At 34.4% G+C, this 60,948-nt stretch overlaps 3 protein-coding genes and 1 long non-coding RNA gene across 7 annotated transcripts; 3 read left to right on the top strand and 1 right to left on the bottom strand.

Moving 5' to 3' along the window:
- The first annotated feature begins 12,603 nt into the window (after positions 1-12,603).
- Positions 12,604-20,212, top strand: LOC130643666 (fructose-1,6-bisphosphatase 1-like). Its single transcript, XM_057449610.1, has 6 exons — positions 12,604-12,800; positions 15,360-15,615; positions 16,606-16,746; positions 17,108-17,245; positions 18,345-18,464; positions 19,981-20,212. Exons 1-6 carry the CDS (start codon positions 12,637-12,639, stop codon positions 20,155-20,157), a joined length of 996 nt encoding a protein of 331 aa, XP_057305593.1. The 5' UTR covers positions 12,604-12,636; the 3' UTR covers positions 20,158-20,212.
- A 6,570-nt stretch (positions 20,213-26,782) lies between these two features.
- LOC130643650 (PR domain zinc finger protein 15-like) lies at positions 26,783-34,698 on the top strand. Its single transcript, XM_057449609.1, has 5 exons — positions 26,783-27,309; positions 30,601-30,907; positions 31,530-31,816; positions 32,364-32,622; positions 33,114-34,698. Exons 1-5 carry the CDS (start codon positions 27,202-27,204, stop codon positions 34,376-34,378), a joined length of 2,226 nt encoding a protein of 741 aa, XP_057305592.1. The 5' UTR covers positions 26,783-27,201; the 3' UTR covers positions 34,379-34,698.
- Positions 34,699-36,532: 1,834 nt separating this feature from the next.
- On the top strand, positions 36,533-58,702 carry LOC130643593 (uncharacterized). 4 transcript variants are annotated; one of them, XM_057449605.1, is made up of 16 exons: positions 36,533-36,770; positions 37,572-37,657; positions 42,411-42,453; positions 42,847-42,888; positions 51,607-51,688; positions 53,292-53,395; positions 53,828-53,923; positions 54,647-54,730; positions 55,016-55,061; positions 55,477-55,881; positions 56,068-56,152; positions 56,498-56,539; positions 56,626-56,724; positions 57,203-57,271; positions 57,602-57,644; positions 57,843-58,702. In XM_057449605.1, exons 2-16 carry the CDS (start codon positions 37,578-37,580, stop codon positions 57,882-57,884), a joined length of 1,362 nt encoding a protein of 453 aa, XP_057305588.1. In that variant the 5' UTR covers positions 36,533-36,770; positions 37,572-37,577; the 3' UTR covers positions 57,885-58,702. The 4 variants fall into 4 exon arrangements, with proteins under 4 accessions (XP_057305588.1, XP_057305589.1, XP_057305590.1 ...); XM_057449606.1 differs by lacking the exon at positions 37,572-37,657; XM_057449607.1 differs by lacking the exons at positions 36,533-36,770; positions 37,572-37,657 and adding an exon at positions 39,497-39,638.
- Positions 39,506-40,473, bottom strand: LOC130643639 (uncharacterized). The gene is made up of 2 exons (XR_008982583.1): positions 40,117-40,473; positions 39,506-39,624 (listed from the first exon to the last, which is right to left on the bottom strand). It is a non-coding gene; the product is annotated as an uncharacterized LOC130643639 (long non-coding RNA).
- Positions 58,703-60,948: the final 2,246 nt, after the last annotated feature.

Below are 60,948 nucleotides of genomic sequence, written 5' to 3'. Positions count from 1 at the left end.
AGGTGAGGTGCATATATTGTGAAATTCTGGCATCAATTCGTCCAACGGTTCCAGAGAAAAATGAGAAAAACGTCAGAAAACAGACCATCCTTGAGATTGACGCTACTCTCTACAATCTTCCTCTCGCAACTTCTAATCCGTAAGTGTCAGTTTATCACTTCAAATGGTATCGAATCTCACGAAACCACTTACGGGAGCATCCGAGAAACATTTACCGTAACTTCATTATGGGCTCAAGGTACGAAACTGCAAACGAGAAAGTTAAACAATAAACACTTACTTCATCTACTCCTCTACCTCTCTGCCGATATTGAACCAAACCCAGGCCCTTCACCCTGTCAATACTGCTTCAAAACTGTTCGTTGCAATCAAAAGAGACTCCGGTGTACTTCCTGCATGAACATCTGTCACGCTTCATGTACAACAGTCAACCGCAAACCGCTACCATCCAGAGAGGAAACACCCTGGATCTGTTCAAAATGCACGCATTCAGAACTACCCTTCCAAAATATATCCACTGATCAGAATCCACCTGTTGAAGTAGAACCTACTGCAGACTGGAAAGTTTCAAGCGAACACATCAAAGCTCTTCGTGATAATCGAAATCACACATCAATAGCGACCATCAACACACAAAGTCTTCTTTCATCTCTCACCGAATTCAAACAAGTGATTGAAGACTACAATTTCGATATCGTCTGCGTAACAGAAACATGGCTCCAGAACAAAACTCAAGAAAAATATGTTCAAATCCCAGACTATGTATTCAAAGGTAACCATCGAGGAAGTAAGGGTGGAGGTGTAGGAATATACTTAAAAGAATCAATAACCTTTAAAGAACGAACTGATATTCCGAAAATTGATCCTTCCATCGAACAATTCTGGGTTGAAGTCAACGGTAAGAACAAAAACTCTCACTATCTCGTCGGATGCATATACCAACCAAGCTCCAAAGAAGGCGAGAAAAGAGAATGGTGTGACAAATTCGAACATCTCCTGAGTCAAGTTTACACAAAATGGCACGGTCCAATCGTCATTTGTGGTGACTTTAATATCGACCTTCTCACTAAATCGGTCAGTCAAGAAACATATATGAACATTTTGAATACGTTTGACTTATCGCAGCATGTTACAAAACCAACAAGAAAAGATAAGACCTTAATCGACCATATCTCGACGAACCTACCTGAGAAAATCATCCACCAGAACGTCATCAAAACCGACGAAATAAGTGATCATGACCTCGGTTACGTCATTATAAACATTCGCAAACAGCGGTTCGAACCAAGATACAAAGTCATTCGCGATGAAAAACGTTTTTCGCTAAATGACTACATTACTGACTTTTCGCAACTACCGTTTAACATCGTTTACGCAGTAGACGATCCGAACGACAAAGTATCAATGCTAAACCATCTGATTACTGAATGTTTATCACGACACGCTCCATTGAAACGTACCAGATTCACAAGACCTCCTGCTCCCTGGATGCAAGACCCTATAATCAACAACTCCAAAAATGCTCTCGAAGAGATACGAAAAACCAAATCTAGAGACAACAGTGAATACGTTAAGCTCCGAAACAACCACAAAAAACTTATCAGAAAAGCCAAGTCAAAATTCATTCTAAAATCGTTATCATCGAGTAATCCTAAGGAAGTATGGAAAACTATCCACAGGATTCTCAAACCACCAACCGCTAGAATAAAGTTTGATCCTGATAAACTGAATGATCACTATACCACACTCGCATCTCGTCTTTGCGAGAAAGAAAACGTTCCCTTGAATCCCAAACAGCTCATATCTGCACTACCACTTGATACCGAACAGTTACTACAAATGCACGAAACAACCTATGAAGAGGTAAACAAGATCATTCGAAATCTTCGGAGTGACTGCTCGAGCGGCCATGATAATATCCCTGTCAAATTCCTGAAGCCAGTCCATGACTACATCACGTCCCCACTTGTTCACATCATAAACAGTTGCATCACCACAAGATCATTCCCTGATCTATGGAAACTGGCACGCGTCTGTCCAATTCCAAAAGTTGCGAATCCAAGAGTGGTAAAAGACTTCCGTCCAGTCTCCATCTTACCAATCCTATCAAAAATCTTCGAGAGAGTAATCTTGAACCAAATACTAACCTTCGTCGAATCCAAAGTATACAACACGACACAATCAGGATTCCGAAAAGGACATTCCACCACCACTCTTCTCTTGAAACTGCGTGACGATATTGTAAAAGCAATGAACAAAAATGACATAACCATCGCAGTAATGATCGATTATTCCAAAGCGTTCGATACCATCGACCATTCAATATTGGTACGCAAACTGAGCCGATTAGGATTTGGACAATCAATTATTTCACTTATCGTCAGTTATCTGTCGAACAGAAAACAATATGTACAGGTCGATGACCGAAAATCCCAAACCAAAAATATTTTCTTCGGAGTGCCGCAAGGAAGTATCCTTGGCCCGATTTTATTCAACATATACGTTGCCGACCTACCAAATGAAATCCAAACACCCTCCATCCAATATGCCGATGATACGACCCTCTGCAAATCATATCCCAAACAAAACCTTTTCGAATCCATCAAGGCAATTGAACTAGACCTAACATCACTATGCAACTGGTCGAGAGATAATGGTCTGATTTTCAACAGCGACAAATTACAAATGATGGTTATTCGAAAACCCAGATCACTGCCATCAGATCGATCCTACCTCCTACGTTCAGAAGGCCGATCAGTAAGACAAGAACTGTATGTCAAGATACTCGGTATCCAAATGGACGAAAACCTCTCCTGGTTACCTCAAGTGAATTATGCAACAAAGTCAGCTTACGCAAATTTACAAACGATAAAAAGGTTCAAGAGATTCACCCCGTTCGGAAAACACTCGCGGAATCTCTTGTCCTCTCCAAACTAAGTTATTGCAATACCGTGTACGCTCAAATTCCGCAATACTTGAAAAAGCGCATCCAACGTGTACAGTCGTGTGCAGCCGGGTACGTTCTCCGTCGCTACTGCACCCTGAAAGATGTGACAAGTTTGGGTTGGCTTCTTGTTGAGCAACGTTGTGAATTGGACCTCTCGATCACAGGTTTCAAAGCTTTAAACGATGAAAAGTGGCCGGACTACTTGTCTATGAAAAAGCTCAATTTCAAAAGGACTCTCCGATCTATTGATAATGGAATAATGATTGAACCTGGTGAAAATGGCACTTTCAACAACCAAGTGTCTAAAGTTTTTAATGATTTGCCAAAAAATATACGTAACCTAGATTCAATTTCAACATTTTACAGTCAAACGAAAAAATATTTTTTAGATAAATCAATTGCCATTGCCTTAGCAAGGGAAGGCTAGGTTCTCCGATTGTATAAGCATTTCCTTATCAATTTCTGCTAAACCAACTCTATCAAGCGCGGGTCCGAGTTTCCATATTTTTTAACCTCCACCATTTATCAAGATTTTCTTATTTCCAAATCTTGTTTAGACATATCGAACCATATGATAATCTCCGAGCCTCCACAGTGAGCCTTCCTATGCTTGGGTTTTATATTATAGAATTTTTTTTTTTTTTTTTTTTTTATATATATATATATATATAGTTATCACATTTCTTAAAAATCCTTATTATGCAATAAGTGCTGGCTGCTACGGTTTCAATGAGCTGTTTATTTCAACACAACCAACTTTTTATCTCTAACGAAGTCTTTCAGAGTCGAATGAGACCTTCCGCCGATATACAACTATAGCCTATGCCTTTCCTCTATTTAATCTATCAACAACCATTTAACAAAACCTAAATCTACAACTCTTATTGAAACCTAGATCTCCATGCTTCTTGTATCATTTTTGTTCTAAACTTTTTATTCTTATTGTTGTTATTATTATGTTATTATAGGGATAAGAACCATTGTATAATGGAACCCGAATAAATGTCAAAAAAAAAAAAAAAAAAAAAAAAAAAAAAAAAAATAAAAAAATTAATCTCACTGCTATACTACTTGGTTAGCTTTTTACTGATTTACTGATTTTTAAGGGAGAGAAGGGTGTTAAAAAGGCGATTTTAAGAAATTTCCTCTTTAGGAAGTGTAGACTCGAAATGGTTTTTTTAAACAGTATTTATCAAAAGCTTTAAATTCAAGTTAAAAATTTTTGGTTGTTTTATAGAAGTATTATTACTATTGGCATTTAAAAATATGCATTTTTCAATCTCGTTCCAAGGGCATTCTGCTTTTTTAATTAATTTATTGGCCGCTCTGTAATAACGGCTCAGGGGCCAAGAGCTCCTGGGGCCAAGTATGTACACCTTAGTCATGTACAAGACTGCCGGACACCGACCTGTAGAAAGCGAAATAGTTTCAAGGAGCAATGGTATATTTTGTAAGCAAAATTAAAATAAAATTGACGGATAGGTCTTTTAAACACAAAGCAAGTTAAGTTATGAAATTTCATTATTGGTATGTGATGGTCGAAGTTTTTAAAATCAATGTTGAAGAGCAACTGTCTTTTCCCCCTGGTTGCCACCTATATTGCACATCCATTTTCTCCAGAAAAATACAAAAATGTAATGTCTTGTAGAAAAAGGAATTGTAAACAGTTCGTAAATGATGTTGCCTTTTTGCAAAGTTGATGTGTCTCTTCCAGCCCGGCCTACTCCTTGTGAAAACATTTTAAGTGGTGCGAAAACAAAGCAAAAACCACGCAAATACTTTTATAGTATTATTCGCCTGCTGGCTGCTTCCAAAGCATCTGGATAAATTCTCTGCTAGAAAGCAAGTTAACAAATCTTTCTTCAAGACAGTGCCACTGTTGGTGTCAAACCATGTAACTGATACGGGGATGAGGTTCTGTAGTACGACTCATCTGATGGTTGCTTCTAAAGCGTCTGGATAATTCTCCATCAAGTAGACAACAAGTTTATCCTTGTATTCTCGCAACTCTTGATTTCTTTGCTTTAAATCTAAAACGTTAAATAAACAATTTCACAATACGTTAAAACCTTTTTATCACAACCTGATTATTCACAAGATTCCCTAGGAGGGGTTTATGTTGAAAAGAACGCTGCCTTTTTGTAAGAAATCGTATCAAAAAGTTATGCAGTAAAAAAGTGTAATTATAGCTGTATACCACGTGTGATAAAGTTGCAAAAAATAATGATACGCAAAGTTTGTACGACGAGCAGAATTATGATGTACGACGAGTAAACCCGTGGTCTTTCCTGCCGCTTACTGTGTATTTAAAAAATAGTTATGAATTTGTCAAGAAAAGTCAACGTTTTACCCAATGTTATTTTATTATTTTGATTTTTGACAGCAAGACGATCGTCTCGACATAAACAAGACATGTACTTTGCAGAACACGTTTTCTACTTACGATGGTTTTGCTTTTTTAACATTTCTAAAACGTCATCTTTATTTTCTTCTTCTTCTGAACAATCTGAAAAATAACTAGAATCTAAAGGAACATGAAAGAATTTGTTTGATTCATCTATCTGTTGAATTCTTCATCTCTAGCCGAGCTATGTGAGATCTCTAAACCATTCTGCATTATGGCGTTACACCCTCGTTCCCATGGATTTTTGACTTCTCGTATTAAAAACGTAAAAATCCCTGGGAACAAGGGTAATAGAATTATAGAATGCAATTTTTGTAGAATTTGCAGAAAGATAAAAAAAGAAAAGAAATGAAAAGAAAGAAAGCGTCTCACCCCTCACATGTTTTCTATTTCTCAGTGAAAACTTTACAATCTCAGGTTCTGTCTCTCCATTTGTGTTTGGAATCGGTTTACCGTTTTTCGAATAATTAACTGGTATTACGTTAGTGCGGCTAAAATTCTTTGGAATTGATGAACAGTCACTGTTTGTCACAAAATGATTACTCACTTCATTTTTTGACGCTTCTAGATTTAAGCTTTTTGTATCTACTCCTATTCTTTCTCTCACCGGACCAATTAATGCACCCCTTTTTGTTACTGGATTGTTTACAGTGCTTTCCTCTGTTACCGGAACATTTAACGTTTCCCTCTCTGTTACCGCAGCGGCTATTGGATCATTCGACACTTTTAGTAGATCTAAATTCTCCTTTATTTTCGGTATTTGTGGAAGCGCATCTTTAGCTGGAAATAAGCAAGCGTACGTGTACTTTCTTTTGGCTGTTTTTAGAAAAGGGTCCGTCGTTCCGTCGGTCTTTAAAATATCATCTTTAATGGTATTGGAATCTCTTTCATGTGTATTTGAAGTCTGTAACTCCACTTTAGATGGGAATCCAGCGTATGTATGTCTCCGTTGTTTGAATTGGTTTTCATTTTGAAGTATTTCACACACAGGTTGTTCATCACATATTTCTTTAGGTGAGTTTTAAGGTCAAAAAATTATTTTGAAACAAGGAAAATCTTCTTCGGCCTTTCGAATTTATTTTTTCAACTTTTCCTTCCCCAGTGCACACATCTAACCAATAATCTAAACAAATTTCACCCACGATGGAGAAAGGTGATTTCCTCTCCGTTTCGTTTAGGGAAATCCATTTTAAAAAATGTACGTCTAGGGGAATTTCAGTAACTGGAATAATTATTCGTCCAATAACATCATCTTTATCTTTCACTGTCATCTTCAAAGATCCTTTCAACTCCAAGACAGTGCTATATAAATTAAAAAATAAAATTAAAATACCATCTTCATGTTTAGCAGACGAAGAAAGAAAACGCAGCTTTTTATTTTGATAAATCGCAAAAAGACAAAAGAATATTTCATACAACTTGAAATAGTTCCGTGTCACCCTCACTTTAAGATTGGGGGTAATTACATCACGCAGAAAAATTGGGCGGAAAATGGACAAAATCTTGTAGCTATACAACATTTTTTTAAGACAGAATGTTATATGTGTACGATTTGCAAGTTAGATCGATCTTATTGTGTTATTTGCAACTTAAAAGACCTTAGTTTGTAATTCAACTTGACCTTTCACATTGGACTTGTTATGACTTTATTGCACAACAAAGTGACGCAACAGATGTTGCTTAACATTTTGGACTTTATTGAAAACCAAGCTGTATTTATAATTAGCACTACCCTCTGAAGTGTCGCAAGTCATAGTAAATTCAAGAAATGGGGAAAGGTCAGTTGGATAGTGTTTTGGTTTCGAATTTTATATTCTTATTGCATACATGTCAAAACTTACAAAGCAAACTCTTCATTCCACTTTGGATTTCTACTTCGAATTCGCTGACTGTTTTGTTTATGTTTGCCAAGTTTGAGTACAACGGAAGCCAGTGGGTCTGCTAAAGGAATAAGTATATTCTCTACAGTTTTGATATTAGAGCAAACATTAACGATGGATTTAATGCATCGTCCAACTTCGATGAAATTTGCCAGGAATGTTTTGGATAAGCTCATTCGAACAAAATGTCCATGGAATCTCAACCGAAAAATAGAATAAACTGCGTGTGTGAGGAATTCGTTCTTGCATATGGTGGTAACAAAATAAGAATTTACCGTCCTTTTTCTTTGTTTTCAAATTTCTCCCAGCATAAACTAAAAAAAAGGTTATATTGGTAGAGTAAAAGAATCACCAATATTACCGCGATACCTAAGCGAACGAGCAATCAACCAGCAATGAAAAAAAAATTAAAATAATAGATGAAGATAAGACTTTAAATTAAAAATTTCGTAGGATAGTAATACATTTTCGTACAACTCCTTACCTATCACTCTCACAGTTTTAACATTCATTTTTCTTGTTTTTAATAATTTTTTCTAGTTTTGAGAGACATCTTTCATGTTCACCTTGCTTATGTGTTCATATTGATTTTTTATTTACGATTTTTGAATGGATTTAAAACCGCATAAATAACGAAAGCTGTGAGTTGGTTAGTTTATCAAGATTCACTAAAATTGCAACTGTTAAGGGACAAAAACTTTCGCGAGGATCCATAATTCAAAACAATTCGCGGACAGAAACTTTCTGATGGATGATCATTTTTTTTAGTTTCACTTTCGCGAGACTTATTCGCTCAAATGTTCTGTTTTTTTCTTCTGGCTCGCTAACTTTAGTTTTGAACATTCATTCTCTCCAAACCATATGATATAAGTAAATACATTATACATAAGATAAGTTGGAACTGATCATAGCTTTCTTTATCTTGATACTGTGGATTGTTCGTCAAATAAAAGTCGTCTACACTCAGCTATTCAAAATCTTAAAAGACTTAAAAATTTAAAATGATTTGCGGACATCGCGGAAATAAAGTTACATGAAAAAGGCCAAAAACCGTGAAACGGTGAAAGTTTCTGTCCGCAAAACGGTAAACGAAGGGAACATAAAAAACCCTTAAACAATGTACATAAATTATTTCGTGGAAATCTAAATTACTTCTTTAGCTACGATATACATAAATTCTAATTTTCCAATTTTAGTTCTTACCTAATGTGGGTAATTCATAATTGTCCTTCGAAAGCCATTCTCGTCCCAAAATGGACCTGTCTGGTCACGTGATGAAAATACTCCACCATGTGTGGGGTATCTTTATGACTGGATTACTAGCAAGCATAACAAATGCTTGCTAGACGTTTTTAATTTGACTTATCGTTTGTGTGGACCTAATTGGATTCGTGATGCACTGAGCATCTTGAGAAAGCTGTCTTACGGTATAGTAGGAGATACTGGAAAGAAATTTAATTTGAAATATTTTTATGTTTAAGCTACATGTAAATCTGAAACTTATATACGTAGCCAGTCTTTTTTTTGTAACTTAGGTGCTAGTTTTAGCTATAAATAGCTAGCTAGCCAGTGAAAGTTTCACGCAAAAATTTGATCTTTTATATTGCCATTTTATGTGTTACATTTTTAACCAGTAGCTTATAACCAGGGTGGCAACTAGTCCTGCAAATATACTTCTTGAAAACACCTCTAAAAAGTTGCGAAAATGGAAAACTCATAATAGACTTTTCATCAATATTTCTGTGAGAAATGTTTTGTTGAGCCCAGAGCGTGATTATATATTTCAAGCGGCAGCGACAAAGGTGTTCGCTTATTGCTTTATTATTTAGAGTCTGTCTGCATTAAAAGTATTTATAGAAAGAGATGCAAACTAATTATTAACTTTCCACTGACTTAAACACAGGACACACTAAATTAGAGAAAGTACCTTATTTCCAGGCATGTTGCCTCTTTACGCCAGTTCTTTCAAACAAAAATCTAGCCACGTATCGCCGTTGTCTGGTTAAACCGCAAATCGCTTTTTCTCTTGCTTAAAATCTATTTTTCTGGCTGCCACAAAAAAGTTTCTTGTTCGCCTCTCCTTTTTAAACAGTTTGAACTTTCGCGTTAGCGATTTTCGACGCCACAAATGTTTACGAGCCAATCAGAATCAAAATTATAAACATTATGCTCAATAAATTACACAGAAATGTTTTTCTGTAGAATAACAAAAATAAAAACCATGTTTTTACTTTAAAACTTTAGTTCCTCATCTTACTTCGCTATGACATATGGAGATTTAATAGTACAGTGAAACCTCCCAGCGGACGCCATCGGGACCACAAAAAAGTGTCCGCTATAGAGAGGTATCCGCTACATAGAAGTTCTTCCTAAAATTAGCTCAAATTTCTTCAAAAACCATCTCGGGGCTATTGAAATGGGCCGTAAGTATCAAGAGACTGGTTTTGGGAGAAAAAAGGCAGTGAAGACAATATATTAAGGTTACGCTACCTTTCTTTTAAAACTAAACCAAGCTCAAGACTTGCTTTGTCTTTGCGAAGACAATTTATTATCTTCCACTTTGTCAATGACTTCTGAAATTAGGGCAGTTAAAGTTTCATCATTTTGATTCATTGAAAAATTTAGAAATTCGTTATTGCTCTATGGAAATTATAGTGGCTGGGATACAGGCTGAAATCCCTGCAAATTTTCGTTTTTATGGCCTTGAAAAAGCCGTAAATTGGCTGAAAGATAACATACAAAAGATTGAAGAACTATTAGATAATAATGTAAAACATTGTCTTAAGTAAATATAAACAATTTCTTTACAAAAATTTGTTTTGTAGCGAGGTCAGTTCCAGGGGTTAATGTCAATCGGGACGTTGAAACGATGTCCCTTAGGTGTCGGCTAAAAAGTGTCTGCTACATGGAGGTTTTGTTATGAGAGTTTGACCGTCGTTTCATCCGTTCTTAAGAATAATGTCTGTTGCAGATAGGTGTCCGCTATAAAGGATGTCCGCTATAAGGAGGTTTCACTGTCGCCGCTTGCTGTGTCCACTCGGATTGAGAGAGGCCATCGACCAAAATATGGAGATCAGCCTCCGGGGAGAAGAGTTCTTAGAGCAGAGGATAAATGAGACAAAATTCGGAAAAAAAGGAAAACATGGAGGTGCGCGTGCAACAATGCATTTGCATTTTCAGATATAGAAGCTACATATATATGGCTAGTTATATATATTTTTAATTTTGAACATTGAACCAGAATTAAATTTTGGGATTATAGATTCCTACTTTTGGATGTCGTGCCAAACAGGAAAGGAAACTAAAGCAACTTGTATGCTTTTATAATTTCGCTTCCGCTTTAATTTCTTGTCAACTCATCATTCTTCAACACTTTAAACAATGATATAGCTAGCTAGCGATAAACTGGCTACTACTTCAACAAATATAAATTAGTTGGTGTATTGTTTGTACGGTAGTAAAAGGTAAAATTTTCAGGTCGTCGGTTTTTTTTATTTATATTGCTACTAGCCAGTCTTGTCTTAATTTGGGGCTTGTACCTTCCTATTTTGAGACAGCTTTTATCTTACGTTTCTCTATGTTAAATTGTTTTGATTTTGTGTTAAAAATAGTGTACATGTAGCTACGTGCACACACAGTGGCAGTAAATATAAAAACAATGTCTGCCATAACTCAAGTAATAGCTAGCTACAGTAAAACAAAGAAATATTCCTAAAAATTCAAACATCAGGGTAATTAACCAATATTTTTCTATATAGTCCTGCTTTTTCTCCTTCTATGCATGACATATATAGCTATAGCTAGCTACATTACAAAAATATGGGGGTATTTTTAAAAAAAATTTGTATTATATACAATAATTCATTATTATTCTGTTACCCCTGGTTTTGTATATAATTTAAGTAAGTTGGACACAAGGAAAAAATGTTATTAACAAGGTAAAGTAAATGCTTTTGTGTTTTGTAGTTATATGTATTAATGTTTCTGGCATGGGTAGGTGAGTTGAGGAAGATACTTTTTGCGTAGCAACTTGAGTTGTTGCCTATTATGGAGTTTAAATGCTGACCCTACTAGTGAATAACATCCTTATTATGTGGTTATCTAAACAAATGACTATCATGACGATTTGGCAACTCCATTTAATACATAACTTTATGGTTTGAATATAACACATCCCTTAAAACACCTTTTGCTGGGGACAAGCAAATGAAAGGTCAGCAAAAAGGTCCTACTTGTGTGATTTACATCTCAATTTTGTGATGTGTTTATTTTAATGGGAGATCTACTAGAATTATTTCTAAAGCCTATTTTATGATTAATATTTGCGGACTTGTCCCAGATATAGCTGATGGCTGCTTTAAACATCGCCAAATATGTTTTTTTATTGCTTAAAATTGTAGGCGCAATGTTAGGAAAACTTGGTTTTTTTGTTTTTAATGACTGATTACAAAGATTAAAATAGATTGAAATAACAAATATACCCCTATACCACACATAGATTTTCTCATTTGTGAGATACCCCAGTGATATTTGGGCTGACTGTTTTGTGAAATACACAAGTGTCAGTAATAGCAAAATTGGTAATATGATACGTTCTAGACTTAGGCCTAAAGATCATGTCAAAGCCATGCAGTTTTTGTGAGTGAACAGATAAAGTTGTCAATAAAATTGAAATCACATAATTCAGATGTTCAGATAATACATATAGTATACGTTATAGACGGGAATATAGGGGCTAGTGACAAACAACTGTTATCACATTTTGCCGGTTTTCAACCAAAGTCAGCAATTTTCACAAACTTTCATCACTCTTTATGATTTGTGAGCTTGCAACTAAACAGAAGCATTGATTTATAATCGACTTGATCACACTGGAATGTGTGCACAGTTTTTTCTTGATTACTATTGTCATATTTTAAAATGGGTATCCTAGTTCTGTCATTTTGAAAAAATCCTGAGACCATCAGACACTTGCTGTTAGTTATTATATAAAAAAAAATAATATAAAAGCATATAAGAATTAATTACAGATGCGATTTCTAGCTAAGGATGTCATCATTACCTAGAATTGCATTTCAAACCTACAGATGCTAAAATTTGCAAAGTTCCACCCAACATCAGCCTTCGTGCAGTGTATGAGGGTAATACAATAGTTATATTAAATATTTTATTATAATTTTTGTAGTTTGTATACTAACTTGGGGTGCACAAATTATCATGCAGGTTCTATTTACTAATCAATAGTCTTATTGTGAAATACAAATATACACCTTGTGCACAATAACTGCTTGCTTGAAAATGTGTCCCTATTTCTGTAACGCTTGTACTCCATTGTATTTTCTATTCCTGTTTCACTTGTATAAAAATGTTCACCTAATTTTTGTAAATATTTTAGAAACGTAATAATGTCTTCTATTGATACCAATTGTTTAACCTTAAACCGGTTTATCCTTCAAGAGCAAAGGAACCATCCCAATGCATCTGGGGATCTTACACATTTGTTAAACTCCATTATGACAGCAGTAAAAGCTATTTCCTCTGCTGTCAGAAGGGCTGGTATGACAAAAATGTAAGTACTGTACTTTAATTGTGTTCTGTTCACCTGGCCATTGGTTGCAATTGTACTTGCACATGACTACCCATAATGTAATTAGTTTATGGCAAATATATGTCGAAATTGTTTTATAAATTTGGTAGATATCCTATTTTTGCCTACTAACATGATAAGTTCTTTCATGAAAATTATTTTTCTTGACCAATAGAGGATTGTGGAAATAAATGTAGTGTTTTCAAGGTATATAATTGTCATACTTTTGTCAGAGAAACATGTAAGATCATATATATTTGAAATAAATGTACAATGAGCATATTTAACTGAAAGAAACACAGTTGTTTAAGTCAGACTTTGGGATTTCTTTGAATGCCATATGGTAGACAGAGTTAAATTAGGCTTTGAACAAAATCAAAATAGACAAAGCTGTTATTTCTGGTGACTTTAACAATATTTATAAGTGCCAGACCCTTGTTGAAACAAACCTATTGAAGCTAAATGTACTGAAGAATCAGTCAACTGGTTAGCTAATGGAGAGATTTAACCTACCGAAGCTGGAAATATGCACCCTACTACAAGAAGACAGGTTTTGAAGTGGAATTTGTTATTGTGGAAATAACTATCAAAGCAAATCATTGTCAATTCCTTTAAATACTGAGCACTGGCACTACTGGTGGATGGCACAGATGATGACAAAATCCACTACTTTAAGGCTGGCAAACCATGCTTGGCAATCCTTTCAAACTCATTGACAACGCTGGCATCAATAACTTTGTGCCAGAAGAACTGACAAATGACGTGAACTCGAAAATTGACTAAGACATTGATATTGAGTAAACAATTTTTTATAGAAAAGGAAAAGTTACAGGAGAAAGAGTTTGTGATGTCGTTTGTTTTCAAATCTCTGAAACCTCATTCTAGGTATGATAGACCCCTTTTATACTAGCCTCCTTCTAATTGCCCCCCTCTTAGAGGTGTCTTCAAGTAAAAGAAGACGGGTCTTATATTAGAGGTAATACTGTTTTCATGAATCAAATTGAACAGAGAAGAAACTAAAGCAATTAGCTGAAAAAAAGATAGCTAGTACTTTATGGTCATTGTTGAGAAATGCTTTTGGATAAAAAAGGCTGTAAAAAAGATGTATATACATCAATGTACTTAAAATAAGGTTGTGCAGGGAAGGCGTAAATTGTTTTGCTACATACGTACAGCAATTTTTATTTCCAGCTTTTACTGTTTCTCCCTGTTTTAAAGTGTAGTGCTTTCCTGTTTCTTGTTTAATAACACACTATTTTTATATAGTGGTGTAAAGTGTTGTGTCTGACACTAAAAATAGACTTGCTCATCATCATCATTCTCGGCTTAACGTCCGTTTTCCATGCTAGCATGGGTTGGACGGGGTATATTAATGACCCTCTTCCAATCTGATCTAGACTGTGTTAGATTCTCAAACTCAACTTCCTCTGCATCAAGTCTGTCCTTATAACCTCCTTCCAAGTCTTTCTCGGTCTGCCTCTAGGCTTTGCCCCAGGAACTATCAAGTCTCTACACTTTCTTATCCCCTCCACTCTTTCCAAATGCCCCAGCCAATTCAATTTTCTTATCTGGATAACATCTTTAATTCTACGGATACTTAGCCTGCTTCTTAGCTAATCTGAACTCTTTCTGTCTCTCAGACTGGCGTTGCACATCCACCTAACCATTCTCATATCATTCCTTTCTAAGCGGTCAAGATCTTCCTGCTTCACTTCCCATGTCTCACTACCGTACAACATAACACTTCTTACACAGGCCTCGTACAACCTACCTTTTAACTCAATTGACAAGACTCTGCTAGTCAACAAAGGAAATAACTCTCTGAACTTTTTCCAAGCAGAACCTATCCTGCAAGTAACACTTCTTCCAACACCTCCTTCACATCCATCACCTAAGTAACAGAAGTTCTCAACTATCTCTAACGAGCCACTGTTGTACATCATTGAAGCTGGAAATACTTCATTATCTATAATCTCACCTTTGGAACGCTTGCATACAAACTGAATCTCAGCTCTTAACCTTCCACTAATACTACTGCACTTCTTATGTACCCAATGCTTGCAAGTCTGACAAAAAATTGAGTATGTAACATTTTAGTGGACAATTTATTGTAACTACTATTTAGCCATTTTCAAACTCTTATTTATTTGAAAGCTTATTTTGCTTGCATACATTAGCTTTCTTATAACAAGCTGACCCTATGTTGGATGATTGCTCTCCTCTAAAATCAAATAACGTGATAATCCTTTTAGTCATGTGTGTTTTAAGCAAAAAACATGTGTTTACATAACTTGTGTCTCGGTAAACTTATGTCTTGGTAAGCTTGCATCTCAGTAAACTTGTGTCTCTGTAAGTTGTTACTAATGACACTATTGGATGATAAAGTCAGGGACGAAACTTTCAAGCATAATTGGCCCTTATTCCTCTGTTACCCACACTTGTGTAAAAATTATTTTATATTGGAGCGTTTATTATGCTATATAGCTACTGTGAATGATTATTTTAAAGTTTCGTTACTGTAAAAAAATGATTTTTGTAAAGGTTTGGTGTAGCTGGACACGAAAATACAACAGGAGACAAAGTGCAAAAACTGGACGTCCTGTCGAATGAGCTGTTTGTCAACATGTTGCGATCCTCATACACAGTGTGTGCTATGGTCTCAGAAGAGAACGAGAACATTATTGAGGTTGAAGCTGACAAACAAGGAAAGTATATTGTCTACTTTGATCCCCTGGATGGATCATCAAATATTGATTGCTTGGTTTCCATTGGATCAATATTTTCCATTTCCAGAAAGGTAGGGATAAGAACGACTGCTTTACTTTCTTTGGGGGTGGGGTAATTTTGGGGGTCCTCCCCCCCCAAAAAAAAGACTAAAGAGGGGGGGGGGGAATTTTGACAAATTATTTTATTTTCAATAACAGTTAGCCCATTTTTAATATATATATACCTCTTGTATAGGCTAAAAATTCTATAACTTTTCCTTTTTTTCTGTTACAAAATGAGGAAAGTTTTATTCCTGTTACTAGAACAAAAGTGAATTTTTTTTACATTTTTTCTAAGCTGGTTGGGAAAATTTTAGAATTAGATTTTTTTTTAAATGTTTTTCCTCGTTAAAACAATTCTAACATAGATTTTTTTTATATAAAGAAACATCTTCTCTGATCTAATTATACTTATTCTTGAAATTTGGCAAAAATTGAACAGATCTCCGGTGTTTGGAAAAAACATTTTTAACAAAAAATGAGGTTAACAATTGTTATCACTCCTTTTATTTTGGTTAGATAATGTGTCAAGTTTCATAGTCATAACATTTGTCCTTCCTTAAATGTAATGGTAGTGGTAAAATTACCCCCACCCCTCACCTTTTAGTTTTTCTCGGAATGGCCAAACGGCACCACTCGGCCTATGCTCTGCAGCTGCTAGGCAGGGATGCAGGCTAAGTATATAACGCCCATAATACATTAAATTCACTCCCCAAAATACCTGAGTTATGAAGCAATCTGCCCCATGCCTGAAAAATTTAGAATTGGAGCATTCTTACGTCAACAAAACTCAGTATTCTTTTAGATTTTAAATATATACAAATCTGATGTCCTCCTGTATGCTACATAAAACAACACTATTAATTTTGTGTAGGTAAAATTTTTAAAAATTCGGCCCTCCAATTCACTAATTTATGTGTGGAGTTATGGGTTTTTAAGGATTTTTTTTTTTCATTTTTCACACTCATATTGTTAGATTTATAAAAATTTTAAAATTATGGAATGTAATTTAATTTTTTTAGACAACCAGTGGACCAGTGACTAAGGCAGATGTTTTACAACCAGGAAAAGATTTTGTAGCTTCAGGATATGCTTTGTATGGAAGTGCAACCATGGTGGTTCTCACCACTGGAAATGGTGTCAATGGATTTACTTTGGATCCGGTAAGGCTCAACCTGTTTGTACTTTTTTTAGTTTTGGTGAATTTTATGTTACTGAATGACCCATAGCCCAAGAAGTTCTCGGAATTTTAAGATTGCTTTTGTTAGTAAAAACTGTTGAGCCTGTGAGTCTAACTGTCTCTTGGTAAGTTTGAAAATGCTTATGCCTTTTCAAAATGTGTTTATAACTTTTTAAGGGAATGAAGTCTTAAAGTTAAATTGAAGCTGTAGGTAGAAATGTCTTTGTTAGAATTAAGCTTAAACAACTTCCGGTCAAGATGGTAGCGTCATGTGACATTTATCACAGACCAGTTTTTACTATTGTCAAAATATAAAATATTTGAAACAATTTTTTTATTTATAGTCGATTGGTGAATTCTTACTAACCGAACCTGACATGAAGATCAAACCACGTGGAAAAATTTACAGTTTGAATGAAGGTTACAGTTCTCAGTTTGAGGAACCGCTGAAGAATTATCTTCAATCTATTAAATTTCCAAGCGTAAGTGTTAATTTTGAATAACGGTTCACTAGCTGTAAGTGTAGGTATTAGTTTTTGACTAGTTGTGCAGTCTGGAAGTGTAAGTATTAGTTTTTGACTAGTTGTAAGCCCTGTGAGTGTAAGTATTGGTTTTTGACTAGTTGTGCAGTCTGGAAGTGTAAGTATTAGTTTTTGACTAGTTGTAAGCCCTGTGAGTGTAAGTATTGGTTTTTGACTAGTTGTGCAGTCTGGAAGTGTAAGTGTTAGTTTTTGACCAGCTGTGCACTCTGTAAGTGTAAGGATTAGTTCTTAACTAGTTAGGCGCCCTGTAATTTTTATTATTAGTTTCTTAATCATGTTTATATGTGCAAGGTGTTTTGGCGAACCGGACGCTGTGGCAGTACAATTCTTCTTTGACTGAAGTTTTGTTTTATTGTTTGTAACTCATTAGTTTTAATCTTTTGGTTAACGCAAGGAAGTGCGGCGTTAAATGCCAACATTATTGGTGTACCGCGTTACTTCTAAAAAGCGCTGAGCCTAAGATAAGCGCGTCATTTAGACTAGCACCGCTAATTAGAAAAAAGAAGAAAATTGCTGGTAAGACATGGCTCATGTATAACCACAGATCCGTTTAAAAAAAACACAAAAAAATTCCCTTTAGCGGATCATTTATACAGTAAATGTGATTTCATTGATATTTATAAGTTATTTCGTAATACTAAATCTGTCCTATTTAAAAAGAAAAATTAACATTAAAAAAATAAATATATTGTATTCAGAAGAATATTTCATTAGTTTGTTTTTTTTGGTTGGCAAACATTGATTTTTTCTTTTTTTGAAATTCAGCGAGCAGCCAGTTTTGACGACTTTTTAGTTTGTTAATTTTCCATGTAACTTGAAAAAATTATGTCGTCTCGGAATAGCTCCTTGAACCTTCTGGTATGGTACATTGAAGTTTTCCGAAATTTTACGTCTGAAAATACTTTGTATTTCGCGGTGGTACAATTCCGCTATACCATTGTTCTGTTTTGTGCCTAAAAAAGTTATTACCCTTTACGGCATTTCTAAGTTTCTGACAAGAAAATACTATTTTTTTATGATTTAAACATCAATTTTGCAGGGAGACAAAAAAGCATACGGCTCTCGTTACATCGGATCAATGGTAGCTGACATGCATCGCACGATTAAATATGGCGGAATATTTATGTACCCTGCAAACAAAGCTAGTCCGAAGGGAAAGGTAATATTAAAGTTTATGTTTTCTATTTTAGTTCATCCCGGCATTTCTTGTCGGATTTATTAAGGGAAAAAATTAATCTTTATTATTTTTTATGCTGATTTTTTTCTTGTTTCAACAAAATATATAGCTACTTTGTTGTAATGACACGGCGAAGAAATATGTCTTTTCTTTAAATGCTTGATAAATGTATAAATTACAGAAGAAATGCAAGCATTTTCAATTATATGAGGGAGGGGGCTCACTTAAACAGAGCCATTGTAAATTTATGATAAGGCGCGATCTGCTCATTTATTTGTAATAAATACTTATACAATACGAGAAGAGTTTCAGTGTATGCAACACTGCACTTTCAATGTGTTCTATTGTTAAAGTGCACTTGTAATATTATTTTCAGAAACACGTCAAAAACTTCGCAAGAATTTGTTCATTGTTGGTAAATTGTTAAAAATTCGAACAATGAGCTCTTTGAATTTATATTTAAAACTAATTAAAATATTTTTAGCTTGAGGTGAAGTTATAAAAATACTACTGTTACGCCAATGTGTTTTGTAAAAAAATTTTTAACTCTTTGTATCTATTTATGTTTGATCTAACAACTTTCATTTTTGATCCTGCTTTTAATTTCAAGAAGTTTAAGGTGTGTAGATATATATAGTACAGATATAAAACTTGACGATCAAATGACAGGTTCTTTTATTAAAAGGAAATAGAATTTTACTTTAGGTAATTATTTAGGAAAAGCGTTTATTCAGGACAAGGATGGCCACACCTAAAATATCCTAAATAATCTCAAATTTAAAGCTCTCACTAAAATCTCCCCCTATAAAATTATCCTGAGAGATATTTTTCTAATAGTTCTGTTCATTTCCTCCAAAATTTTGTCAAAGACTAAAATATAAACGTTTTTTATTGTTTATTTCTATATTTTCATCTTAAGACCTCCTAAATTATCCTAAAATTGTCAAATCTGTGGCGACTCTGAAAAGGGGCGTTTATTTTAAGGGGCGTTGTGGGAGTTAGCTCTCTTTTCATTGTTTTAGTGACTTTTAAAAATTAAATATATTAAAAACTGGAATGATGCATTACAAATAGAAAAAAAAAGTGATGTACGAAGAATTTATGATATTGAATAATTGAAGTAACGTTACGATTTCCATATATTTTGGAATAAATAAAAAGGGGTTTGCAGCTACAACAGTTCTCTGTTTGTCACTCTGTCATTTCCAATGGGCGTTAATTTATTTTTGACAGCATACCTTGGGTGTTTATTATAAAGTTTTTGTACTTAACGCGGTAAAGGCGTTTCATATGGTTTCCACGTCGTTTTATCAAAGAACATTTTCTAATATAATTTAGGATCCTAAAGACTTTGTAAAATTACCGTAAAGTTTTAGTGTGCTTAAATATTTTTCATCATTCATGTAGTTTTTTAGCATTTCCGTAAATACTGTTTGTGTTTTTGAGAACATTTTCCATTCTGTCGTCCGTGAAGAAATAACCTTTTTTTTCTTATCAGTTACGTTTACTGTACGAATGTAATCCCATGGCTCACATTGTCGAGCAAGCTGGTGGCATGGCAACCGATGGTAAACAACGGATCCTGGATATCATTCCCGCAGATTGTCACGACCGCGCCCCTATTTTTATCGGTTCAAAAGAAGATGTTGAAGATTATTTGAAATTTGTCAAATAAATAATTAATTTTTGTAGTTGTATTTTATCATGGAAGAAATAAAAATTAATTGTAATTTTTATAGTTTTTTGGTCGTATCGATAACTGTCGATTTGTCGGCTACATTAGTTGTCCTACGTGTTACAACACAGCTAGCCAGTTTAAGGCATCTTATGTACATGCGCTTACCTCTAAGAAATTGTTTAAATAATATAATTGACCAACGGAGAAGGCGGTTTGCTTTAAGCTATATGTATTCTGGTATTCTTGAGAAGTCACGCGGTTTTGGATTAAAAGAGACGAAATAAGACAATATAAAATACGATAATTATTCTCCCCGCGTTTATTCCGATTCATCGTTTTGAAAGACAGACAATAAAAGGATGGAAGGGAGTCACTTAAACGTATGCTTTTATGCACATGATATTTCCAGTCACATAAGGGGTGAATTACTAAGTGCACACTAAGCGTCAATTCAACGCTTTTACCCCCTCCCACTTTAACCGTCAAATCCCTAAAATAGAACATTTGGAGACATGTCGTTTCCCCAATTGACAACAATTCACGTTGCAATTTCTTTCCCAGGGCATTTTGCTTTTAGTTGATATTAGTCGCTCCGTCATAACAGCTTGGGGGAGAAAAAATCTGGGAACAAGGATGACTTGTGTAGAAGACAGACGACAAAGAAAACGTTTTACGGTAAAAAAATATTTAAACATCAAAGGATTTACCCATCCCCCTCCCTAACATTGGTATCCTCTCTCCCTAACAAGTTCTGGGGACGAGGTTGGATTTACCCATCTCTCCCTAACATCGGATTACCGTCCTCGTTCCGATAAGAGAATCACCTCTCAGTGAAAGTGACACAGGATGTACATAATTCGCATGCTTGGAGCCTTTTAAATAGGGATATAATTACAAGAAATCAACATTGTTGCGATGCAATATAATTAACAACATCAATTAAGTGCAACGCATATACTAATATATAAATAGCAGGTTAATTACCGCTATTATTTAATTTTTTCCGGATCTCCTGCGACAAGGACACCCCCTGTGTTTAAGCGCACTCTTTGGAAGACGAAAATTATTTACATCTTCTCGAGTAGAGAATTTTTCTTGGAAAACTTTCAGCTGTGGTGGTGTTATATTTACACAAATATTGATTTAGAAGGTAGCAGGGAGGGTGTGACATGTTTTTCTTGATTCCATATTAACTGCTAGTTGCTCCTTGCCACCAATCCCCAACTCTCGATATAATTAGTTTAAACGGACACACAACTGAAAGATCGTTATATCGAAGTGTTTTATAAGGATATCTTAAGAACAAGGCAGGAAGAATTTAGTTCGTAAAGTGAAATCTAGTTGTTTGTCATATTGAGGGTTTGTAATATAGCGAGTTTTCTAAGTTACTTTTAGAAAGGCATGGGTTGAATCTTTTGTCTGCCGCGCCTATCATACAAGCTAGTTAGCGCTTAATCTCTAACCGTGAAGAGGCTGATAACACAACATATATAGTATTGCAGTCTCAACTTTTGCTAGCACACCACACTGTGTTACTTCATTGGGAAGAACTTGTTGACATTTGAGGAACTATTGAAATTTTGAGGCAGTTCCCTAGAGCGTATGTTGTTGCCCAATCCCATACTAGTCAGTAAACTAAACTCAACATTTTTCTTTAGCCACATTTTTTGATGAGAATAGCAGAAAATAAAGGACATGTAAGCTTTATATTCTTGCACGGACATTTCAAGCGCCGCCACATTTCAAGCGTAAGTCACTAAATTATAAAATAAAACACCCGTTTCGCACCCATGAATGTGCCTATCAGTAAATAGCACGCTAATCAGGGACAAAGTATCAAATAATTTCTAATCTGGTACTAAGAAGTTAATTTTAATAACTTGATACAATCGATTACTGATGATGGCGGTCTAATATGCAACAAAATTTCAAAGTTACGGTGAAGCAATTATATTGAATTCTATCACGAACACAGATCTGTGACTCGGATAAAAATCATCGAACTACGTCACGAGCAGAAATCTAATTTTCATTTACACAAAAAGAACGATAAGGTTGGCAAGAATATTTAGTACAACACTTTATCTTTTTTTCTTGTTATCAAAGTCATCTTTTTCTTTATTGGCCGATTTGCTAATCTCTGTGTAAGGATTAATCTGATTATCGAGAATAATAAAAGCTTTTACTGGTTTATCTTTAGTTTTAATTTCTTATATATATTTTTGAATTTAATTATAATTTTAGCTCTCAACAATAACAACAACAACAATAACAACAACAACAACAACAACTACAACAGCAACGACAATGATAAATAAACACAACATTTTGTTTAACATTTGTTTTTGGGAAGATAAAAAAAGTCAGAAAAAAAACAAAGTATTTAAACCAGGTCATGACCGATCTCTGAGGGAGAGACAACACCGTGCGGAACATGATTCAGCAATTTTCAAGTAGACACAAGTAGAAATGCTGACACGGAACTGACTAAATTTGACAGAAATAGTTCTTTTAATTGATTAATGTTTACAAATTTAAAAAAACTGTGAAGAAAAGCAACAGTAACAAAACACATGGCTTTTGGCGCCATTTTAAAGAGACAGCCCCTGGCAGTGGTTGCATATTGTAGCGCGCCATGGTCAAGTGCAAGGAAAAAGTAGTTTTAAATTTATTATTCTTTAATTGCCCTCAAAAACCAATGTTCTGTCAGCTAAGTGCAAAATATTATATCTAACAACAACAACGACATTCAACAACAACAACAATGGCTTTATTTTCGTTTTTTTTTACATTATCTATGACATCAGTTTAAGGAGGTATTAATTCGGTTTCCAGACCTCATTGTATCCTTATCGCGTACGGTCAGATAAGGATCAAATCCACATCTGGAGATATGCCAAAAGAGCTTCACGAACAAAGGAATTACAGTCTTTTATTTTAAAACTATTGTGGGAAACTTGATAAGGTTTAATTACCCTACGAACGCATCATCTTTAATAACGTGATTATTATTGTTCAAGTTAAATTACATGTTTTATGATGCAGGTTTTAATTAAAATGAGATGAGATACATGCTTTGATTCAATTCATCAACTTCCTGAATTTTTTGTCCATGGAAACAGGAAAGACTGTTTACTGTTTGCCAGACGGCCAAACAAGTACGCCAGTTTAAGGGAGAGAGATATGCGAAAAAAGGCGTAACATTATTTTTTTTAAAATTTTTTAAAGGATGGTAGCGGACACAGGTAGAAGTTGCGACAGGCGTGAATATTTTGTTTTGTTTCCGCGAGATATTTTTAATACGCAATAATTTTTGAACGGAATAATGTATTTATATTTTCCAGACTCAACTGTCTTACCTAAGACAAACTGCATTTTTTGAAAGTAGCGAATCGTCAGGAACATTCCTTTCAGTATTTCAACAGCGTTATATTAATTGTAATCTCACATAGACAATTGATAAAACTGGAATTACTCTTATCAGTCGAGAAACTCTACGATAACAGAATTTTTTTCCTGACTTAATTTTTTATTTGTCAACTTAACCTTGTACCAGGAGGTTTTTCCTTTTTTGACATCAAGGCTGGAGGCGAAAAAACTAGTTAGTTGTCTTGTAAGAGCTAGCGGATTTGACATCAGGCTTAAGCGATATACATCTGCCTTCAGCTCAAGAAGATGTATTCTAAATAACAAAATTTTTACCATATGGAAAAAGCAGAAAAGATACTTTTAACCTGACTTTTTTTACCCGTAATGCTTTGCACATTAAATTTTTTTTCCGTATACAGTAAAAACTCCTGGGAGCGGACCGACTTAAGAAATTGGTTAAACACTTATAACAAATCCTCCACAAACCTATAGCAGACGTTATGTTAGAGCTTGTAATAACGGAGCCTTGGACCCTCTCAATGGTGTCCACAGAAAGATCCCATTGTTGTCTTAATGAAACTTATCCCCCTACAGAGATTAATCCATTTTTAACGCCTCTTCGCACATTATTGAACATTCAACGCCCCTTTTGTATATCATTAAATTTTAACGCCAATTCAACACATAGTATAAATTTTCACATCTTGTCATACGTGTTAACAGATAACATCCTCAATTGTTTTGTGCGCATGCGCACATTAAAAAAACTAATTATGCATTCAATAAATTTAAAAGTCATCAAGCGGAAACTAGATAAGGAAGACGGAATTTAGAGAGCATGAAATGTCGACATAAAGACGGGGGGTAAATTGCGCTCAATAACGGGAACGTAATAATCGCTTTTTAAAAAGCGTGACGAAAATGTTGAATAGCTTGTACCACAGTGGTACATCTTCATTAAGTGAAAGGGAAATGACGTCATTCTGAGCCGAGTAAATCTTTTAGTTGTTGACAAGTTATACGAAAACATCCGATTTTCAAATAGTGTTGAGATTGAAAACAAAATTACTGGAACGTTTCCACACGAGATCTATTAGCTTACACTGTGTCAAAAATCATATGAATTATTTAATCGCGAATACTAATTTTCAATGTCAATGATCGATGCAAGATGAAACGGTTGTGTGTAAAATTCTTCCTTAAAGGTGTATTCATGAGCATACTAGTATAAGATAACCGGTATGAAGAATCACTATAAAAGGAGTTGGGTTCGATCGTGTTTTGAGACAATTTTTCTATGAAACTTGTGGAGGTGTTATTAAAATGTTTCAAATCTTCAAGCGAAATAATTATTTAGGAAGAGGATGAGGGGGGGGGGGTGGATTGGTAGGGTGGCAATTATTTTGAAACCATTCTGTTATAGTAGAATAAACAGTATAAAGAGGTTTAGTCACAAATCCTAAGTCATGTCAATATTTGTTCCATACAACTTTATTATGTTGGCTTTTCACTCAAAAAAGCTATGGTTTAAATAAACACCCCCTTCTAGGAGGGACAGTCATTATAAGAGGCCGCTTTAAAAAGGGAGGCATTTGATTATAAAGTAAAAGGGGCATTTATTGGATACGGTATGGGAGAGTTGTTTAAGCGTTGTAGTATGTAGGTATTAGGATGAAAACACCGAGTGTTAGGGACACAATAATCTTTTATATGGAAAGAAATTTGTTTTATATATTCTTTGTTGTGTTTTGTTTCACACACACACAGAGAGAGAGAGAGTGAGAGAGAGAGGGAGAGAGCTTAAAGCAAATCTATGACACAGTATTTATCCAGACTTTTCTTTCACCTTGTAAAAAATCCAATTCACACGCACTACCTTTCTTTCTGTGACTATGAAAAAGTGGACAGCTGGGCACGTGAAACCAAGGTGACGCATTCTATATGTCACGTGCATGTAATCAAATTACTTGATTTCTTTAGACTGAAATGGATTTTCTTGTGATTACAAAGTTGTTAGCGTTGAATTGTTTGCAGAAGATGAATAAAATGTAAACAACGTTTTATTTATGGAGCAAACGTCAGATAAACGAATATTTTATAAACAGTGTACTTAAATAAACAAATAAATAACTGAATGATCTCTTTAAATGAAAACATTGATTGAAATTTGAGAAGCTGATCTTTTTTATCTTTATTTATAGTCAGTGTGAGCACAGTTGATGTTTTGTGTGTTTGTGCGAAATATGAGAACTAACTTAAATACACGGAGGAGGAAAACAATGACTCAACTGCATATCGCACTCTGTGTGTTTCGAAAAAATAATCATCTTTGTTGTAACTTGATCGGTAAAATAAACAATCCTGACAACTTTTGTCAACATAGAAGTTGTTTTTGTTACAAATACAAAAATATCAGCCGAAGGATAACATCCTGCACGTAAATGTGGGAAAAAAATTACGCATGGATTTATATTTCCTTGCTTAGAACATTTCATCTGTAAATAATCTCAAACTCTGTACATCTCAATACAAGAGTTATTACTTAAACATAATTTCACTATGGAAGCTTATTAAAAGAAACTTTAATAAAAAATATTTAAAGAAATTAAATGACATTCAGTCTTGGGACACAGGTTGTTATTTTATCCTTTTATCCGCCTTTAATATATGCATATAGATTTAATTTACTAATATTGATCCTTATTTATTTCCAGGCTATACTATTACTTTTTGAGACCTGCGTACGAAGTGTCTAAGAAAATGTAATTTTAGCATTTTCCTGGATTTACGTCACTGGGAAATAGTGTCTGTTTGTAATTAATATAACTCCAATTATACATTTAACCCCCCGTGTCTTTGTTTTTTATATATGATGTTATTAGAAGCAATGGAGCGTAGCTGTATTAACTATATTTTGACGTTACTAGACAATTGACAATTCCTATTGTTTTCATTTAACAACATCACAAATTATAATGGTGTGTTATCTCAAATAACTTACGTTTTTAAATCCTGCTTATGATCTCTACCACGGAGATTATTACTCCATCAAAATAGTCATTTATATTTTGTAAGTGAAGTCATTACAAAGCATTTCACATGTTACTAAATCAAAAATCTAAAAATACTGCGAGGGAAGCCTGTGAGCTTTTTTTCTTCGAGTTTTGCAGCGGAAATATATCTGTTCCTGCACTATGCTAAATGCGATCAAAGTTCGATTTAGCAAGCCTAGTCATTAGTCTCTGCGATGGAGATAATGACCGTGATGCTATTTTCAAGTAAATTCTCAAGATGCCAGCATCTTGTGGTGCAGTAATCTTGGTTGATTATGATTTGAATTTAAACTTGCTTCGCCTCACTGAGTTTAGTTCATTCAAAACAACTTAATATGATCAAACGAGGCGGCTAAAAAACGTGTGTTTATCGAAACAGGCGACACAAAAATCACCACAGAGATTCACGTTAAATGTAAAAGTTATTTCAGTGGATATATATGTGAAAGTTTGTTTATTTCATGGAATGCATGTTGTTGTTATTGTTGTTGTGGCGTTTTTGATATATCTCAGAGTGGGAAACAAACTAGAGAAGTAAATTGAACTTAAACTATATGAACTTACACAAACTATTATATCAGTTGAATTTTAACACTATTTTCCAAACTTTAAACGTGAAATGGATGTTGCTTCGAAACATCGTATGGCGGGAGTTGAAATGCGCAGCCATCATGAATTACGCCGACCACCTGCCGCTGGTTGGATGCTTGTTGAAGGAGGACGACCGGTATGCTTGCTTTAAATTATTTAATTTACTTATTTTTATATTATATTATTATTGACAGTGATATTTTCTTTTTCTTTTAATATATTAACATAAAAAGAAACCAAAACAAGAAACGGTTAAAAAATTGTTGATTAACCGGAAGACTTTTTAACAGAATCGCAGTTAAAAATCTATAAGGGAAAACCTCGCGTATTTTTTTTTTCTTTTTTCAGAAAATCTAACAAATTGCTTTTTATCACAACATAATGTTTCTATCTCATACAACGAATTCGCGGTAATATCAGGTTTTGTTAGGATCGAGAGAATTAATATTCAAATTATATCTTTTTTTTATATATAAACTTTAATAAAAGAAGTCGACAAGTAAAGTTACGTCTCTCTGTCTTAATGATAAATATGAAACTACTTCGTATGACATGCAACCAATTGTAGTCGCGACGCCGTTTATTATAGTCGCGACGCCGCTCATTGTACACGCGACGCTGTGCATTGTAGACACACGTCGTTCATTATGGACACGTCATATATTTTGTTAACGACCCGTATGACATAAAAATTAAAATGCGCCAGCCAAAAAAAAAATTGCAATAAAATAGGAGACTATTTTTACCGCCCCCTTTTTTAGGTCAATCCATATTGGCGGTGTAACACCGCGTAACAACACTGGGCGTTACGCCTTCTCTAATGTTACACCGAAAACCTGTACAAAAAACGAAGGCAATGATAAATAGATAAGTTACATCGGTGTCTTAGCCAACAGGAATGGGATATAAATATTCTTCTCATTTTTTTAGAACGAAATAGCAAAAAAATTCGAATTTATATGTTGACTGTAGAAACAGTCTCCATAATCTCGCTCTTGGGTTTCTTTCCTTCATAACATTATTGTCGGAGGTGAAAAACTTGTTAGTCGTCCAGTAAACGTGCAACAAACCCTGTGACGAGAATAGCAGCCTCCTGTGTTAACTAAACTTACTTTGTAAAAAGGGTTTGGTTACATAAATGAACATGCGAAGAAATTTAAATAGAAATAAATAAAAATGTTAACTGCAGCTTAATTCCTTCAGTTAACATGAAAGGAACGCTGCATGGTGGTATTTCTCCCGTCTGCCATGAAGTTCATGTGTGGCGGTAAAAAAAATGAAACCGGATCAAATTTCGTAGACTTACACAAGTTCTATATTTACCTATTTTATTTTGTTTGGTTGATTGGCATCAAATATTTTCACATCAGTAACGTGATCACCCGAAGACGGAACATGCAGTTATTGTCAAAACAGCTCAGTTTTCAATGTTTAATAACAACAACAATGAAAGATTCTCAAGTACCCGCGCTGAGTCCGAAAAGTTTAGTAACATGTGTTGCATCACGACAATTTCGATTTTCGGTTACCGAGAGTTTAAACATAGGCGTGACCACATGAAAGGTGGAACTTGAACAATCTATAAACGTATGCCACAACTTTTGCTTCCATGGTGTGTAAATGCTTTCACGACCTTGCCTCCAGGACTGTTAGGTTTCTTATACTTGGACGGCTGCCATCAAATATGAGAAAACCTAGAGCTCTGGGGACGAGGTAGCAGCCTTAAGGATGAACGTTGGAAATCTTGAAAAATGAAATACATTTTCGTCTCTTGTACTTTCTTCTCTTTGATAGTACAGTTGGTTATAATTGATTGATACTACAGGTCTAGGAACTAGGTTTTCTGTGTAAAAAGTCATCCCGCTTCAGTTAAGCTATGCTTACTGTTGCGTATTTTTGCTTGCGTCATTTTACCAACCTTGTTTCCAAGTTTCCAGAATTTGTGTCTACGTTTGAGCCATGCACGTGTCATAATTTTACCAAACTCAGTGCCAGCTCTCAAAGGACTGCGCTAATGAGAAACAGTTAGATCTGAGTACGAAGTTGGTGTTATTCGCCGGTTTCTTGGCAACTATGAAAACTTTTTTTTATTAACACTGAACAAGTAAACGCCGAAATAGAATCAAAGAAGTTTATAACACCAGCTAGATAATCTAGGTCTACATAGCTCTTTGTTATAAATACCGGTAGCTTTTCGTTCTTATGCCTAATCCCGTGTCAACACTAGACTGGGTGCTACAAATAATCCGTGTTTCGCGACTAATCTATTTACTCACTTCCACTATTTTACTCATAAACAGAGCGAGAAGTCTTGGAGCTTTTCACACGGAGATATAAATGTCTGTACACTAATACAGCTTTTGAGAAAAATTATTTTTATTTTTGTACAAGTGCTTAGTGAAAGACTAACGTGTCAAGAAAGCAAGTGAGTGTAACGCGAACCGTTGATGCGAACCATTGTTATGTGTAACTCGGGCCTATCGCGGCACGAAGTTCTATCTCTCTACAATTTTGATAGAACTGTTCCTCACGTGACTTTAAAATGCTCCGTATTACGTAATCGCAAATTGAACCATTCGACAAGCGATTGGACGGAATTTCCTATGGCATTCTAACTGTCTGTGTTGACCTATTGTCCTTCGTGTTCAAGTCATGTGCGCTTTTAAAATAATCTTTGTCCGTTGACACTAACGAGGTTAAAAACCTATCACCTTGGCGACAGTTTTATTGCATGGATTGTTATTATAAACCCATTAGCCGACTGGTGACAACTTGATATCGTTGCCACGTTTGCGGTGAAATTTACCAATTTCCATAATTAAGCTCGTAAATTTTTGTAATTAGAAACAAAATAGCTATTAATTGTCTCGTTTATATCTAATTAGGCTATGTCATTATTAGAAACTAAATAGATATACGGTCGCGTGTTCGTTTACCTGTGTCGACTTGTGGTGGACTGGGGTAATGTTATTAAATTTTAGCATGTCTGTAAATGAAAGGCGGATGGAGCAAGACATCACGTGTTTTTCACTGACGCTTTTTTGCTATATAATGATTTTTTTTATTTAAGATATATTTTTAAGTAAAATTAAAGTTATTTTTAGGGGTCTCAGAGCTTCTTAATTCTCTCGACTCGATATCTGTAAAAATGGCTTTCTATTTAAGCATTCATGGCTGCAGTTCTCAGTGTTTGGACGTCAGCTTACAGGGGTTTCACACATTATTTCTTTTTTATAAAATTTCCGGTCTGCAAACGCTTGAAGTTGATTTATCAGAACTTTCCAAGCTTCAAGAATACAATCCCTGCGGAAGAAAAAAAAATGGGTATATCCAAAAAATGAAAAATCTGAAAACTGCGGCCATCAATGCTTTAATGCTCTAAATTTAATTTTAACTCGAAAGTTTAATTGTTTTTACGATTGCTTAGCCACACCCGCATCCACCACCATGGACCATGCATGGCGTCGCTCCGCCACCGCAAGAGAATGGACTTTTAAAACAAGTTGGTCAAAATCCTGCCCACGCCGCACCGTATTCTGCAAAGTATCACCCTTATGGCATGCGTCAGCAGTATCGTCCTCACCAGTTCACTGTTCACGAGTTAGAAAAATGTTTATATGGAAAACTAGAAATGCGAGTGGTCCAAATCGGCGACCGTAAATCAACACCTCCCTCGAAGCCTTCTTCTACATCTTCTGGCTTAACTTCCGAAGATAAAAACAAACCGGCGAAGTGTATGTACACATAAAATTTAGTTTTAAAAACAACCCTCTGTACTATTTATTTTCTTTCGAGACATTCCTCCCTTCTTACACAAGATTAACAAAAAAATGTAATTAATATTGCTGTTTATAAAAATAGTCTGATCCAACAACAAGATCGCAAAAGTCAGCAAAACACCATTATTTGCACAGATTAGATAACATGTTGTCTAACAGTTTAAACCACAGATAAAAAAGTGTTTAATTACATGGTGTACTTTGCTCTGTGTCTTTGGTGATGCTGAAATTTGACAGCATATTCCAGTGTCTACTTAAGGGTGTGGTACCGTGTTTGCTTTGTCATTTTCGCTGTGGGATTAAAGTTTCAACCTTGGAAATAATGGCGGGTTTACGGGTGGGGATATTAGAGAGTTGGGAATAATAAAAAGGCGGGTTCAACCCGTTCCACAAAGGTGGGTTTACTGGAGAGGCATAAATTGCACAGATGCCAAAATAATAGAGTAAACGGTATTTGTCAAAAAATCCAATTCTGAGATGTCCTCAACATAACGGACCGCTTTCTTCGCTACCATCTTTGCTTTTCTACTTGAGTGGTAGTGAAGTTTAACCACATTATAAGAATGTGTATCTTTAGGGTGTGATATGTGTCAAGAAATCCGATTCGGAGAATGTCCTCAACATGACGGACCGCTTCCTTCGCTGCCATCTTTGACACTATCTGGTCCAAAGTCATATGCAGTATCCACCTTCCCCGACGAGGTTGGTTTGTGCATATCTACACTTCCACTGGCAGGCTATGGTGTGTTTGCCAAACAATTTATTCCCATGGGAACATGGATTGGGCCGTATGAAGGAAAAAAAATAGCTGTGGAAGATGGGCTAAAGCAAATAAGTCAGGGTGACGCTCCTTTTCTTTGGGAGGTAAGTTCTAGTGCAACTTTAACTATCGTGTCTTCATCTCCTAGCACTGATTGATCAATAGAAAATACGCGCGTTTTTATAAGCAACGCTTTGTGAACAAGAAGAGGCTTAAATGCTACAAAAAACGAAAGCAAGTTATAAGCAACCGTCGTCCTACAGTGAGTAAATACAAAGTAAGAAATCAAAAATATGGATTATAAAAAGAGCAGTAGTTTCCAAGACATTATGTTGTCGTTAAAAAAATGCAAACCGATTACGTAAGTGGTTAAAGCTAAAGTCTGATTGGCGCGCTAGACGAATTGAGCAAACAAAGACATAAATTAGGTCTTTCCAAGTGGTTAGTCAGCGAGCAACAAGGAAACAATAGATGCGGTTGTAAAAAGAGAGGTACGGCTAGCTTAAGTAACTCGCACGTGTAGTCCTCAACGAATTTGAAAAAGAGACCCTAGACACGAAGTTGTAAAAATGCAGCTTATTTCGAATATTTGTTGCCATATTATGACTTAGTGCTCAACCTCGTTTGTAATTCAATATAATTTCTTTTTAGATTTACGAAAACTTACGGTTAAGTCACTTTTTGGATGCAAGTGACGAAAACGCTTCTAGCTGGATGCGGTTTATCCAATGCGCTCGACATAGAGGCGAGCAGAATTTATTTGTCTTTCAGTACTATGGTAGTATTTACTACAGAGCTTTCAAAGATATCGCAATCGGAAGTGAGCTGTTGGTATGGTATGACGACAAATACCCGCAATATTTTGGAATGCCGTACGACATTAGAGATATGTCGTCATTTTCAATGGAAAGTAAGATAGATCGCCTTCTTGTTTATTTTCTTTCAATTTTTTCTTCTTCTTTTCAAGGAGATTAACCCTATCCGACAAAAAACGGTGATGAAATTTTTTGGTAGTGACGAGGATTTTGTCCGACAAAATTTTGCCCGACAAATTATGTGTTAATAACTATTTTTTGGAGCTGTTTCTTTGCGTCCATATAGAAAAGTGATTAAACAAAGGCCGTAAAAAAGAATTTTCCATAACGAAACAAATATTTTATCCGAATAAAATTTTTCCGATTGATAGAAATCCTCCAGTAAAAAGAGTCACATCTCTCTATAGACTCCTTTGTTTTGTTTTTTTGTGAAAAACTCATTAACTGTCCAGAGAAAATGTATAACCACGCAAAGGCACGATCCATTTCCATCACCAGATTGATGACAATACAGTGCGATCCACAGTTAAAGAAATTTTGCTTAACTTGACTTTAGAAATTTTTATATTTTCGTGAAACTTTTTAGGTATTCAAGCACCAACAGAAGTACCAAAGAAATCTGATCTTGATCCAAACCGCATCCATCACGGTGAAAGATCACATCCATTTCTACATGGAGGCAAAGTAATCCCAAACGCCGCACCTGTTGGACGCGAACGGAACGAACCACCACGCATACCACCAAATGGGCACCTACACACTCAACCGCTTCATGGTCATCCCTCTAACACATTTCAACCGCCTTCCGCTCAACCTCCCGCCCAACCGCCTACATTAAGTCAAGCACCAAGTATAATAGATACTCGATCTGTTCACTCGATAACCCATGTATCAGTAAGTCGACCGCACGTTCATCCAAATGCTCCTCCGAGTCATTCTCCCAGAAAAAGGAATCCTGGATTTCGAAGAGAGCCAAACCATGCTTCGTCCAGTATGCTTCGATCAATGAGTGCGGATGATTTACGTAAGCGCAACAGTGCTGGTGATAGGCCGCCATCGGAACGTGAACATTTAGAACATTTGGAACATATGGCACATGCCGAACGCGGTAACCGTCCTTCTCCTGGGTTGCTGGGTTCTCATATGAATCTTCCACCAGGTGCTATTCCACATCATTATCCTTCTTCGATTACGTACTCGAAGCTTCCTCCTCCTGTGATGTCAGTAACACCGGTGACACACGAACGCTCTCGGATAAAACTCGACGATATAACTAAGCATAACGAAATGAAGCTATACCACGAACATGCATTCGAACATGAACGCCTCGCTCGTGAGAAAGACAGGGTGTTACACGAACGTGAACGAATGGCGCGTCAACACGAGAGAATAGAACGCATGAACATGGAGCGTGGCAGGTCCAGTCATGAAAGAGCAATGCATGAAGGAAACGCACCGTCTGAACCATGGGAAATTTATCGTTGCCAAGGTTGCAGACAAAGTTTTTCGCAAAAAGCTGCACTGGAAACGCATCACTGTGTTGCCGAAGCAGCAAAACCTTACCAATGCGGACGTTGCCAACTCTCCTTTCCAGAACCAGTTGATTTACAAGAGCACATGGCCATGCACACGTCAGAGAGACCGTTTAAATGTGGCGTTTGTGCACGGTCTTTTTCAGGTACAAATGCACTCAGCGCACACATGCGTAGTCATACATTGAATGAACCGAAACTGCCCGTGAAAGACATTATGAAGACTGCGCCTTTAGATTGTCAAAAGTGTGGGAAACGATTTCTGCAAGCCGCAGATATGACGAAACATTTATCAACTCCTGGCCAGTGCGTTAGCTAACACGCAAAAAGCAGGGCTTCATTTTTTTGTTTCTGATACAAAATGAGAAAAACAACTAGTCTCGATTACTAAAGAATTGGTTCTTGTTACTCTACCAGTTTTTTAACAGTACTTTTTGTCTTTTAAGGCGGGAAGTTCTGTTTGTGCAATTCGTGGTGTGTATGTGTGTTTCAATTTTTTGTTTTGAAGTGAGAATGTATTGTATACCTTGAAATTTTTTGTATATATATATATCTACTCTTTGGCTTTGTAAAATCGAGTAAAAGAATTTATTCTTGTACATTAGTTTTGTAAATACATACATATCCTTTTCTACAAACCGCCATTCTTGTTCTTCTCTTTCGCAAAATTACCATTTCGTTCGAGAATAGAAACACACACGCAACAGGTAGGAGAGTGGTTGTATAGGATACCTTATCGGAGAAAATAATGTTGGACAAAATTAGGGGTTGAAAATTTTGTCCGACAAATTTTATTTGTAGAATTCTGACATAGAATTATAGACTAGAATAGTTTTAATTTTTGTTTTATAATCTCGTAAAAAATCAAAACAAAAATAAGAATTCACGATTTTATCGGATCCTGAATGAAAATGGTAATAATCCAAATATTTTCAACAAAGATTGCAGGTTTGGGAGATACAAGATAGGAATAGGATTTGCGGGGCTTAGGGGTTGGGGAGTTACGAGATAGGAATAGGGGTTACGAGGGGTGAAGAGAAGCAAGGGGAAATGGAGAGGGGTGGTAATGCATGGGGTGTCGCTTTAACGTGAATCAATTTTTTTTATTCTACTAGAAAATTCGCTATTTTTTGTTGTACTGCATGTGTTCAGAAATACCCTATGGTGAAAAAACCTTGTACATCCGTAAGTATGTCCACTTTAGTAGCGATACTTGATCAACTTCGACCCAAGATCTCTTTGTCTCCTTTGTTAAAACATACCAAAAAGACAAAGGCCCTGGGGTCGCAGTTGATACTTGAGATATTTGAAATAACAATTTAGAACAGGGATGCTCAGAAAAAAAATAAAATATGGAATAAAAAAATAAATACTCGTTTAACCTCTTCCCCAGGACTCTTATGACTACAGGTGTCGCACTCGTTTCCATATTCTGAGGAATCTGGAATGAAATGCCAAATCAAACTACACACTTATAAAAATAAAGTATATTTCCACGCTTTTTATAAGATTTGGAGATAAGGTTGGATTTCAGGTTAAAAACAAATAGGTCTATTATTTTATAGAACAATAGAGAATTTTGAGAATAATGACCAGTTTGGTTAGAATCTTGGTGTACTTTTTAAATAAAAATTGTATACCTTATCGGTGAAAAAAAAGTCGGCAAACAGTGACTAAATTTTGGCTAAGTGACTAATATTTTTTGCCGACTAAAATTTTTGCCGACTTTTTTGTTACCGACCAAACTTTTTTGCTTACATTTTTTTTCCGACTTTTTTCCGACCACCTTTTCGCCGTTTTTTCTTCATTGTTGCTAATTTTTATCAGTTTTATGCAGTTATTCTTTATTAGTGACTAAATTCAAAAATTAGTTAACGAAAATTAACTAAATTCAAAAATTTAGTCAGCAAAAAGTAAATTTTGTCCAAGTGACTAATATTTTTTCCGACTGATTTTTTTACCGACTTTTTTTTACCGACAAGGTATATGGCAAAAGTACAAGAACAAAGTTATCACAGTTAACCATAAAACTACAAAAATTAAAGAAAAAATAACGTCTCGTTTTTATTCAGCTGAATACAGAATAGCCGTATTCATTACAAAAACCAATGTTGCTTCGCCGTTGTTAACACTATTCTGGAATGAACCTATATATGTTTGCAGGAATTCTTCATGAATTATTTATTATTTTAATTCACTCATAACTTCAAAAAAGAAGAATTCGTCCCAAACTCAATAAATAATTATTGTTTTACAGCTATTTATGTATATAATATTCTCCGTGTTGGCACATACAACCGTAAAAACTAAAAATTAAAATACTTTTCATTAACTTGACCGGAGGCTGTATCTTCTTACTTTCTGTTACATCTAAAATCACCACAATATAAAGCAATTCCACAGTGATGTTTTTAATTATTTTTTTAGTATACCAGCGTATACAGTGCATGCAAAAAATGTAAACCTAGTGTGACTGACAACTTGGCATGGACTCATCATTTTAAATATTTTATGATTTAGTATTGTATTACATAAATGTATATACCTATATGCGATAAAAATGTAGACAAGAAATAAAAAATCTGTTAAACAAGAGAACCATATTATAAATTTTTTTTGTTAAAGTTATGAAGTGAAATTGCAATAAGCAACAAAAAACTGATGGAAAATATTTTGCGTGAAATTATTTCCGTCGCATTAATTGAGATACGGTAAGAGAAGCTTCCGATTTAGAAATACATTTTTTTTCTAATTTTAGCAAAGTAACTTTGTTTTTAATGTTTTCTTGGTTTTAAACAGAAGTCAGAATTAAAAAAGACTGGGGCAGATATGGGTTTTGAGAGCTGAAGCGGCTAGTAAACGGACTTATATGCTTTCTGCTTTATAGATATACACGAAGTTCAGTTGTAGAAGGGTTTCGTAGCTCTATAATAGGAATAATATCGTTCTTGGGACCTATGAAGCTTTTGCTAAAGGGACGAAGTTGAAGACTTAGCAGCAACTTTGTTCTTAGGCTTTATATTAGAGCCTGAACAAGTGCGTCCAAATAAAAAAAAATAACACACTCTAGGGACGAGGTTGGCTTAACTAGGAAGAGATTAAATATGGCTTTATAAGAAAACATATACTTTATAATCCTTATTCATTTTTTAGGCAAAATATGCTATCTCATTCTCAGGCCCCACATTTGTCTCCGCAGGAAAGATATCGAACACAAAAAGAATCCATTTTGAACCAGACATGTTATTCTGTATGCAATGATGTACTAGCGTCTCTTATAATACAGTTTATTACCGAGATCTTATATATAAAACACATTTCAGCCAATCTATAGGGCTAGATGGAAATCTTCTGCTCAGTGGGTCAAACTGTGGTGGGACCTCGATAACCACTTAACACAAATAAAGATCTATAAATTTACTATCTCGCCCCAGCAATGTCTCTGCAATATTTTTCATATTTTTTCTTTAACTTCGGTTTATATAAGCGTCATTGTTGTTGTTTCGTTTAAGTTAATAATGGCAGCCGAAGCTACAGAAAGCAAATTAAAAAGAAGAGGTGTCAATCAGATCAACCATCGAACGTCTTTGTTAGTTGGGTGAGTAACGCTGGTTGGTTATTTTAAGGACCAATGGCCGATTGAATTACACACAGCCTCGTTTTCGTGTACTGAAACATTGTATTTATTTGTCAATGTTGAAAGTCGTTTCGTATATAAAAAACGGTAATTGCAGATTCTCTTACTGAATGAAAAATCAAGATCATAAATCCTGACTAACTGTCGGTTCGACTACCAATCTATAACCTAGAGAATTGACCTCGCTTTCACACAGGATGGTGTCACGTATACCAACTAGACATTTGAATGACAGATATGAAATGTTAGCCTACTGGCTATTGATCAAACCCTCCTCAGTCCCTCCCAGTCCCTAGTACTTATTAGTATTCCTTCGGGTATAATAGTTGGAAATGAAAAAGACAAAAGTACTGGCATATATTCACCTTTTTAAATTTACTTACTTTGACATGCGGCTTTCTTCTTAGTTTTTGCCGCAGGTAAAAATATTATTTGAAATTCATGTCGCCACTTGTCTCTTGTTAAAAATAAAGGGGTCACAGGGTAACCTGAAATTTTAGGAAGTTTTTGACCGTGACAATACTGCCACGGACGTTTTACTTCCTGAGGTATAATTAAGGTAATGTTACACAGGGGCTTATTAGGGTAATTCTTGTGCCACTATTGCAGAGAAATAAAGTAAAACGTTTCTTGTGCGGCTCTTGTTGTGTCGCTTTGTTGTGTTAAACATGTCTTTTCATTAAATTTGGTACAGTGACCTTGTACAACTGTTGCACGTCTGTTGCGCGCGACACTTTTTTGTGTAATGGAAACTAAGCTTTAGCCATTTATCCTCGTATGCTGCTAAATCTCTTATATACGCTAATCCAAAAGATACGAAATCGTAGATACAAACTTAAAGCGAATAACAACAAAATTATTGTCGGTTACAGAGCTTACAGCAAAATTATAGTTTTATTGCTCACACTCTTTACGAACTAACGATCCTATCCAATCTTGATCGTCTATACCTTTTAATGGTAGCGATTAATTTGCTAGAAACCGAAAGGAGTACGGACGAATAGTCGCGCGAAATATTCAAATAACGAATAAAAAAAATTGCAAGCAAATATAGATTATATTTTATTGTTAAAACCTATTCCATTTTACCGGAAGAAAGGATTGTAAAATTAGTCATAGATTAAATCTACCGTGTTTTATGGCTGCTTTTCCGAGCGTTTGTTGTGCTGTATATGCTTATTTAGATTACAGACGCTAAAGATAGTAGCCTTTTTAGAACTTTTATTGGTTGTTAAAAAAGGTGTGCGTTAGCAGCGCGTTGCGGGTAGGAAAAATATTCTAATACGCATGCCGAGATAGTAAACACCTTAATGGAAAGTGGTATTGACGTACCTACGAGTTATCACGTTGGCTAGGAAAACACCACAGCGCAGAGACGTTAAGCAGGATGGTTATTTCCAAAGCATTTGCGTTATGTCCATCAGTGACTCTTCAATCGGGAGGTCACAGGTGCTTAAACTTGAACGCAACGCAGTCTACCTTAATCACAGGTCGTTCAGCGTATTTTAACATGGATAAAACTTATGCACGTTTTATTTTTATAACAAAAAACGCTCCAGGTTGTGTAGTCAAGCATCTTGACACTCATACTTCGAGAAATGAGCTGCTTGAGCGAAATTTGAATTAAATAAAATTTTAGCTGGGACAAGGTTAAAAACATATCGCCTCCCACTTAGGGGCCGAGAACCCTGGGGACGAGGCTACATTAAGAATTCAAAAACGAAAATACTGCGTGCGCATGAAATTCCAGGAAACAAGTGGGCCGCTTCACTGACCCATGAAAATCTGAAAACAAACAACAAAACAATGTACAAGGGCTGAAGGGTCAGTTAAATCTTCTAATGATTTTTTTATTATAAAGTTGGGCGTTGTTATTCTGTCTTCAATCCACCTTGTCATTCAAAATCAATGCGTCAATGTCATCAAACCTAAGAAAAAGGAGGTAAAATAAAAAGATAAATTAATTATTCTTCATGGATTTCTTGCCGGTATGTTATATGCAGGTTCCCCCTCTTCTTTCATGTAAGCATAGTCATAAGAAAAAAGACTATGATATAAGAAAGGTAAGCTAGCTACATGGAGCCACATTACTCAAACAATTTCAATGGAAATAACATGAGATGTTGAGTTGGTATTGCCTTTTTTAAGTAAGTTTTTTAAGAAAGTAAGAAATTACGAAACTTTTACTAGTCAATAGAACAGACATCATTTTAGATGGTAAATAAAAAGTAAAGGCATTATTTCATCTTTTCTTGTATTCTCATGGTCAAAATATCATGTGGTACAACTTTTGATCGAGAAAAAAACATGGGCGTTTCACGGTCAAACTCTCACAGAAAGAGCTTTGATTAGAAAAAAAAAAAAAAAAAAATACAAGTAAATATCTAAATTAAGCTGAAGCTAAGTTAGCAAAAACTCACCTAAAACTACACATTATATATGTCAGACTTGAAGTTAGAAAACAACAAATCTATAAAATATTTAGCCCCTGTTTATGAAAAGCTGGCTGCGTCAATGGTGTGTTTTTCCTTAAATCATAATGGTTACCCTGAAAAATAGAGGTGCAGTTGGTTCAAAAGTATCACTTGCTGACCAGGAGGATATAAATTAGTTGCTTTGGGTCCCTAAATTGATGCAAAATTAAGTAAAAACATTGTATTTCAGTTTGAATAAGTAAATACAACATGTTCTATAGGTACTGAACATATTGAGAAAATTTTGGTACACATAGAATGCAGACGCCTTCTTTAGATACCTCTTTATATGCACAAAAATATATATACCTCATGTCCTGTGCAACAGGCACATGGTTAAAAAAACTATATACAGTGTCTTTTATCAACACAGCTGACGAAGGAGGCCCAACATGCCCACCAAGATAAATTAGAGCCACTTACAGACTACTTGTTGTCACTGAAATGATGAAATGATACCCTGACAAAAGAAGAGCTAAACAGAACTAGTGCAGTGTAAGATACTTGTTTTTTAAAGGCTGCCATTTATAATCGAGACATTAAGAAGATCCAGTTCCTTTTCAGGCAAGTGAGACTATATCCCTTGCAGCCTAGATTAGGTTTATAGCTGGAAATAACAGAACTTTGCCAGGTCTTTAATGGCCATGCTAGAAGGGCTGTACTTCGGTCATGAGCAAAACTTGCAGTTTACTCCATTTAAAAACCTTGTTAAGAAACTTTTATTAGTAAGATTATATACCTCTGAATTTTAAAAAGCTTTTATTAGTTGACTGTTTGCATGGTTTCTAATAAAAAAGTTTGAAGGTTAAAGAATAACCAAATTTAGGTAAAAAGTGTGTTATCATTGCTGGATTTCGTATGCTTTAACCCTACTTGGTATAGTACAATTAACTAATTATGCTATACTGGAAATGTCGAAGTAGGTTTTTTGAATTGATTTTGTCAAGAAATGATTTTGAAGTAATATGCCGATTAACTATATGGTGCAACTTTAATAATCCTGGCTCAATATCCGTTTTCCATGCTAATGTGGGTTAGACAGAGTCTGCCCTCATTACCTTCTGCTATCTCTTTCTTTGTCTACCTTTGTCTCATCTACCAGAAACTATCAAACTTCTATACTTTATTGCCATCAAATCAATCTATTTATTTGGATAACATCTCTAATTTTATGAGCATCTAACCTGCTTCCTAGATAAGCCAAACTCCTTTTGCCTCTCAGACTAGTGTAACACATTTACGAAACTATCCTTATATCTAAGCATCCAAGGTCTTTCTGCTTTACCACTTTTCATTATCACTACTGTCGTAACTGTCCTGGTATACGGTATAAACTGACGCGGTTACGATTGTTTTGGATCACACAATGTAAATTGGTATACATATTGTGTATTTATGTTATTGTTTACCTTAAGATTGTCGATCACAGAATCATGAACACAATATGATTAAGCATTCAGAAGATTACTTTCTATTTACATTGACTTTTACTACCAATATTATTTTCTTCCTCAGACAGATCATTATAACACAAGGAAGTGTATGTTGTTCAACCGTTGTAGTACAACTGAAGAAACATTTTAAATGTGTTGTTGTGGAAAGCAATCTACTATATATAAGAAGCAATATCATTCTCCACTTTTACAGAATAAAATGCTGTAAAAGCGTTGTATATATTTCCTTTATGATCAATCAAAGATGATAATTAATGTTATTGCTTGGTTGTGAAAGCTTTAAACACTGGACATATTTGTGGCAAATTATATGATAATAAGATGTGTAGGTAAATTAAGAAATGTCTAAAATGTGTTAGTTGCATTAGCCACTATTCTGTGTTATTTAATGATCTGCTCCATGGCCTAGAAATGGCTGGAAAATTTAGAATTAGCACATTCAGAGTGTGTGTTCATTAGACAGAGACATCTTCCCTAATTACTTGTGATTGTGTCACCACAAGAATTCTGCTCTCCTTTTCTTTAATTTATGTCCGGTATTGTCGGTACTTATTAAGGTGAAATTATAGACTTAAAATAAGCATGATTAGAAATAATTAGCTAGAATTTCAGCTTATGATAATGCGAATTGAGCTAAAAGAAAATAGCATTTTGCCAACCGTAAATTTTCCATGAATGACAATTGATAAATAAAAATACAGAAATTGAAAAATTAAAATAAAGAAAAATTAATACAGTTTAGTTCTGTCAAATTTTTATTTATTTTGTTCTTTGTTGTATTTTTAGAGGCAAACAAAGGAAGACTAGATCAGGTGGAAAGGAGCCATTTGTAAGTTATATGTAAACAAAGCTAATAATTTTTTCTTCTTAAAACAATAGAAATTTTCATAGAATTTAGTCTCACCATCTGAGTGAAATTTGAGGAATTTTTTCTTCTGAACAGAAATTAAGGTGAAAAAAGGTAAAAAAAAATTAACTAAAACATTTTTTTTTAGAAACAGTGCAGGAAAAGTTTTTTATTGAATGATTTTTGTGCAAAAGACATTGTTGTTAAAATTAAATTTTCCAGAAAAGAGTTTTGTGGTTGAGTCAGATTAAATGCATTTCACAGATTTTTTTTGTCAAATTAAGTGCCTAACAATTTCTGTCTATTAAACACTTCCTCCAATTCTTTTTTTAGCAATTATTTTTAAAAATAGTTATTCAGAATATTTTTTCATAGACTATACTATCATCCTCGCACCGAAAACGGAGTTTTCTAAAGGTAAACATTTTCAAGTTAATTTTATAGTTTCTTGTAGTAATATTTTATGACAGTGACACTAAATGCCCAATTCCACTTTTTTGATCATAGTGTGCACAAGAGTAAGGACCCCCACACTACAAATTAGCCCCTTCATACATCTCAAACCCCTATATCATATTTTTGTTAGTAAACTAAACACCCACCTTTTGCAACAACCCCCACATTAAAACTGATACTTACCTCAACCCCGTATTAAAACATTTTTTTTTAAAATTAAAAATCAGAATAAAACTTCTATATGTTAAATTTTTTTAAAAAAAGGGCCTTGATGATGTTCAACTGAAGATGGTGTTAAATTTATAGTTCAACTCTATACTGAAATAAAATATAGACTATGGGAAAGTTCTCTTTTATTTTCCAACCATTTTGTCTAGTTTTTATGGTAAATATTGATGCACATACCAGAAATCTTAACTCAGAAATTTCTTTATTAGTATTATTCAACCCCTTTAACAAAAAAATACCCCCACCTATAATAGAAAGACAGTATCTAGAAGTTTTTTCAACCACCACCTATGGCAGGGATCTTAGAAAAGCCCCCCCCCCTCTAATAGTAAGGGGGCAGGGGTGCAAACTATTCTAATAGTCCTGAGACGATCTACTTTCAAACATATTCAAATAAATTTCAAATATAGGTACATTTTTGTTTTCTTGGTTGCAATAAGAAGAACAGTTCACTGAAGAAGTCTGACTCAAAGTAGTTAATTTTTTTTGGCTTAAGAGCATTTAGCTTCACTGCAGTATATAATGTTAAAATCGTGTTAGCAGATTTTTAATATTTGCATGAAGTATAGTTTACTGGACTCAGATATTTTTTACACTATTAGGAAGAATCTACGGGTCCACCAGTCAGGTTGCTATTTTGTGTGTGTTTTTTTAGCACAACCTCACTTGGACTCATCACTGTCAAGTTACTTTAAGGAGAGAAGCTATCTTTTTTTCCCAATCCTAATCAGATTAAACGTATACGTCATTATTTATAGGACTGTGCACTAAGCTGTTTAGGACGTATTGCCAAGGATGATTTCATAATGAATTTAATGTTAAAATAATGTGTACTAAATCCCTTTTTTAAAACAAATTCTGTCTTTCAAGATGTCTATGGCTCCAAAATTGAGAAATAAGACATGAATAAGCTTTCTAACTATATATTACTACAAATTTAGGTAGTTACTATGCTAATAGGAAGAAATTTGCAATACTCTGAAGTGATAAAATCGAAGAGCTCGTTTTATTCACCATTCCCTGCATTTTTTTCTCTGGCATAGTCCAGTATCCTCAATTCTAGGAACTTTTCTTTAGCACCATAGCATTTGACGAGGTTTTTACATATGTCTTTAAAAAATTTCAGAACAATCCATAGTAAATTTTGATAATTTACTATTGTTGGATTTTAGGAATCCGAAACCCGCCTCCCATGTGAATTCCTCATTTTAAATACATATTTGAAAATTTTCGTTAATCGCTGTTAAACTATTTGCATTACTCTCCAAGTATGAATTTCAACATGTTTTGAATTTCATCACATTTTTAATGAGGCTTTTATAGTATGCCCCAATAAAATTTACCCCATATATTTATATATGTTGTAATATTGCTTACTGCAACGATTATAAGATTGTGCTAATTTTAATGGTCATTACTCACAGAATGGAAAGGCATCTATTCATTTTGATTGATCAGCTACCAATTGAAATTACCTGAAAGTCAAATAAAATCCCCTAAGTTTTGATAGAACTATGTGCTCTATATAGCATTTCCATTTTTTCTAATTTTTTTTGGAGAACATTACAAACATTAAAACATCAACAAAATATTTCGTTTGATGTAAATAGTTTTTTTTTATTTCAAATACCATTCATATCACACTTCTCTTGATCTGTAAAGTTTGGTTTCCATTAACATAAAAAGTGTTAAACAAAGGTTGTACAACAGCCATAAAAACACATGTTGTACATCAACACAACGCACTACCTCTACACTTGTTGCACAGCTTTTACTGACTTAGCTAATAAAAACCTACCTTAATATAGAACTGAATCCTTTTTGTAGCTCTTAATATAGCTTTCTTTCATTCGAAGTGGCTACAAGTACGTGACCGTATTTTTACTTTTTTTTGCTAGAAGTACGGCATTCACGTATTTTTACTATTTTTTGCTAGAAGTACGGCATTTACGTATTTTTACTTTGTTTTGCTGGAAGTACGGCACTCACGTATTTCTTTTTTCTAGAAGTCGCTTGGCCAGCGGGTTGGTTGGAGAGTTGACGATGAAAAGATAGTTTCTTTTTAGGGTTCTCTGAACTAGGAGCTTTTATTTACATCTCTACAACTTTGACTACGTATGTTGCAAGGCTGATTATATGTTTTCAGGCTACGGTCAAAAAAAAGAACATTGAGGCTGCAACGAGAATATGTGTACCTTTGTCAAATAGTTCAGCGTTAATGTGGGGAATGAAGAACACAGCCACTTCATGCATGTGTCTAATTGTGATTCAGTAAACGCTGCACTATGAAAGTAATGTGCCAGATGATGTTTTTTTAATTGTTTCGTCGCTGTGACGATTGAAATAAAGAAACTTTGTTAGTTATTATCTTACATTTATTTTCGCATCGGAATTTTTTATTATGGAAGAATAGTAACTACACTCACTTTCATTCAAATTTACCTGGCACACTTTTCATTTCTTCGAGTAGCTGTTGTACATTATTTCGGCCACTCTCGTTGTTTTATGAGCTCATGTTATGAAGGTCTTTCAAGATAACATTTTTCCCACACAGATTGGAAATATGGTTTTGAATTAATTTTTTGGCTTTCACTTTTAACATTTGTGATGCCTGCAGCGAAAGGTTTTCATCAAAACATTCCTGTAAGAAAAAACGGAGTATTTGACTCGCCGCAAGTATGATATACGGTCGGATTTTTTTCTGTGCATACAATCAAGGTGACTTACTTTAGTTACAGGATGATTATGTTCTCCTGTAATTAATTTCACATACAGTTTTTGTCCAGAACTTTTTACCCTCACTTTGATAAGGTGTGTACATCCCATTTTGAAAGTTCTAAAATTTATAATTCAGAAGGTACAAGTATTGGCAAGTGCACTGGTAAAGAAATTACATAATCTAGTTATCCCAGGTAATAATTAATAAGTTGCAAAAAAAGTGATAGTAATGTAATCTTTTCACAGAAAAATAATTTTTAAAACGAAAAAAATACTGATAGCAATATATATATATAAAAAAACTTACGCATTATGTTTGCGCTTTCCTGTAGAAGCTGATTTAAATTCTTTTCCCCCATGAATGCAAGCGTAGTCTATTTCTGCATACTTCAACTCTTCCTTAAAAACTTTCTTGCTAGCTCTTTTTGCTCCACTTTCTACTGATCTTGAACTCCTTACATACAGTTGTGTAAAAGCTTACTTTTCATGCTCGTTAATAGCCTTTAGCAATTCGTCAAAACTAGAAAACTACCAACATTCATTTTCAATAAATTAATTTTTTTAATCAACAGCAATTCTTTCACTTGTAAATAACTCACGAGGAATGCTATTTCGCACCTTCTGCAATATTCTCCACGCCACGCACAAAGGGCGTCAGCGGTGATTTTATGTACGCTGACCAGCATTTTACGCATTCACGTAATTGTAGCAAAAAAAAAATTAAAAACGGTCACGTACTTGTAACCACTTCGTCTTTCATTATCTAAAACTTTTTTTTTAATCTGAAACAAATTTCCCATTCCTTTTGAGTTAACGGAACTGAATTATAAAGTAGTTCTTGATAAGCTAATGTCTTTTTCAGTAAGGTGATTATTTTTTTACCAATTAATTTCGAGAAAGCATTACTCATGCAAGTGGTGTGATATTCTAGCAATAGCAGAAAAAAAGGGTTCTTAACCAATCAGATTAGAGGAAATTTCAACAACTTAGATTTTTAAAAATAGCTATGTAAACATACACATCGTGAGAAATAACTTAATACTCAAGCTGTTTTATATTGTACAGAAAGTGATGTGGTGCTATTATTTGCAGCATGATTTGAAACAAGTGGTCTGATAACTTTCAGCTTCCTTTATTAAACCTTTCTCTGGAGCCTTTAATTGGTTGTTGCTGCAGCAGAGTGTTTCATGCGTGCAGTATGATCTACTAGCCAATGACTTAAAGTAAGGCACAGTATTATGCCTGCTTCAGTAAATAAGAAATTGGCAAAGAAGAAGAAAAATCATTGTGTCTTTGTTTTATGTAAAAAAGCAGTCACTCTTTTATGGAGAATTCCAAAAAGGGTAAGACATATTTAATTTGGTGCAGACATGTCTGATCTGACAAAGCCTTTTGGGTGATTCTTTTGCTGCCTTATGAGGAACAGATTCGTAGCTTTTGTACCTAAAAGTCTCTGAAAGTCCATAGAGCTTTAAGTCGGTGTTTAGTCAAAACTATAGTTAGAAAGTGTGTTTTTTACTCACACTGGGTGTCTGCTTGCATAAACCAAGGTGACCTTTTAACCTTAGTACATGCTTTCTGTTTCATAAGAACAATGTTATAAGAATACCTCAGTCTCAGATTTTGCTGAAAAATAAGAACAAAACAAGAACGCACTCTTACACTCAAATCATTGGTTTCAAAATAAATAGCAACCTAGTCTTAATTATCTTGCAATTTTATTTTGGTGTACCCGTAATTATTTTTGCTTGCGATTGTGTGTATTCTTACCTACAAAAACTACGGAATAGTATTCTATAAGTGTGATTGTTCATAAATACGAATATAAAGTTGCACCAGCAACAAAAATCATCCAATTTGTTATAAAAGCTGATCAATTCTAGAAAAATTTAAAAACAACAAAACAAAGTAAACCTTAATTCTGGAGTTATGTACTTTACTAATAAGAATTAAATTAGAAAATATCAGACTAAAAACTCAAATCAGGTCAGATTTTATTGAATACTATAAAAAAAACGTGTGCCAATCTTTCTCTTATAAAAAAGCCTAAAAAATCTTTTAAAAGATGAATGAATGGGTTGATAATGACATTTCGAGTCTTTCTCCATTGGTATTGCTTGTAGATAATAGAGTTCCCTCTTCTGCGTGCTTCAAAAAGCTAAAAAAATTCAGAAATTTTGCAAAACTTATAAAAAAAATGATTGAAAAACAAAACAAAAAATAAAATAAAAACCTTACTGTTGTATAACAATTGGCAGTCACTCTGTCAAGTCGTGTAAAAATTTTGAAGAAAAAAATTTTCTATTCAAAAATGTTTTTAAATATTAATTTTGCTCTAATAACACTACAAAAAATGATGCCTATAATACTTACCCTTGGTTATTAAATAGCACATTTTGTGAAATCTTAATAAACTTCGTATTAAACGTATTTTTTATTTTATTTTATTCCGTCTGAAACCATTTATGCTAGCTAATCTTAATTTCTGTGTATCTACAAAAGGACTCTAATTAGGTGAACATTTTTGTCCATTGAATCATTTTATGGATTAATTTTGTTTAATTTACATTAATGCAATTAACTTTAACAGTAGATGCATGAATGTGGAAGCGAAGTGATGACTATTTTACAACAGAATGTTATGATAGACGGAAAAAAGGAGCTTAGTGATCCAGAAGATTTTGCGATATTTATATATTTTTAAATTGATACTCTAGTGCAGTGGTACATACAAAGAATTAGATTTAGAATAATCCGAAAGTTTTTCAAAAGAATTGTTAGTTTTTGTGTGTTTGATTTAGCTACTAAGAAAAACATCTTTTTTTTTATGAAAATTAAGCATATAGTCTGCCGCAATATTTTCTTAAGATTTTATGTTTATCTAAGAATTAATAACGTTTTTGGCGTCTGTAGTATATTTAATCTATTTTTTTATTTTAAACACGCAATATTGAAATGTTTCAAAGAAAACATAAAAATTGCACATTTCCTTGCCTACGGATTTTTTGGAACACTGGTGAATAATTGTAAATAATGTTTTTTATATATATATTAGTTTTATTATTATTTTATGCTGTCAATTATTTTGATTCCCTACTTTCTCTTTCGACTCGAGCACCTAAGACAAGTCAATTAAATTTTTGATGAAATCTTTTATGAATGGGCAATCTCATTGACACAGTTGGATGCTAAACTGTGAATGATCTCACACCATGAAGTCGAGATGACACCACCACTATTTTGAGTGTTTCATGAAAACTCTGTTACAATCATAGATGAAGTTTGTTTCCCTTGGAAGAAAACGTTTCGTGGTTATTAAATATTTTATGTACTGGTGGAGCAAGGCTTTGAAAAAATAATAATTCATTAAAAATGTAAAAAAAAAAAGAAATTTTTGTCTGAAAGTATTTACTCAGAGAACTTTAGATAAGGAAAAATCATTTTTCTAAGCTTTTGTTTTGGTACAAGTACGTAATTATAAAAAAAATATGTGGTTTTTGAATAGATGCTATTCGGCTAGATAACGTGCAGAAATTTTAATAAAAATCAGATGACCTTCAAAATAAATAGATTTAGTTTGAGCCTCTGCGATGGAGTGGTAGACCGAAATGGTCTGATTTTTTTAAAAAATTTTAATCCTATTAAATGTTTCCAGCATGCAGGCAAGAATAGTAATCTTCAGAAGTTTTTTGAAAAGAGAATGCCATGTTTAATATTAATTAGTGAGCTATTTATGTTATAGAATGCTTAACAAGCGTTTTTGAAGTTTGCACGATGTTATATTCTGCTTAAAAGGGTTTTGGTAGTTGTAGCGATGTTTTTCTTTGGTTGGTTTGTTTGTTTGCTTGTTTGTTTATTGTCAATTTCTAAATTGCAAAAGTTGGAGTGTTTTTTTTTTTTGCAAAACTTTTTTTTAATTTTTTTGCAAAACTTTTTTTATTTCAAAGTGATGTAATTTCGTAGAAAAACAGTTTTTCTGATTTTTTTATCTCTTATAATTTAATTAAATATAATATTTTTTAAACATCACATCTGCCATTATGTTTGATGTTATTTCTTGTATTTTCATGTTTTCTATTTCTTTCATCTTTGTTTTTTTTATCTTCTATAGTTGTTTTCTTATTTTTCTTTTATAAATACTTTTAAAGTTAAAAGGATTTTAAAATGGAATTTGAACTTGATTGGATAATTTCTGATCAGCATACATAATATATGAATATCACATCGTTTTTTAACTTTGCTTTTTCCGTAAAAAATAATTTGCAATTTTTACCTATTCAATCTCTGCTTTAGCCAACTCGTATAAAATATAATATACAATAAGAAAAAATTAAATTTTCGATATGATTTTCAAGTTATGCCTCGACTCGTGGTGAACGAACAGAGACATCGCAAAAGATTACTACGCAGGGTGTCGGAAACTTTTATTCCAAGCTGTGTAAGTTTATAATTTGCTGCTTTACAAAATCTGCTGACAGTGCAAGTTTCTAAAAAAAATCAAAAAAAATCACAGGTGACCAGTACTTAAAATCACAGGTGACCAGTACTTGCAAGTTTTTGAGAATTTTTAAAAAAATCCCGTTTGCACTGAAAAAGGCGGAAAAGTTAGCAGAGGATTCTGATAAAATATAAAAAAATTGTATTTCACAATTTCGCAATATATTTCTATGTGTTGCAACTTCTCTCAAGGCTCGTTTTCATTCAACTGCATTTTCCGAAGTGGGGACGTGTTAACAACTTGTTAGCTTTTTTGCCGGAAAAAGTAGCGACATAGAAACGAACCTTTAGCTGTTCATGTGCAGTAAACTCGCATGGGCCAAACTCTCATGCGACCAGTAAATTTCCTTAATTTAGATTAGTTTTCGAATTATAGGACTTCGAATACTTTTGTGATACTGTAAGTTAAGTTTTATGCTCGGTTCTTGTAAATTCTACCAGTCGAAGATCACGTGTAGTCAACATCAAGGAGCTTTATTGGAAATAATTCGATACATATATGTATATAACGCGTATACTGCTGGTACTCTCTGTAAGAAGAAGTGTATTTTTAATGTTTTATGCTTTTTTAAAATTAGTGATAATAGGGAGATTTAACGCCTTTGGAGATTTCTTCTAAAGGTTGGATCTTCCTTCCCTGCGACTGTAACTATATTGCATTACCGCCAGAGATACGTATAGCATTTCTTCGTAGTCAGTAGATGGCTCCAAACGGGCTGACAGCATTACATTTAAAGTGAATCGGAGTGACGGTCCGAAACATTAATTGACTAATGACAAGCAAATATTTCAACCAATACTATTGTGACCCTACGACATGTTATTTTATGGGCTTTTTTTCATAACTTATACACCTGTTTAAAAATCGCAATCTTTTTTTCTGCAATTTCTAAAAAAAATTTAGAATTTGCAATTTTCTTCCGCAATTCCGAAATTTGCAATCTAACTTTGTCGATTTCCAAGAAAAAGACAAGTTATTTCTGTCGTTATTTTGCGGTGTGAAGGAAACCATTTAATTACTTGCATCGGAAGGAAAGAATCATGGATCATTGCTTTAACTCGCAATTTTAAGTTCCGCAATTTCTTAACACAATATCAGATTGGCAATCTTTAATTCCGAAATTTCATAATAATATCACCGATCCAGAATCTTTAGTTCCGCAATCTTTACTTGCGCAAACTATTCTTACCTTAAGGTATCTGCTTATTCAATTTTTAAAACTTCTTACATTTTAGGTTCTTGTTCCGAACAAAAATCGTGTCGAAGAATTGTACAGATTATTTCCACAGCTTCCACCAGGTGAAAGGCCGTTTAATGGTAAGTTGATATACACGACTCGTGGAATTAGCGAGCATGAATTTTCTCACAAGAGCCACATTTACGTATTCCGAGCGTATTATTATTATTATTTTTCGCGCAAATTTAAATTCCCTCGCAAATAACAAGGAAAAACAATAAGATTTTGGGTGTTAATTTTCGCGCAAAACAAATTTTTACCGCGCATGCGCAAAATTGATACGCGCGTAAATTAGTACGCATGAGGTATCCTTACAAATTTTTTAGCCAGTATAGTTTTTGCTCAAAACTAATGTCCAGTGAAAGAGGAAAATCAACGATCATTCAATTTTTTTTCGTTGAATCTAAATCAGTTAAAATGGAGTATTCCTTGCCAACATAGACCAAGGTATTTCTTGCCAACCTTGCGAACATAGACCGAAGTCCAATAATTGTTTATTAAGCTGGTAAACATAGACCAAAATCCAGTATTTATTGCTGACTTAGCGAGTATAGGCCAAAGTTTAGGTTCTCTTGCCATTTTAGTTAACATAGACCAAAATCTAGTATTTCTTGTCCACTTGGCGTACATAGGTCATAGTCCAGTATTTCTTGCTGACTTAACAAAAAAAATTGCTGTGAAGGCACCTTTTTTACGAAAGTCTATAACAATAGAATTAAATATAATCATTTAAATGTAATTAACGAAATTGTTCAACTGGTTATAACAAGTTTGAAATTGCTGGACGAATAAAGATTTCTCAGTTATATCTGCTTCTTCTTGTTATTGCAGTTTCGCTACCATTTTGATATGTTGTTAATACCATAAACGGATCTCGCGCTCACACAAAATTAGTCTTTATTTTTATTGCTTTTAAATTGTAATCACGCCACAATTTAGTGCTGCCAAGTAATTAGGCTTTAATTGTTTTTCTTTTATTTTTTTTTGTTCGGATACTTCCCTATCACGCAGGTAAAACATGTGCTACAGAGACAGGGAAAAACGTACTCGCTTCCTATGATTTGACGAACTCATCATTCTCTTTGTTTGGAAGTGTACACCGTTCACAGTTCTCTCGTTCTGCCTGATTTTAATTCTTGAATCACGTGGCACTAAATGGCGCTGATTTTTCATGCGCTGAACACAGAAATGATATTTCTCGTGAATGAACGCGCTTTCAAAGCCACTCGTGAAATTTTTGTACACAGTCGTAGATTTTATGCATTGACTCGTAAAACTATTTCATCGAGCTGTAAAATTATTTCATCACCTCGTAAATTTATTTCATCACCTCGTAAAATTATTTCATCAACTCGTAGAATTTTTGCAGCAATCGGACCGGTCGACATCTCATATCCGGAATGTCGCTATTCCAATATTCCCGATATTATCGATAATCCGAATTCTAGGTGTTTGATATCCAATTGACGACAAAACGCAAATCTTTTCAAATTTAATTCTCAAAATTTAATTCTCTGTTTAAAAAGGAATACCTTTTTAAGAAAAATGAAAAGTAGATGTATAATAATTCGTCTATTTAGGCCTGCGGCGCATGCGCATAGCATGGCAATTGATATAACAAATGTAGGCTATTTTAAACACGGTTGTCTCATGAAGCCATAACTGACTTTTGTTTTGTTTTAGGCTTCACCTGCGCGTTACATAAAGACATTTTACTTCAAGGTCGGATGATAATCTCTACAAATTGCATCTGTTTCCATTCCAATATTTTTGGATATGAGACAAGGGTACGTTCAAATTTCTCAATCAATATTTTTCTGATGAGCTCTAACATTTTAGTTATACATCCAGTTGTGACGGGCGATTATTTAAATGAAGAGGGAAGGGTGCCACAGTTCACTTTACTGCGGACTTAGGTGTTTGGTTAGATCTTAAATCTTGAATAGTGCTAATTTAATGCTGACGTCAACACCCTGCACATCTCTCATTTATTTAGAATCTTTCGAGCGGTGGAAATGATTTTTTTTATAATGCCGGCATTGTAAGAAATGCAGCTAGCGAATTTTTTTAGTGACCCCCACACACACATGCCAAAGTAAAACTTTTGCAGCCTACTGACACTGGTCAAGTGATGTCGTTTGGTAATTTAAAGAAATAATCAAACTGATTGTTATTGTTAACTTCTCCTAAATTTCTTGTACCCCTTATTCTTTTTTTAGCTCGTCATATACTTTAAGAATGTGTTGGCGGTTCGAAGAGAGAAAACAGCTTTTGTGGTACCAAACGCCATCTCCGTCAGAACGGTGCACAAACGAGTAAGTGTTCCTTTTTTACTTGGTTGTAACCCGTGGAGAAATCCACAGGAGCATACCCGTCGCTACACAGTGGAAAAAATGTATTGCATGCGTTTTGTTATTCCGTGTGTCCGTAGCACGACGTATTTCTGGTGAACAAAATAAGGGTATTATTAATATTGAGTCGTTAGCCCGTGGAAAAATTCACGGGGTCGCCCGTCCTTTATATATCACATTTCGTGTTTCCGTTACGGGACGCGGTAACCCTTTAAAACACACAGACAAAATAGGGCTATTATCATAGAGACTATCCGTTAACCCGTGGAAAAATCAACGAGGTCGCCCGTCCTTTATATATCGCATTTCGTGTTTCCGCAACGGGACTCGCCTATCGCAGACAGACAGACAAAATACGGCAAATTATTTCCCGCCTTTTACTACACATTTGATCCCATACCCTTATGTATCCAAGATCATGTGGTTGTGTTTTTTGCCGCGTTTCTTGGGTTTTTCGTTCCTAGGGTTTTTCGTTCCTAGGGTTTTTCGTTCCTTAGGTTTTCCTTGGCTGTCACATCAAAATTGTATGAGGTACATAAGTTATAGGTACTGAGTAAGGTAGTCGTAGTACGAACTCATGTTTTGAGAAATGCTGTAAATAAGTTAGGTAAATAAGTAAATAAGTACTTTAAATAAGTTCACGAGATCATTAATTTGAATTCTACACGTTTTTGTTTTTATTTTTAGTACTTGTTTTGCTCCTTCCTGTCACGTGAGAGTGTTTACAAATTAATTTTGCGAATATGGAAAACGTCAACAGAGGATAAAGTGGTAGGTTTTTAGTTGAAAATTAATATTTCTAAAAGAAAAAGAGAGTTAGAGGTATGACTAATGAATAAAGTAAGTCGAGGTTATGATCAAAAGAAGAGGTTGATTTAAAGCATAAACAGAAGTTGAGCAACAAAGATGTTGCTTAGAAGTATGGCCTAAAGAAGTGAGTTTGTGGTATGACCAAAAAATAGATGATCTGAATGCATGTATTAGATGTTTATCCTGAGTGTGTGGGTTTTAAAATTTTCAATTACGCAAAAATATTTAGCTTTGTTATTGTTTTAGGAAAGTCAAGATTTGAACAGTCAAGGAAAACGTTTGTGCAGTAGAGGTAAATAATAACATGCTGCACTTTTACAATAACACGCCGGACTTTCACAATAACACGCCGGACTTTTACAATAGTACACCGGAATTTTCCAAAAACACGCCAGTCTTTTACATAAATACGTCGGGCTTTTACTTTTACACTAACACACGGTCTTTCAAAATAACACGCTAGACTTTTAAGATAATACGCCGGACCTTAACAATAACTGACAGGACTTTTACAATAATACGCCGGAATTGTACAATAATACGCCGGACATTTACAGAATCACCGGACACCATTTTACAATCTTACAATTGCCTATTATGATATAGTTGCTTATAATATAACTCGATATTGTTACACCACGGTTGCTTCTGGTTTTTATACCAAATAATCCATCTTAAAAACGATATCTGGATATCTTCATTTGTAGAGTGTACAACAGACGTCAATCACAACCAACTTACCACGATAACTTCGTATGATAGTTCACTTGGTGCGAGTTATGGGAACTATATGTCAGCTCGTCCCCATACATCTCCACCATCTTTAAATTCATCTCCACAATTTTCTTATCGGCATTTGGCACCGGATAAGTTGTATGAAGGTATTGGAGATATCACTAATACCGATTCAGATGGAATGGATGAAGAGACGGAACCTGATGACGGGGAGGTGTTTATAGAGAACAGTGCGCTGCGACGCCGAAATTTTACGAAATCAAATACATTAGGAGATTTGAGAGAACTAGCTGGAGTTAGCAACAGTATCGGATCAAAAAAAGTTGATCAAATTGGTAAAAACATGTTAAAAAGATACAAAATATTTTGTTTAAATGGTAACGTTTTTATGCTCTTCTTTTTTTACCCTCTATCTTTTCACAGTTAGAATAACAACTTCAATTCCAGTCCTCATAAATGTCCCGCCGGCGTATTTGATTTTTCGCGCTAGACGCCGTTAATAAAAAGCACTCATTTCGTTTACCTTTTTTACATTCGAGTACATTGTTTTTTTTTTGTTTTAGAAACTTCACATCTGCAAAGATGTTACACAACCGCGTCAGTTAATATAAGGCTGATGCTAAAAGTCATATATCAAACCTTTAATAGGTAAGCGGAAAAAAACGTAGTTTGTTTACGTTCTTGTTGGGCACGTACTTGCTGAATTTAAATCATATGGGCACATGCTGAGTACAAATCATATGGGTGCTTGTTCAATACAAATCATATGGCACATGCTGAAAACGAATCTTACGGGCACTTTCTGAATACAAATCATACGGGCACTTCTATAAATACAAATCATATGGGCACTTGTTGAGTACAAATTATACGGGCAATTATTAAATACAAATCATATGAGCACATGCTAAGTACAAATCATACGGGAACTTGTTTTTGTTGGATACATTTTTTCATTTGGGCACGTATTAAGTCTTAAATTTTTCTGTTTAGAATCCGACTGAAAAATCCGGCTGTGTTCATTATGTTGTTATTGTAAGTTAAGCCCTCCCTTATAAAAAAAATTGTTGTTAAATTCTGTTGTTCAGTCATAAAAATGTTCAAACCTTTTTTTAATTTAGATTTATGTGTTTGACTTTCCTATCGCTTGTTCTCCTCCTCCGCGTAAATGCTGCTACGAAAAACTTACAAGTCGAAGCATCCATCCCGGATAGCACGACGTAAGTAAATGAATTGTCGACGTTTTTATTTTGCAACCATCTCTTTAATAATAGCCGTATTCCGTCTGTCTGTTTGTGCGTGAGAAAAAAGCCGTGTCACGGAACACGAAATGCGATATATAAAGGATGGGCTACCGGCTAGTCTATATTATAATACCCATATTCTGTCTGTCCCGCAAAATGGTAACCGCAGTAGCAAGATATACCAAATGCTGTAAATAAGAAGAGATTTATGAGCGGGCCACCGACTAGTTAAATGAAAAAACTTGTAATAGTCGACTGTAAAATGAAGTTTGACCCGCTTGCCCAGCCCGTCACAATATCTTAATGAGACATGAAGGCCCGCTGCACATTAGCAAAGTTGCTTGTTGTACTTTCTGGTATTTGTTGTGGCAACTTTTTCTGTGTGTAACGGAACCTTTATATTCACAATTAGCAGTTCAGTGTTTTATCACGTGTACGCCATTTTTTTTGATAGATCTGACAACCTTAGAATGCAAGATATATTTCATTATCGGGATAATTTGCATAATGCGAAAGTTGCAAGGTAAGTTTAAATGACCGGCTACCGACACAATGAATGTTTTTAAGCAAACCTGTTATCTTCTTAAGTGTAACTTACACATCATCCAGGGTATAAACAATATAGCCTGCATGATGTAAAATAACTGAGAGGTTCCGAAATCCTAAAAGCTAAAATAATTTTTGGCCACATTAAGCATTGATAAATCTCTGATTGAACAAGCCAGCAGAGCCTCACTACACCAGCCCATATTCCCGAGAGTATAGGCGAGAAGAACATTAATTTCGAGTTCTAAGCATGAGTAAATTTATTGTAATAATACCACTTAAGTTAAAGACATATTTGCGTATTTAGAATGAAGTCTATACTATCAGTGAACTTGGAAACAGTTAACGAGGTACAGCTACTTCATGTTTGTTTATTTGTCTGTTTGTTTGTTTACTTGTTTAATTGTTTATTTATTTGTTTGTTTGTTTACTTGTTTGTATGTTGACTTCTTTATTTGTTTTTATATATTGGTTTATTTTACCGTAATAATATTCCTTTATATAAATGTTGCGGATGCAAAATAATTCAAACACGGAACTTCTTTTAGGTGCGTAAGGCGCTCCATGATCTCAAAGAAAAGTTACAGTAGCAATTGATTGGTTTGAAAACAAAATGGTGAAAGATGACGAAATATATATAATGGGATCGAAAAACATGTCTATATGTGAAGGGCTTGTGTTATGGGTAGGAGTTTGATACTCCACACCTTGTCCGAGTCCAGTCCAGTATGAAATGGCGTTGACTTGGTACTGCTTTTTAAAAAATTATCTCTTCTGTTAACCTCCATGTAACAAAAACCAAAGATTTTACTCCCTAATTAAAAACACGTGTGTTTGTCTTAAAGAATAGTATTATATCGAACGTAAGAAATACCGTGAACACGTTAGCCGTGTTCACACCTACCAAAACAAAATACGTGTTAAATCCTTAATAACTACCTGCTTCCGAATTTTAGTGGGACTGTTAAAAAAATTCAAGATTTGTACATTATGTTTTATTTATTTAGAATTTAATATTAATTCCACTTACACTAGTTCGTTGTGAAAAAATAACAGTCTCGAAATACGGCTGGTCCGTATTTTATGTCGTCAACGATCATCTGGTCTTCCTTTTTTCCATTCAATTTCTTTTTATTTTCGTTTCGTGTTTTGTTTTTTACACTTTTGATATATTTATACTTCGAATTATTTAATAGCACGTTTGTTGTATCAGTTTCGCTTTTTGTGCGTTTCGGTATGTTACCGTATATTGCCGTATGTTACCGTATTCTACCGTCTTAGACGTGTATTTAAAAAAACTGTCGAACTGCAAAAATATTTGTCGTAAATATTTTTTGTAACTTTGTAATGTCTTATTTTCTTTGTGTAACATATTTCTCATGAGACAATAGAAGAAGTACTTGTAAAACATCTCGTTTAATCGTGCGGTAAACTTGACAGCGTCAAGAATATTTCTCCATACAACAAATATTATTGGGGGAACCTTTGTTTAGGTGTGTTTTTCAACCCCGATCCCAGATCCTGTCTGTAGCATTTTTTTATATGAGGGTAAAAAACGCTACAGGCCCTGGGATCAAAATTGGTGTTTTTTATTTTGTTGTGCTTTCTCACTATGTTATTCGATTTTCTGGTTACAAACATATATTCTGCACCATGTTCCTTCATACTCCGCCAAATACTTTTGGTAAAAAATTGAATTAGTAGGACATCCTGTCACATGTAGAATAATTTTTTTCCTCTTCAGATACCTTAGTTGATAGTTGGACTTATAATCTTCGACAGGTAGACAAATCGGTGCAAACATTGTCCTATTTCTGCTAAAGGCATGAAAATAGCATTTTTCCATAGCAACGGTAAGTTTTATTTTCTTAAAACCAAAAAATATTCATGCCATTCAAAAGGCTATCCAAAATAGATTAAAAATGCTATTACATTATAAATATAGAAAAAGGTTGTTTGTTTGTGATAAAGTTACCTCCGAAATTATAAAAAAAATAACAAAAGAATTGGTACTATCATGCTATTCTCTTTTTTTTTCGTACTTGAGTCAAAAGTGGGATGAAATTTTTCACGAAATTCTTAAAAAGCTAAAATAATAGATTTAAAGTACAAAATAACAATGAAAATCATTGTTCACAACTCCTATTGCATTTAACATTCCAACTTCCAAATTAGACTTTCTTCAGATTGCAGCGCAACAACAAATTTAGTTCGTTGCATTTTTTTTGATATTTTAAGTATTGTTGCTCATTCAATTGCATGGTGACCTTCTTTTTTTAATTTTTAATCCCAAACTCGTGGATCGGGTAAAGAAGTATCTTGATCAATGATTTGGAACAAGAATATCAAGCTGTGTGTGTGTGTGTGGTCATAGAAAGTCTTGAATAGGGAGTATCCCATCAGGCTTTGTTTATTTTCGTTTTTTTTTGTATTCGCTGAAACCATAGCACTGTTACCATTTTGTTTGCGTTGAATATACTTTCCATATTTTTCTTTTAAAAGGACAAAACAAAATCAAAATAAAGGGAATTTGTTAGATCTTTGAACTTGTCGTTGCTTTCAAAATATCTCTATCCCTCTCTAAAAAATAATAATAATATAAATACTTGGTTACAGCCTGTGATTGGGTGAAACAGCGGTAAAGGTCTATAATGCTTTGGATTCTTCGATACAGCTGGTACTAAAACGTTGAGCGTGAAGAAACATTCGAGTGATTTTGTCTCTTCGTGATTGCAGAGTTCCAATATTTATTTTTCTATGTCATAGTTTGAGAAAAGAGGTAATTTACAGAGAAAACAAGATGAACGATCTGAATTGATGACGTGTTATACTATTTTTTATATTGATGAAGGAAAAGTTGTTATTCTGAACTTAAAAAGCGTTCACAGATTTTCTTTGAAGTTGAGATTCGAATTCTTTTACTTTAACTTATGCGGAGGTTAAAGATAACTAACGTTAAAAAGAGGACTGTATTTTATGAACCAAATATGAAGACTAAATATATTTACACGGCCACATGGCCTTGACATGTAGGGTCAGCGGTCAGTGTAATCCGCAGAACAAATATGTGATGAAAGATGTAGCAATGCGGTTTTTTGCTGAACTGAGGGACGATCATTGCCTTCCTCTCTGTTGATTTGTAATCATTGTTGTACTCCCACTACTTAAAAATCACAACATTTATTAGCACGGTCTTTATGAAACTGAAGTATTATTCTCAAAAAAAGTTTTTCAGTAAGCGATATTTCATTGAACATAGTCTTGGTTATTGTTACACCATCAGTGATTCATTTAGCGTTCCAATCTTTGCCGAAATTTTTCCATGCGTATTATAAGGATCATGTTCTTCCCGTTTAACCATTGTGTAAAGTCACTCTATCCCCCTATTATATATTATTTAATATCATATATTTGCTGCACCAGGACAGATTAAATATAGCATGATAAAAAAAGCTGTATACGGTGCACAAAATGAGAAGCTGACAAATTCGATTAAATACAATAGATAGGCAGGAGTGACGTGATTGATTGCTAAACGGACACATTATTTTTTTTTAATAGTTTTGGCCAGCTTGGGGGAATACACCTTTCCCGGATTTCATAAACTATAATAATTATGACGTCATCCAAAATTTTATAATGGTTCTTGCTCTT

This window comes from Hydractinia symbiolongicarpus, chromosome 1, assembly GCF_029227915.1.
Source record: "Hydractinia symbiolongicarpus strain clone_291-10 chromosome 1, HSymV2.1, whole genome shotgun sequence".
Taxonomy (NCBI): domain Eukaryota; kingdom Metazoa; phylum Cnidaria; class Hydrozoa; order Anthoathecata; family Hydractiniidae; genus Hydractinia; species Hydractinia symbiolongicarpus.
The sequence above is the reverse complement of the archived record's forward strand: the minus strand, read 5'-3'. Positions and strand labels throughout refer to the sequence as shown.

Coding starts and splice junctions, on each gene's coding strand:
- LOC130643666 (XM_057449610.1), top strand. CDS start 12,637: ATGTCTTCTATTGATACCAATTGTTTAACCTTAAACCGGTTTATCCTT. Junction 12,801..15,359: donor AGGGCTGGTATGACAAAAAT/GTAAGTACTGTA, acceptor ATTTTTGTAAAG/GTTTGGTGTAGCTGGACACG. Junction 16,747..17,107: donor ATGGATTTACTTTGGATCCG/GTAAGGCTCAAC, acceptor TTTTATTTATAG/TCGATTGGTGAATTCTTACT.
- LOC130643650 (XM_057449609.1), top strand. CDS start 27,202: ATGGATGTTGCTTCGAAACATCGTATGGCGGGAGTTGAAATGCGCAGC. Junction 31,817..32,363: donor ACGCTCCTTTTCTTTGGGAG/GTAAGTTCTAGT, acceptor ATTTCTTTTTAG/ATTTACGAAAACTTACGGTT. Junction 32,623..33,113: donor GTCGTCATTTTCAATGGAAA/GTAAGATAGATC, acceptor GAAACTTTTTAG/GTATTCAAGCACCAACAGAA.
- LOC130643593 (XM_057449605.1), top strand. CDS start 37,578: ATGGCAGCCGAAGCTACAGAAAGCAAATTAAAAAGAAGAGGTGTCAAT. Junction 42,889..51,606: donor GAAAACGGAGTTTTCTAAAG/GTAAACATTTTC, acceptor CTTACATTTTAG/GTTCTTGTTCCGAACAAAAA. Junction 57,272..57,601: donor CATAATGCGAAAGTTGCAAG/GTAAGTTTAAAT, acceptor TTGCGTATTTAG/AATGAAGTCTATACTATCAG.